The 69,551-nt window shown below is 54.6% G+C and overlaps 2 protein-coding genes across 2 annotated transcripts; both read left to right on the forward strand.

The window, feature by feature from the left end:
• The first annotated feature begins 35,676 nt into the window (after window positions 1–35,676).
• LOC134057583 (uncharacterized) lies at window positions 35,677–41,236 on the forward strand. Its single transcript, XM_062514569.1, has 5 exons — window positions 35,677–35,714; window positions 39,931–40,035; window positions 40,082–40,484; window positions 40,907–40,979; window positions 41,166–41,236. Exons 1-5 carry the CDS (start codon window positions 35,677–35,679, stop codon window positions 41,234–41,236), a joined length of 690 nt encoding a protein of 229 aa, XP_062370553.1.
• Window positions 41,237–48,107: 6,871 nt separating this feature from the next.
• Window positions 48,108–50,583, forward strand: LOC134057584 (zinc finger protein 239-like). The gene is made up of 3 exons (XM_062514570.1): window positions 48,108–48,459; window positions 48,814–48,954; window positions 49,141–50,583. Exons 2-3 carry the CDS (start codon window positions 48,873–48,875, stop codon window positions 50,055–50,057), a joined length of 999 nt encoding a protein of 332 aa, XP_062370554.1. The 5' UTR covers window positions 48,108–48,459; window positions 48,814–48,872; the 3' UTR covers window positions 50,058–50,583.
• The last annotated feature ends 18,968 nt before the right edge of the window (window positions 50,584–69,551 follow it).

Here is a 69,551-nt window from a genome sequence, read left to right on the forward strand (position 1 = left end):
CTCCAGCGAGAAGTGAAGCTCTGGCACGGCATTCAGCTTTGCCGCCTCTCTGCACGGAAAGCACTAGACAGAACTAGTGTGCTTCGTGCATGCTCTCTCCTCGCTTTTATGGTCACTGCTCTGCTTTTTGCTTGGCAGCGTTCCAAGGGTCCACGGCATACCTCTTGCACAGCGAGAGGTGGCCGGCGAGGAATACTTGCTGGCTTAAGTCGTTCCATGCTCAAGGCATTCATCAGAGCAACACCATGGGGGAAAAGAGGGGGGAACACTGCAGGACAAATTTCTATGCTGGAACAGGATTGTCTGCGAGACAGCTCTCCGCAGCGCTAGTATTTGGCCAGGCTGAAATCAGCGCCACGGGAAGCCAATCTGACAAGCGGAGTGCAACGAGCGCGGCGATATGGGGCCACTTGGCAGGTGGCCGAAGAAAGACGGCTGCCCCGCGAATGGGGTGCCAGAAGGCAAGTTTCAGCAGGGCGTTGCGGGCGAGCTTAATGTGTAGCCGCAGTTGTTCTAGGCGAGATTGTAGCCGAGAAGCTTTCCGTCTCCATTCACGAGACAAGAAAAGCAGAACGCAATGGTCTAGAGGGTTGAGAAGAAAAGTGCTCGTAGCGAGCTCGTTGCGGCAGAAGCGAAAGCCAGGAGCAGCGTGCTCGCTGCGAGAAGTAGACGGCGCTTCGCCTCCTTGGGAAGGAAATCGCGTCTGGGCACGAACGGCAGCCAGCGAAGCTTCAGAACAGCAGGCTGTTCTGCTCATCGTACGAGCCTGAAGTGAGTGGCAAGGGCTAAGGGGACAGTTCCAAGGCATCTAGCTTTCCTGCTAGCAATGCCATTTCTACCCTGCTGTGGAAAACATTGTCCTTTGCCCTTCTGCTCCGCGAGGCAGAGAGCACCTCGGCAGACGCAGTGCAGAGGGAAAGGACACAGTATCCGAGGGAGCGTGACGCCGCTTAGGCGGGCAAAGCAGAAAGGTGCCGCCCGGCACTGGCTTTGACTCCCTGAGCTTCCTTGCTAGGACAGCAGCTGCCGAAAGCTGGCAACTAGGCTGCCAGAGTGCAGAATGTCGGCGGTCTGGCACGCCTGCTTGCCGAAAGCCAGGATCAGCGAGACAGCGTGCTAGGCTCTGTTTCACAGCACCCTGGAGAACACGCCCTTGAAGAATGCCCTCTCTGCTCCGCAAAAGCTCTGCCACAGTGAAGGTGGAAGAAGCAGCCTGTGGCCACGGGCAGAGCTGGTCAACAGCTGCGCCTAACTTGCCCAAGCTGCGAGAGCATTCTCAGCCGAGTTCTGCTTTGACAGAGCTATTGCTGAACTTTTGCAGCCCCGGAGGCTGCTGAAACCAAGGCTGTGTTCTGCCTCTTCATTCTTGCCTTCCTGTGCTCCAGCGAGAAGTGAAGCTCTGGCACGGCATTCAGCTTTGCCGCCTCTCTGCACGGAAAGCACTAGACAGAACTAGTGTGCTTCGTGCATGCTCTCTCCTCGCTTTTATGGTCACTGCTCTGCTTTTTGCTTGGCAGCGTTCCAAGGGTCCACGGCATACCTCTTGCACAGCGAGAGGTGGCCGGCGAGGAATACTTGCTGGCTTAAGTCGTTCCATGCTCAAGGCATTCATCAGAGCAACACCATGGGGGAAAAGAGGGGGGAACATTGCAGGACAAATTTCTATGCTGGAACAGGATTGTCTGCGAGACAGCTCTCCGCAGCGCTAGTATTTGGCCAGGCTGAAATCAGCGCCACGGGAAGCCAATCTGACAAGCGGAGTGCAACGAGCGCGGCGATATGGGGCCACTTGGCAGGTGGCCGAAGAAAGACGGCTGCCCCGCGAATGTGGTGCCAGAAGGCAAGTTTCAGCAGGGCGTTCCGGGCGAGCTTAATGTGTAGCCGCAGTTGTTCTAGGCGAGATTGTAGCCGAGAAGCTTTCCGTCTCCATTCACGAGACAAGAAAAGCAGAACGCAATGGTCTAGAGGGTTGAGAAGAAAAGTGCTCGTAGCGAGCTCGTTGCGGCAGAAGCGAAAGCCAGGAGCAGCGTGCTCGCTGCGAGAAGTAGACGGCGCTTCGCCTCCTTGGGAAGGAAATCGCGTCTGGGCACGAACGGCAGCCAGCGAAGCTTCAGAACAGCAGGCTGTTCTGCTCAGCGTACGAGCCTGAAGTGAGTGGCAAGGGCTAAGGGGACAGTTCCAAGGCATCTAGCTTTCCTGCTAGCAATGCCATTTCTACCCTGCTCCTTTGCCCTTCTGCTCCGAGAGGCAGAGAGCACCTCGGCAGACGCAGTGCAGAGGGAAAGGACACAGTATCCGAGGGAGCGTGGCGCCGCTTAGGCGGGCAAAGCAGAAAGGTGCCGCCCGGCACTGGCTTTGACTCCCTGAGCTTCCTTGCTAGGACAGCAGCCGCCGAAAGCTGGCAACTAGGCTGCCAGAGTGCAGAATGTCGGCGGTCTGGCACGCCTGCTTGCCGAAAGCCAGGATCAGCGAGACAGCGTGCTAGGCTCTGTTTCACAGCACCCTGGAGAACACGCCCTTGAAGAATGCCCTCTCTGCTCCGCAAAAGCTCTGCCACAGTGAAGGTGGAAGAAGCAGCCTGTGGCCACGGGCAGAGCTGGTCAACAGCTGCGCCTAACTTGCCCAAGCTGCGAGAGCATTCTCAGCCGAGTTCTGCTTTGACAGAGCTATTGCTGAACTTTTGCAGCCCCGGAGGCTGCTGAAACCAAGGCTGTGTTCTGCCTCTTCATTCTTGCCTTCCTGTGCTCCAGCGAGAAGTGAAGCTCTGGCACGGCATTCAGCTTTGCCGCCTCTCTGCACGGAAAGCACTAGACAGAACTAGTGTGCTTCGTGCATGCTCTCTCCTCGCTTTTATGGTCACTGCTCTGCTTTTTGCTTGGCAGCGTTCCAAGGGTCCACGGCATACCTCTTGCACAGCGAGAGGTGGCCGGCGAGGAATACTTGCTGGCTTAAGTCGTTCCATGCTCAAGGCATTCATCAGAGCAACACCATGGGGGAAAAGAGGGGGGAACACTGCAGGACAAATTTCTATGCTGGAACAGGATTGTCTGCGAGACAGCTCTCCGCAGCGCTAGTATTTGGCCAGGCTGAAATCAGCGCCACGGGAAGCCAATCTGACAAGCGGAGTGCAACGAGCGCGGCGATATGGGGCCACTTGGCAGGTGGCCGAAGAAAGACGGCTGCCCCGCGAATGGGGTGCCAGAAGGCAAGTTTCAGCAGGGCGTTGCGGGCGAGCTTAATGTGTAGCCGCAGTTGTTCTAGGCGAGATTGTAGCCGAGAAGCTTTCCGTCTCCATTCACGAGACAAGAAAAGCAGAACGCAATGGTCTAGAGGGTTGAGAAGAAAAGTGCTCGTAGCGAGCTCGTTGCGGCAGAAGCGAAAGCCAGGAGCAGCGTGCTCGCTGCGAGAAGTAGACGGCGCTTCGCCTCCTTGGGAAGGAAATCGCGTCTGGGCACGAACGGCAGCCAGCGAAGCTTCAGAACAGCAGGCTGTTCTGCTCATCGTACGAGCCTGAAGTGAGTGGCAAGGGCTAAGGGGACAGTTCCAAGGCATCTAGCTTTCCTGCTAGCAATGCCATTTCTACCCTGCTGTGGAAAACATTGTCCTTTGCCCTTCTGCTCCGCGAGGCAGAGAGCACCTCGGCAGACGCAGTGCAGAGGGAAAGGACACAGTATCCGAGGGAGCGTGACGCCGCTTAGGCGGGCAAAGCAGAAAGGTGCCGCCCGGCACTGGCTTTGACTCCCTGAGCTTCCTTGCTAGGACAGCAGCTGCCGAAAGCTGGCAACTAGGCTGCCAGAGTGCAGAATGTCGGCGGTCTGGCACGCCTGCTTGCCGAAAGCCAGGATCAGCGAGACAGCGTGCTAGGCTCTGTTTCACAGCACCCTGGAGAACACGCCCTTGAAGAATGCCCTCTCTGCTCCGCAAAAGCTCTGCCACAGTGAAGGTGGAAGAAGCAGCCTGTGGCCACGGGCAGAGCTGGTCAACAGCTGCGCCTAACTTGCCCAAGCTGCGAGAGCATTCTCAGCCGAGTTCTGCTTTGACAGAGCTATTGCTGAACTTTTGCAGCCCCGGAGGCTGCTGAAACCAAGGCTGTGTTCTGCCTCTTCATTCTTGCCTTCCTGTGCTCCAGCGAGAAGTGAAGCTCTGGCACGGCATTCAGCTTTGCCGCCTCTCTGCACGGAAAGCACTAGACAGAACTAGTGTGCTTCGTGCATGCTCTCTCCTCGCTTTTATGGTCACTGCTCTGCTTTTTGCTTGGCAGCGTTCCAAGGGTCCACGGCATACCTCTTGCACAGCGAGAGGTGGCCGGCGAGGAATACTTGCTGGCTTAAGTCGTTCCATGCTCAAGGCATTCATCAGAGCAACACCATGGGGGAAAAGAGGGGGGAACACTGCAGGACAAATTTCTATGCTGGAACAGGATTGTCTGCGAGACAGCTCTCCGCAGCGCTAGTATTTGGCCAGGCTGAAATCAGCGCCACGGGAAGCCAATCTGACAAGCGGAGTGCAACGAGCGCGGCGATATGGGGCCACTTGGCAGGTGGCCGAAGAAAGACGGCTGCCCCGCGAATGGGGTGCCAGAAGGCAAGTTTCAGCAGGGCGTTGCGGGCGAGCTTAATGTGTAGCCGCAGTTGTTCTAGGCGAGATTGTAGCCGAGAAGCTTTCCGTCTCCATTCACGAGACAAGAAAAGCAGAACGCAATGGTCTAGAGGGTTGAGAAGAAAAGTGCTCGTAGCGAGCTCGTTGCGGCAGAAGCGAAAGCCAGGAGCAGCGTGCTCGCTGCGAGAAGTAGACGTCGCTTCGCCTCCTTGGGAAGGAAATGGCGTCTGGGCACGAACGGCAGCCAGCGAAGCTTCAGAACAGCAGGCTGTTCTGCTCAGCGTACGAGCCTGAAGTGAGTGGCAAGGGCTAAGGGGACAGTTCCAAGGCATCTAGCTTTCCTGCTAGCAATGCCATTTCTACCCTGCTGTGGAAAACATTGTCCTTTGCCCTTCTGCTCCGAGAGGCAGAGAGCACCTCGGCAGACGCAGTGCAGAGGGAAAGGACACAGTATCCGAGGGAGCGTGGCGCCGCTTAGGCGGGCAAAGCAGAAAGGTGCCGCCCGGCACTGGCTTTGACTCCCTGAGCTTCCTTGCTAGGACAGCAGCTGCCGAAAGCTGGCAACTAGGCTGCCAGAGTGCAGAATGTCGGCGGTCTGGCACGCCTGCTTGCCGAAAGCCAGGATCAGCGAGACAGCGTGCTAGGCTCTGTTTCACAGCACCCTGGAGAACACGCCCTTGAAGAATGCCCTCTCTGCTCCGCAAAAGCTCTGCCACAGTGAAGGTGGAAGAAGCAGCCTGTGGCCACGGGCAGAGCTGGTCAACAGCTGCGCCTAACTTGCCCAAGCTGCGAGAGCATTCTCAGCCGAGTTCTGCTTTGACAGAGCTATTGCTGAACTTTTGCAGCCCCGGAGGCTGCTGAAACCAAGGCTGTGTTCTGCCTCTTCATTCTTGCCTTCCTGTGCTCCAGCGAGAAGTGAAGCTCTGGCACGGCATTCAGCTTTGCCGCCTCTCTGCACGGAAAGCACTAGACAGAACTAGTGTGCTTCGTGCATGCTCTCTCCTCGCTTTTATGGTCACTGCTCTGCTTTTTGCTTGGCAGCGTTCCAAGGGTCCACGGCATACCTCTTGCGCAGCGAGAGGTGGCCGGCGAGGAATACTTGCTGGCTTAAGTCGTTCCATGCTCAAGGCATTCATCAGAGCAACACCATGGGGGAAAAGAGGGGGGAACACTGCAGGACAAATTTCTATGCTGGAACAGGATTGTCTGCGAGACAGCTCTCCGCAGCGCTAGTATTTGGCCAGGCTGAAATCAGCGCCACGGGAAGCCAATCTGACAAGCGGAGTGCAACGAGCGCGGCGATATGGGGCCACTTGGCAGGTGGCCGAAGAAAGACGGCTGCCCCGCGAATGGGGTGCCAGAAGGCAAGTTTCAGCAGGGCGTTCCGGGCGAGCTTAATGTGTAGCCGCAGTTGTTCTAGGCGAGATTGTAGCCGAGAAGCTTTCCGTCTCCATTCACGAGACAAGAAAAGCAGAACGCAATGGTCTAGAGGGTTGAGAAGAAAAGTGCTCGTAGCGAGCTCGTTGCGGCAGAAGCGAAAGCCAGGAGCAGCGTGCTCGCTGCGAGAAGTAGACGGCGCTTCGCCTCCTTGGGAAGGAAATGGCGTCTGGGCACGAACGGCAGCCAGCGAAGCTTCAGAACAGCAGGCTGTTCTGCTCAGCGTACGAGCCTGAAGTGAGTGGCAAGGGCTAAGGGGACAGTTCCAAGGCATCTAGCTTTCCTGCTAGCAATGCCATTTCTACCCTGCTGTGGAAAACATTGTCCTTTGCCCTTCTGCTCCGAGAGGCAGAGAGCACCTCGGCAGACGCAGTGCAGAGGGAAAGGACACAGTATCCGAGGGAGCGTGACGCCGCTTAGGCGGGCAAAGCAGAAAGGTGCCGCCCGGCACTGGCTTTGACTCCCTGAGCTTCCTTGCTAGGACAGCAGCTGCCGAAAGCTGGCAACTAGGCTGCCAGAGTGCAGAATGTCGGCGGTCTGGCACGCCTGCTTGCCGAAAGCCAGGATCAGCGAGACAGCGTGCTAGGCTCTGTTTCACAGCACCCTGGAGAACACGCCCTTGAAGAATGCCCTCTCTGCTCCGCAAAAGCTCTGCCACAGTGAAGGTGGAAGAAGCAGCCTGTGGCCACGGGCAGAGCTGGTCAACAGCTGCGCCTAACTTGCCCAAGCTGCGAGAGCATTCTCAGCCGAGTTCTGCTTTGACAGAGCTATTGCTGAACTTTTGCAGCCCCGGAGGCTGCTGAAACCAAGGCTGTGTTCTGCCTCTTCATTCTTGCCTTCCTGTGCTCCAGCGAGAAGTGAAGCTCTGGCACGGCATTCAGCTTTGCCGCCTCTCTGCACGGAAAGCACTAGACAGAACTAGTGTGCTTCGTGCATGCTCTCTCCTCGCTTTTATGGTCACTGCTCTGCTTTTTGCTTGGCAGCGTTCCAAGGGTCCACGGCATACCTCTTGCACAGCGAGAGGTGGCCGGCGAGGAATACTTGCTGGCTTAAGTCGTTCCATGCTCAAGGCATTCATCAGAGCAACACCATGGGGGAAAAGAGGGGGGAACATTGCAGGACAAATTTCTATGCTGGAACAGGATTGTCTGCGAGACAGCTCTCCGCAGCGCTAGTATTTGGCCAGGCTGAAATCAGCGCCACGGGAAGCCAATCTGACAAGCGGAGTGCAACGAGCGCGGCGATATGGGGCCACTTGGCAGGTGGCCGAAGAAAGACGGCTGCCCCGCGAATGTGGTGCCAGAAGGCAAGTTTCAGCAGGGCGTTCCGGGCGAGCTTAATGTGTAGCCGCAGTTGTTCTAGGCGAGATTGTAGCCGAGAAGCTTTCCGTCTCCATTCACGAGACAAGAAAAGCAGAACGCAATGGTCTAGAGGGTTGAGAAGAAAAGTGCTCGTAGCGAGCTCGTTGCGGCAGAAGCGAAAGCCAGGAGCAGCGTGCTCGCTGCGAGAAGTAGACGGCGCTTCGCCTCCTTGGGAAGGAAATCGCGTCTGGGCACGAACGGCAGCCAGCGAAGCTTCAGAACAGCAGGCTGTTCTGCTCAGCGTACGAGCCTGAAGTGAGTGGCAAGGGCTAAGGGGACAGTTCCAAGGCATCTAGCTTTCCTGCTAGCAATGCCATTTCTACCCTGCTCCTTTGCCCTTCTGCTCCGAGAGGCAGAGAGCACCTCGGCAGACGCAGTGCAGAGGGAAAGGACACAGTATCCGAGGGAGCGTGGCGCCGCTTAGGCGGGCAAAGCAGAAAGGTGCCGCCCGGCACTGGCTTTGACTCCCTGAGCTTCCTTGCTAGGACAGCAGCCGCCGAAAGCTGGCAACTAGGCTGCCAGAGTGCAGAATGTCGGCGGTCTGGCACGCCTGCTTGCCGAAAGCCAGGATCAGCGAGACAGCGTGCTAGGCTCTGTTTCACAGCACCCTGGAGAACACGCCCTTGAAGAATGCCCTCTCTGCTCCGCAAAAGCTCTGCCACAGTGAAGGTGGAAGAAGCAGCCTGTGGCCACGGGCAGAGCTGGTCAACAGCTGCGCCTAACTTGCCCAAGCTGCGAGAGCATTCTCAGCCGAGTTCTGCTTTGACAGAGCTATTGCTGAACTTTTGCAGCCCCGGAGGCTGCTGAAACCAAGGCTGTGTTCTGCCTCTTCATTCTTGCCTTCCTGTGCTCCAGCGAGAAGTGAAGCTCTGGCACGGCATTCAGCTTTGCCGCCTCTCTGCACGGAAAGCACTAGACAGAACTAGTGTGCTTCGTGCATGCTCTCTCCTCGCTTTTATGGTCACTGCTCTGCTTTTTGCTTGGCAGCGTTCCAAGGGTCCACGGCATACCTCTTGCACAGCGAGAGGTGGCCGGCGAGGAATACTTGCTGGCTTAAGTCGTTCCATGCTCAAGGCATTCATCAGAGCAACACCATGGGGGAAAAGAGGGGGGAACACTGCAGGACAAATTTCTATGCTGGAACAGGATTGTCTGCGAGACAGCTCTCCGCAGCGCTAGTATTTGGCCAGGCTGAAATCAGCGCCACGGGAAGCCAATCTGACAAGCGGAGTGCAACGAGCGCGGCGATATGGGGCCACTTGGCAGGTGGCCGAAGAAAGACGGCTGCCCCGCGAATGGGGTGCCAGAAGGCAAGTTTCAGCAGGGCGTTGCGGGCGAGCTTAATGTGTAGCCGCAGTTGTTCTAGGCGAGATTGTAGCCGAGAAGCTTTCCGTCTCCATTCACGAGACAAGAAAAGCAGAACGCAATGGTCTAGAGGGTTGAGAAGAAAAGTGCTCGTAGCGAGCTCGTTGCGGCAGAAGCGAAAGCCAGGAGCAGCGTGCTCGCTGCGAGAAGTAGACGGCGCTTCGCCTCCTTGGGAAGGAAATCGCGTCTGGGCACGAACGGCAGCCAGCGAAGCTTCAGAACAGCAGGCTGTTCTGCTCATCGTACGAGCCTGAAGTGAGTGGCAAGGGCTAAGGGGACAGTTCCAAGGCATCTAGCTTTCCTGCTAGCAATGCCATTTCTACCCTGCTGTGGAAAACATTGTCCTTTGCCCTTCTGCTCCGAGAGGCAGAGAGCACCTCGGCAGACGCAGTGCAGAGGGAAAGGACACAGTATCCGAGGGAGCGTGGCGCCGCTTAGGCGGGCAAAGCAGAAAGGTGCCGCCCGGCACTGGCTTTGACTCCCTGAGCTTCCTTGCTAGGACAGCAGCTGCCGAAAGCTGGCAACTAGGCTGCCAGAGTGCAGAATGTCGGCGGTCTGGCACGCCTGCTTGCCGAAAGCCAGGATCAGCGAGACAGCGTGCTAGGCTCTGTTTCACAGCACCCTGGAGAACACGCCCTTGAAGAATGCCCTCTCTGCTCCGCAAAAGCTCTGCCACAGTGAAGGTGGAAGAAGCAGCCTGTGGCCACGGGCAGAGCTGGTCAACAGCTGCGCCTAACTTGCCCAAGCTGCGAGAGCATTCTCAGCCGAGTTCTGCTTTGACAGAGCTATTGCTGAACTTTTGCAGCCCCGGAGGCTGCTGAAACCAAGGCTGTGTTCTGCCTCTTCATTCTTGCCTTCCTGTGCTCCAGCGAGAAGTGAAGCTCTGGCACGGCATTCAGCTTTGCCGCCTCTCTGCACGGAAAGCACTAGACAGAACTAGTGTGCTTCGTGCATGCTCTCTCCTCGCTTTTATGGTCACTGCTCTGCTTTTTGCTTGGCAGCGTTCCAAGGGTCCACGGCATACCTCTTGCGCAGCGAGAGGTGGCCGGCGAGGAATACTTGCTGGCTTAAGTCGTTCCATGCTCAAGGCATTCATCAGAGCAACACCATGGGGGAAAAGAGGGGGGAACACTGCAGGACAAATTTCTATGCTGGAACAGGATTGTCTGCGAGACAGCTCTCCGCAGCGCTAGTATTTGGCCAGGCTGAAATCAGCGCCACGGGAAGCCAATCTGACAAGCGGAGTGCAACGAGCGCGGCGATATGGGGCCACTTGGCAGGTGGCCGAAGAAAGACGGCTGCCCCGCGAATGGGGTGCCAGAAGGCAAGTTTCAGCAGGGCGTTCCGGGCGAGCTTAATGTGTAGCCGCAGTTGTTCTAGGCGAGATTGTAGCCGAGAAGCTTTCCGTCTCCATTCACGAGACAAGAAAAGCAGAACGCAATGGTCTAGAGGGTTGAGAAGAAAAGTGCTCGTAGCGAGCTCGTTGCGGCAGAAGCGAAAGCCAGGAGCAGCGTGCTCGCTGCGAGAAGTAGACGGCGCTTCGCCTCCTTGGGAAGGAAATGGCGTCTGGGCACGAACGGCAGCCAGCGAAGCTTCAGAACAGCAGGCTGTTCTGCTCAGCGTACGAGCCTGAAGTGAGTGGCAAGGGCTAAGGGGACAGTTCCAAGGCATCTAGCTTTCCTGCTAGCAATGCCATTTCTACCCTGCTGTGGAAAACATTGTCCTTTGCCCTTCTGCTCCGAGAGGCAGAGAGCACCTCGGCAGACGCAGTGCAGAGGGAAAGGACACAGTATCCGAGGGAGCGTGACGCCGCTTAGGCGGGCAAAGCAGAAAGGTGCCGCCCGGCACTGGCTTTGACTCCCTGAGCTTCCTTGCTAGGACAGCAGCTGCCGAAAGCTGGCAACTAGGCTGCCAGAGTGCAGAATGTCGGCGGTCTGGCACGCCTGCTTGCCGAAAGCCAGGATCAGCGAGACAGCGTGCTAGGCTCTGTTTCACAGCACCCTGGAGAACACGCCCTTGAAGAATGCCCTCTCTGCTCCGCAAAAGCTCTGCCACAGTGAAGGTGGAAGAAGCAGCCTGTGGCCACGGGCAGAGCTGGTCAACAGCTGCGCCTAACTTGCCCAAGCTGCGAGAGCATTCTCAGCCGAGTTCTGCTTTGACAGAGCTATTGCTGAACTTTTGCAGCCCCGGAGGCTGCTGAAACCAAGGCTGTGTTCTGCCTCTTCATTCTTGCCTTCCTGTGCTCCAGCGAGAAGTGAAGCTCTGGCACGGCATTCAGCTTTGCCGCCTCTCTGCACGGAAAGCACTAGACAGAACTAGTGTGCTTCGTGCATGCTCTCTCCTCGCTTTTATGGTCACTGCTCTGCTTTTTGCTTGGCAGCGTTCCAAGGGTCCACGGCATACCTCTTGCACAGCGAGAGGTGGCCGGCGAGGAATACTTGCTGGCTTAAGTCGTTCCATGCTCAAGGCATTCATCAGAGCAACACCATGGGGGAAAAGAGGGGGGAACATCGCAGGACAAATTTCTATGCTGGAACAGGATTGTCTGCGAGACAGCTCTCCGCAGCGCTAGTATTTGGCCAGGCTGAAATCAGCGCCACGGGAAGCCAATCTGACAAGCGGAGTGCAACGAGCGCGGCGATATGGGGCCACTTGGCAGGTGGCCGAAGAAAGACGGCTGCCCCGCGAATGTGGTGCCAGAAGGCAAGTTTCAGCAGGGCGTTCCGGGCGAGCTTAATGTGTAGCCGCAGTTGTTCTAGGCGAGATTGTAGCCGAGAAGCTTTCCGTCTCCATTCACGAGACAAGAAAAGCAGAACGCAATGGTCTAGAGGGTTGAGAAGAAAAGTGCTCGTAGCGAGCTCGTTGCGGCAGAAGCGAAAGCCAGGAGCAGCGTGCTCGCTGCGAGAAGTAGACGGCGCTTCGCCTCCTTGGGAAGGAAATCGCGTCTGGGCACGAACGGCAGCCAGCGAAGCTTCAGAACAGCAGGCTGTTCTGCTCAGCGTACGAGCCTGAAGTGAGTGGCAAGGGCTAAGGGGACAGTTCCAAGGCATCTAGCTTTCCTGCTAGCAATGCCATTTCTACCCTGCTCCTTTGCCCTTCTGCTCCGAGAGGCAGAGAGCACCTCGGCAGACGCAGTGCAGAGGGAAAGGACACAGTATCCGAGGGAGCGTGGCGCCGCTTAGGCGGGCAAAGCAGAAAGGTGCCGCCCGGCACTGGCTTTGACTCCCTGAGCTTCCTTGCTAGGACAGCAGCCGCCGAAAGCTGGCAACTAGGCTGCCAGAGTGCAGAATGTCGGCGGTCTGGCACGCCTGCTTGCCGAAAGCCAGGATCAGCGAGACAGCGTGCTAGGCTCTGTTTCACAGCACCCTGGAGAACACGCCCTTGAAGAATGCCCTCTCTGCTCCGCAAAAGCTCTGCCACAGTGAAGGTGGAAGAAGCAGCCTGTGGCCACGGGCAGAGCTGGTCAACAGCTGCGCCTAACTTGCCCAAGCTGCGAGAGCATTCTCAGCCGAGTTCTGCTTTGACAGAGCTATTGCTGAACTTTTGCAGCCCCGGAGGCTGCTGAAACCAAGGCTGTGTTCTGCCTCTTCATTCTTGCCTTCCTGTGCTCCAGCGAGAAGTGAAGCTCTGGCACGGCATTCAGCTTTGCCGCCTCTCTGCACGGAAAGCACTAGACAGAACTAGTGTGCTTCGTGCATGCTCTCTCCTCGCTTTTATGGTCACTGCTCTGCTTTTTGCTTGGCAGCGTTCCAAGGGTCCACGGCATACCTCTTGCACAGCGAGAGGTGGCCGGCGAGGAATACTTGCTGGCTTAAGTCGTTCCATGCTCAAGGCATTCATCAGAGCAACACCATGGGGGAAAAGAGGGGGGAACACTGCAGGACAAATTTCTATGCTGGAACAGGATTGTCTGCGAGACAGCTCTCCGCAGCGCTAGTATTTGGCCAGGCTGAAATCAGCGCCACGGGAAGCCAATCTGACAAGCGGAGTGCAACGAGCGCGGCGATATGGGGCCACTTGGCAGGTGGCCGAAGAAAGACGGCTGCCCCGCGAATGGGGTGCCAGAAGGCAAGTTTCAGCAGGGCGTTGCGGGCGAGCTTAATGTGTAGCCGCAGTTGTTCTAGGCGAGATTGTAGCCGAGAAGCTTTCCGTCTCCATTCACGAGACAAGAAAAGCAGAACGCAATGGTCTAGAGGGTTGAGAAGAAAAGTGCTCGTAGCGAGCTCGTTGCGGCAGAAGCGAAAGCCAGGAGCAGCGTGCTCGCTGCGAGAAGTAGACGGCGCTTCGCCTCCTTGGGAAGGAAATCGCGTCTGGGCACGAACGGCAGCCAGCGAAGCTTCAGAACAGCAGGCTGTTCTGCTCATCGTACGAGCCTGAAGTGAGTGGCAAGGGCTAAGGGGACAGTTCCAAGGCATCTAGCTTTCCTGCTAGCAATGCCATTTCTACCCTGCTGTGGAAAACATTGTCCTTTGCCCTTCTGCTCCGAGAGGCAGAGAGCACCTCGGCAGACGCAGTGCAGAGGGAAAGGACACAGTATCCGAGGGAGCGTGACGCCGCTTAGGCGGGCAAAGCAGAAAGGTGCCGCCCGGCACTGGCTTTGACTCCCTGAGCTTCCTTGCTAGGACAGCAGCTGCCGAAAGCTGGCAACTAGGCTGCCAGAGTGCAGAATGTCGGCGGTCTGGCACGCCTGCTTGCCGAAAGCCAGGATCAGCGAGACAGCGTGCTAGGCTCTGTTTCACAGCACCCTGGAGAACACGCCCTTGAAGAATGCCCTCTCTGCTCCGCAAAAGCTCTGCCACAGTGAAGGTGGAAGAAGCAGCCTGTGGCCACGGGCAGAGCTGGTCAACAGCTGCGCCTAACTTGCCCAAGCTGCGAGAGCATTCTCAGCCGAGTTCTGCTTTGACAGAGCTATTGCTGAACTTTTGCAGCCCCGGAGGCTGCTGAAACCAAGGCTGTGTTCTGCCTCTTCATTCTTGCCTTCCTGTGCTCCAGCGAGAAGTGAAGCTCTGGCACGGCATTCAGCTTTGCCGCCTCTCTGCACGGAAAGCACTAGACAGAACTAGTGTGCTTCGTGCATGCTCTCTCCTCGCTTTTATGGTCACTGCTCTGCTTTTTGCTTGGCAGCGTTCCAAGGGTCCACGGCATACCTCTTGCACAGCGAGAGGTGGCCGGCGAGGAATACTTGCTGGCTTAAGTCGTTCCATGCTCAAGGCATTCATCAGAGCAACACCATGGGGGAAAAGAGGGGGGAACACTGCAGGACAAATTTCTATGCTGGAACAGGATTGTCTGCGAGACAGCTCTCCGCAGCGCTAGTATTTGGCCAGGCTGAAATCAGCGCCACGGGAAGCCAATCTGACAAGCGGAGTGCAACGAGCGCGGCGATATGGGGCCACTTGGCAGGTGGCCGAAGAAAGACGGCTGCCCCGCGAATGGGGTGCCAGAAGGCAAGTTTCAGCAGGGCGTTGCGGGCGAGCTTAATGTGTAGCCGCAGTTGTTCTAGGCGAGATTGTAGCCGAGAAGCTTTCCGTCTCCATTCACGAGACAAGAAAAGCAGAACGCAATGGTCTAGAGGGTTGAGAAGAAAAGTGCTCGTAGCGAGCTCGTTGCGGCAGAAGCGAAAGCCAGGAGCAGCGTGCTCGCTGCGAGAAGTAGACGGCGCTTCGCCTCCTTGGGAAGGAAATCGCGTCTGGGCACGAACGGCAGCCAGCGAAGCTTCAGAACAGCAGGCTGTTCTGCTCAGCGTACGAGCCTGAAGTGAGTGGCAAGGGCTAAGGGGACAGTTCCAAGGCATCTAGCTTTCCTGCTAGCAATGCCATTTCTACCCTGCTCCTTTGCCCTTCTGCTCCGAGAGGCAGAGAGCACCTCGGCAGACGCAGTGCAGAGGGAAAGGACACAGTATCCGAGGGAGCGTGGCGCCGCTTAGGCGGGCAAAGCAGAAAGGTGCCGCCCGGCACTGGCTTTGACTCCCTGAGCTTCCTTGCTAGGACAGCAGCTGCCGAAAGCTGGCAACTAGGCTGCCAGAGTGCAGAATGTCGGCGGTCTGGCACGCCTGCTTGCCGAAAGCCAGGATCAGCGAGACAGCGTGCTAGGCTCTGTTTCACAGCACCCTGGAGAACACGCCCTTGAAGAATGCCCTCTCTGCTCCGCAAAAGCTCTGCCACAGTGAAGGTGGAAGAAGCAGCCTGTGGCCACGGGCAGAGCTGGTCAACAGCTGCGCCTAACTTGCCCAAGCTGCGAGAGCATTCTCAGCCGAGTTCTGCTTTGACAGAGCTATTGCTGAACTTTTGCAGCCCCGGAGGCTGCTGAAACCAAGGCTGTGTTCTGCCTCTTCATTCTTGCCTTCCTGTGCTCCAGCGAGAAGTGAAGCTCTGGCACGGCATTCAGCTTTGCCGCCTCTCTGCACGGAAAGCACTAGACAGAACTAGTGTGCTTCGTGCATGCTCTCTCCTCGCTTTTATGGTCACTGCTCTGCTTTTTGCTTGGCAGCGTTCCAAGGGTCCACGGCATACCTCTTGCACAGCGAGAGGTGGCCGGCGAGGAATACTTGCTGGCTTAAGTCGTTCCATGCTCAAGGCATTCATCAGAGCAACACCATGGGGGAAAAGAGGGGGGAACACTGCAGGACAAATTTCTATGCTGGAACAGGATTGTCTGCGAGACAGCTCTCCGCAGCGCTAGTATTTGGCCAGGCTGAAATCAGCGCCACGGGAAGCCAATCTGACAAGCGGAGTGCAACGAGCGCGGCGATATGGGGCCACTTGGCAGGTGGCCGAAGAAAGACGGCTGCCCCGCGAATGGGGTGCCAGAAGGCAAGTTTCAGCAGGGCGTTGCGGGCGAGCTTAATGTGTAGCCGCAGTTGTTCTAGGCGAGATTGTAGCCGAGAAGCTTTCCGTCTCCATTCACGAGACAAGAAAAGCAGAACGCAATGGTCTAGAGGGTTGAGAAGAAAAGTGCTCGTAGCGAGCTCGTTGCGGCAGAAGCGAAAGCCAGGAGCAGCGTGCTCGCTGCGAGAAGTAGACGGCGCTTCGCCTCCTTGGGAAGGAAATCGCGTCTGGGCACGAACGGCAGCCAGCGAAGCTTCAGAACAGCAGGCTGTTCTGCTCAGCGTACGAGCCTGAAGTGAGTGGCAAGGGCTAAGGGGACAGTTCCAAGGCATCTAGCTTTCCTGCTAGCAATGCCATTTCTACCCTGCTGTGGAAAACATTGTCCTTTGCCCTTCTGCTCCGAGAGGCAGAGAGCACCTCGGCAGACGCAGTGCAGAGGGAAAGGACACAGTATCCGAGGGAGCGTGACGCCGCTTAGGCGGGCAAAGCAGAAAGGTGCCGCCCGGCACTGGCTTTGACTCCCTGAGCTTCCTTGCTAGGACAGCAGCTGCCGAAAGCTGGCAACTAGGCTGCCAGAGTGCAGAATGTCGGCGGTCTGGCACGCCTGCTTGCCGAAAGCCAGGATCAGCGAGACAGCGTGCTAGGCTCTGTTTCACAGCACCCTGGAGAACACGCCCTTGAAGAATGCCCTCTCTGCTCCGCAAAAGCTCTGCCACAGTGAAGGTGGAAGAAGCAGCCTGTGGCCACGGGCAGAGCTGGTCAACAGCTGCGCCTAACTTGCCCAAGCTGCGAGAGCATTCTCAGCCGAGTTCTGCTTTGACAGAGCTATTGCTGAACTTTTGCAGCCCCGGAGGCTGCTGAAACCAAGGCTGTGTTCTGCCTCTTCATTCTTGCCTTCCTGTGCTCCAGCGAGAAGTGAAGCTCTGGCACGGCATTCAGCTTTGCCGCCTCTCTGCACGGAAAGCACTAGACAGAACTAGTGTGCTTCGTGCATGCTCTCTCCTCGCTTTTATGGTCACTGCTCTGCTTTTTGCTTGGCAGCGTTCCAAGGGTCCACGGCATACCTCTTGCACAGCGAGAGGTGGCCGGCGAGGAATACTTGCTGGCTTAAGTCGTTCCATGCTCAAGGCATTCATCAGAGCAACACCATGGGGGAAAAGAGGGGGGAACATTGCAGGACAAATTTCTATGCTGGAACAGGATTGTCTGCGAGACAGCTCTCCGCAGCGCTAGTATTTGGCCAGGCTGAAATCAGCGCCACGGGAAGCCAATCTGACAAGCGGAGTGCAACGAGCGCGGCGATATGGGGCCACTTGGCAGGTGGCCGAAGAAAGACGGCTGCCCCGCGAATGGGGTGCCAGAAGGCAAGTTTCAGCAGGGCGTTCCGGGCGAGCTTAATGTGTAGCCGCAGTTGTTCTAGGCGAGATTGTAGCCGAGAAGCTTTCCGTCTCCATTCACGAGACAAGAAAAGCAGAACGCAATGGTCTAGAGGGTTGAGAAGAAAAGTGCTCGTAGCGAGCTCGTTGCGGCAGAAGCGAAAGCCAGGAGCAGCGTGCTCGCTGCGAGAAGTAGACGGCGCTTCGCCTCCTTGGGAAGGAAATCGCGTCTGGGCACGAACGGCAGCCAGCGAAGCTTCAGAACAGCAGGCTGTTCTGCTCAGCGTACGAGCCTGAAGTGAGTGGCAAGGGCTAAGGGGACAGTTCCAAGGCATCTAGCTTTCCTGCTAGCAATGCCATTTCTACCCTGCTCCTTTGCCCTTCTGCTCCGAGAGGCAGAGAGCACCTCGGCAGACGCAGTGCAGAGGGAAAGGACACAGTATCCGAGGGAGCGTGGCGCCGCTTAGGCGGGCAAAGCAGAAAGGTGCCGCCCGGCACTGGCTTTGACTCCCTGAGCTTCCTTGCTAGGACAGCAGCCGCCGAAAGCTGGCAACTAGGCTGCCAGAGTGCAGAATGTCGGCGGTCTGGCACGCCTGCTTGCCGAAAGCCAGGATCAGCGAGACAGCGTGCTAGGCTCTGTTTCACAGCACCCTGGAGAACACGCCCTTGAAGAATGCCCTCTCTGCTCCGCAAAAGCTCTGCCACAGTGAAGGTGGAAGAAGCAGCCTGTGGCCACGGGCAGAGCTGGTCAACAGCTGCGCCTAACTTGCCCAAGCTGCGAGAGCATTCTCAGCCGAGTTCTGCTTTGACAGAGCTATTGCTGAACTTTTGCAGCCCCGGAGGCTGCTGAAACCAAGGCTGTGTTCTGCCTCTTCATTCTTGCCTTCCTGTGCTCCAGCGAGAAGTGAAGCTCTGGCACGGCATTCAGCTTTGCCGCCTCTCTGCACGGAAAGCACTAGACAGAACTAGTGTGCTTCGTGCATGCTCTCTCCTCGCTTTTATGGTCACTGCTCTGCTTTTTGCTTGGCAGCGTTCCAAGGGTCCACGGCATACCTCTTGCACAGCGAGAGGTGGCCGGCGAGGAATACTTGCTGGCTTAAGTCGTTCCATGCTCAAGGCATTCATCAGAGCAACACCATGGGGGAAAAGAGGGGGGAACATTGCAGGACAAATTTCTATGCTGGAACAGGATTGTCTGCGAGACAGCTCTCCGCAGCGCTAGTATTTGGCCAGGCTGAAATCAGCGCCACGGGAAGCCAATCTGACAAGCGGAGTGCAACGAGCGCGGCGATATGGGGCCACTTGGCAGGTGGCCGAAGAAAGACGGCTGCCCCGCGAATGGGGTGCCAGAAGGCAAGTTTCAGCAGGGCGTTGCGGGCGAGCTTAATGTGTAGCCGCAGTTGTTCTAGGCGAGATTGTAGCCGAGAAGCTTTCCGTCTCCATTCACGAGACAAGAAAAGCAGAACGCAATGGTCTAGAGGGTTGAGAAGAAAAGTGCTCGTAGCGAGCTCGTTGCGGCAGAAGCGAAAGCCAGGAGCAGCGTGCTCGCTGCGAGAAGTAGACGGCGCTTCGCCTCCTTGGGAAGGAAATCGCGTCTGGGCACGAACGGCAGCCAGCGAAGCTTCAGAACAGCAGGCTGTTCTGCTCATCGTACGAGCCTGAAGTGAGTGGCAAGGGCTAAGGGGACAGTTCCAAGGCATCTAGCTTTCCTGCTAGCAATGCCATTTCTACCCTGCTGTGGAAAACATTGTCCTTTGCCCTTCTGCTCCGAGAGGCAGAGAGCACCTCGGCAGACGCAGTGCAGAGGGAAAGGACACAGTATCCGAGGGAGCGTGACGCCGCTTAGGCGGGCAAAGCAGAAAGGTGCCGCCCGGCACTGGCTTTGACTCCCTGAGCTTCCTTGCTAGGACAGCAGCTGCCGAAAGCTGGCAACTAGGCTGCCAGAGTGCAGAATGTCGGCGGTCTGGCACGCCTGCTTGCCGAAAGCCAGGATCAGCGAGACAGCGTGCTAGGCTCTGTTTCACAGCACCCTGGAGAACACGCCCTTGAAGAATGCCCTCTCTGCTCCGCAAAAGCTCTGCCACAGTGAAGGTGGAAGAAGCAGCCTGTGGCCACGGGCAGAGCTGGTCAACAGCTGCGCCTAACTTGCCCAAGCTGCGAGAGCATTCTCAGCCGAGTTCTGCTTTGACAGAGCTATTGCTGAACTTTTGCAGCCCCGGAGGCTGCTGAAACCAAGGCTGTGTTCTGCCTCTTCATTCTTGCCTTCCTGTGCTCCAGCGAGAAGTGAAGCTCTGGCACGGCATTCAGCTTTGCCGCCTCTCTGCACGGAAAGCACTAGACAGAACTAGTGTGCTTCGTGCATGCTCTCTCCTCGCTTTTATGGTCACTGCTCTGCTTTTTGCTTGGCAGCGTTCCAAGGGTCCACGGCATACCTCTTGCACAGCGAGAGGTGGCCGGCGAGGAATACTTGCTGGCTTAAGTCGTTCCATGCTCAAGGCATTCATCAGAGCAACACCATGGGGGAAAAGAGGGGGGAACACTGCAGGACAAATTTCTATGCTGGAACAGGATTGTCTGCGAGACAGCTCTCCGCAGCGCTAGTATTTGGCCAGGCTGAAATCAGCGCCACGGGAAGCCAATCTGACAAGCGGAGTGCAACGAGCGCGGCGATATGGGGCCACTTGGCAGGTGGCCGAAGAAAGACGGCTGCCCCGCGAATGGGGTGCCAGAAGGCAAGTTTCAGCAGGGCGTTGCGGGCGAGCTTAATGTGTAGCCGCAGTTGTTCTAGGCGAGATTGTAGCCGAGAAGCTTTCCGTCTCCATTCACGAGACAAGAAAAGCAGAACGCAATGGTCTAGAGGGTTGAGAAGAAAAGTGCTCGTAGCGAGCTCGTTGCGGCAGAAGCGAAAGCCAGGAGCAGCGTGCTCGCTGCGAGAAGTAGACGGCGCTTCGCCTCCTTGGGAAGGAAATCGCGTCTGGGCACGAACGGCAGCCAGCGAAGCTTCAGAACAGCAGGCTGTTCTGCTCAGCGTACGAGCCTGAAGTGAGTGGCAAGGGCTAAGGGGACAGTTCCAAGGCATCTAGCTTTCCTGCTAGCAATGCCATTTCTACCCTGCTGTGGAAAACATTGTCCTTTGCCCTTCTGCTCCGAGAGGCAGAGAGCACCTCGGCAGACGCAGTGCAGAGGGAAAGGACACAGTATCCGAGGGAGCGTGACGCCGCTTAGGCGGGCAAAGCAGAAAGGTGCCGCCCGGCACTGGCTTTGACTCCCTGAGCTTCCTTGCTAGGACAGCAGCTGCCGAAAGCTGGCAACTAGGCTGCCAGAGTGCAGAATGTCGGCGGTCTGGCACGCCTGCTTGCCGAAAGCCAGGATCAGCGAGACAGCGTGCTAGGCTCTGTTTCACAGCACCCTGGAGAACACGCCCTTGAAGAATGCCCTCTCTGCTCCGCAAAAGCTCTGCCACAGTGAAGGTGGAAGAAGCAGCCTGTGGCCACGGGCAGAGCTGGTCAACAGCTGCGCCTAACTTGCCCAAGCTGCGAGAGCATTCTCAGCCGAGTTCTGCTTTGACAGAGCTATTGCTGAACTTTTGCAGCCCCGGAGGCTGCTGAAACCAAGGCTGTGTTCTGCCTCTTCATTCTTGCCTTCCTGTGCTCCAGCGAGAAGTGAAGCTCTGGCACGGCATTCAGCTTTGCCGCCTCTCTGCACGGAAAGCACTAGACAGAACTAGTGTGCTTCGTGCATGCTCTCTCCTCGCTTTTATGGTCACTGCTCTGCTTTTTGCTTGGCAGCGTTCCAAGGGTCCACGGCATACCTCTTGCACAGCGAGAGGTGGCCGGCGAGGAATACTTGCTGGCTTAAGTCGTTCCATGCTCAAGGCATTCATCAGAGCAACACCATGGGGGAAAAGAGGGGGGAACATTGCAGGACAAATTTCTATGCTGGAACAGGATTGTCTGCGAGACAGCTCTCCGCAGCGCTAGTATTTGGCCAGGCTGAAATCAGCGCCACGGGAAGCCAATCTGACAAGCGGAGTGCAACGAGCGCGGCGATATGGGGCCACTTGGCAGGTGGCCGAAGAAAGACGGCTGCCCCGCGAATGGGGTGCCAGAAGGCAAGTTTCAGCAGGGCGTTCCGGGCGAGCTTAATGTGTAGCCGCAGTTGTTCTAGGCGAGATTGTAGCCGAGAAGCTTTCCGTCTCCATTCACGAGACAAGAAAAGCAGAACGCAATGGTCTAGAGGGTTGAGAAGAAAAGTGCTCGTAGCGAGCTCGTTGCGGCAGAAGCGAAAGCCAGGAGCAGCGTGCTCGCTGCGAGAAGTAGACGGCGCTTCGCCTCCTTGGGAAGGAAATGGCGTCTGGGCACGAACGGCAGCCAGCGAAGCTTCAGAACAGCAGGCTGTTCTGCTCAGCGTACGAGCCTGAAGTGAGTGGCAAGGGCTAAGGGGACAGTTCCAAGGCATCTAGCTTTCCTGCTAGCAATGCCATTTCTACCCTGCTCCTTTGCCCTTCTGCTCCGAGAGGCAGAGAGCACCTCGGCAGACGCAGTGCAGAGGGAAAGGACACAGTATCCGAGGGAGCGTGACGCCGCTTAGGCGGGCAAAGCAGAAAGGTGCCGCCCGGCACTGGCTTTGACTCCCTGAGCTTCCTTGCTAGGACAGCAGCTGCCGAAAGCTGGCAACTAGGCTGCCAGAGTGCAGAATGTCGGCGGTCTGGCACGCCTGCTTGCCGAAAGCCAGGATCAGCGAGACAGCGTGCTAGGCTCTGTTTCACAGCACCCTGGAGAACACGCCCTTGAAGAATGCCCTCTCTGCTCCGCAAAAGCTCTGCCACAGTGAAGGTGGAAGAAGCAGCCTGTGGCCACGGGCAGAGCTGGTCAACAGCTGCGCCTAACTTGCCCAAGCTGCGAGAGCATTCTCAGCCGAGTTCTGCTTTGACAGAGCTATTGCTGAACTTTTGCAGCCCCGGAGGCTGCTGAAACCAAGGCTGTGTTCTGCCTCTTCATTCTTGCCTTCCTGTGCTCCAGCGAGAAGTGAAGCTCTGGCACGGCATTCAGCTTTGCCGCCTCTCTGCACGGAAAGCACTAGACAGAACTAGTGTGCTTCGTGCATGCTCTCTCCTCGCTTTTATGGTCACTGCTCTGCTTTTTGCTTGGCAGCGTTCCAAGGGTCCACGGCATACCTCTTGCGCAGCGAGAGGTGGCCGGCGAGGAATACTTGCTGGCTTAAGTCGTTCCATGCTCAAGGCATTCATCAGAGCAACACCATGGGGGAAAAGAGGGGGGAACACTGCAGGACAAATTTCTATGCTGGAACAGGATTGTCTGCGAGACAGCTCTCCGCAGCGCTAGTATTTGGCCAGGCTGAAATCAGCGCCACGGGAAGCCAATCTGACAAGCGGAGTGCAACGAGCGCGGCGATATGGGGCCACTTGGCAGGTGGCCGAAGAAAGACGGCTGCCCCGCGAATGGGGTGCCAGAAGGCAAGTTTCAGCAGGGCGTTCCGGGCGAGCTTAATGTGTAGCCGCAGTTGTTCTAGGCGAGATTGTAGCCGAGAAGCTTTCCGTCTCCATTCACGAGACAAGAAAAGCAGAACGCAATGGTCTAGAGGGTTGAGAAGAAAAGTGCTCGTAGCGAGCTCGTTGCGGCAGAAGCGAAAGCCAGGAGCAGCGTGCTCGCTGCGAGAAGTAGACGGCGCTTCGCCTCCTTGGGAAGGAAATGGCGTCTGGGCACGAACGGCAGCCAGCGAAGCTTCAGAACAGCAGGCTGTTCTGCTCAGCGTACGAGCCTGAAGTGAGTGGCAAGGGCTAAGGGGACAGTTCCAAGGCATCTAGCTTTCCTGCTAGCAATGCCATTTCTACCCTGCTCCTTTGCCCTTCTGCTCCGAGAGGCAGAGAGCACCTCGGCAGACGCAGTGCAGAGGGAAAGGACACAGTATCCGAGGGAGCGTGGCGCCGCTTAGGCGGGCAAAGCAGAAAGGTGCCGCCCGGCACTGGCTTTGACTCCCTGAGCTTCCTTGCTAGGACAGCAGCTGCCGAAAGCTGGCAACTAGGCTGCCAGAGTGCAGAATGTCGGCGGTCTGGCACGCCTGCTTGCCGAAAGCCAGGATCAGCGAGACAGCGTGCTAGGCTCTGTTTCACAGCACCCTGGAGAACACGCCCTTGAAGAATGCCCTCTCTGCTCCGCAAAAGCTCTGCCACAGTGAAGGTGGAAGAAGCAGCCTGTGGCCACGGGCAGAGCTGGTCAACAGCTGCGCCTAACTTGCCCAAGCTGCGAGAGCATTCTCAGCCGAGTTCTGCTTTGACAGAGCTATTGCTGAACTTTTGCAGCCCCGGAGGCTGCTGAAACCAAGGCTGTGTTCTGCCTCTTCATTCTTGCCTTCCTGTGCTCCAGCGAGAAGTGAAGCTCTGGCACGGCATTCAGCTTTGCCGCCTCTCTGCACGGAAAGCACTAGACAGAACTAGTGTGCTTCGTGCATGCTCTCTCCTCGCTTTTATGGTCACTGCTCTGCTTTTTGCTTGGCAGCGTTCCAAGGGTCCACGGCATACCTCTTGCACAGCGAGAGGTGGCCGGCGAGGAATACTTGCTGGCTTAAGTCGTTCCATGCTCAAGGCATTCATCAGAGCAACACCATGGGGGAAAAGAGGGGGGAACATTGCAGGACAAATTTCTATGCTGGAACAGGATTGTCTGCGAGACAGCTCTCCGCAGCGCTAGTATTTGGCCAGGCTGAAATCAGCGCCACGGGAAGCCAATCTGACAAGCGGAGTGCAACGAGCGCGGCGATATGGGGCCACTTGGCAGGTGGCCGAAGAAAGACGGCTGCCCCGCGAATGGGGTGCCAGAAGGCAAGTTTCAGCAGGGCGTTCCGGGCGAGCTTAATGTGTAGCCGCAGTTGTTCTAGGCGAGATTGTAGCCGAGAAGCTTTCCGTCTCCATTCACGAGACAAGAAAAGCAGAACGCAATGGTCTAGAGGGTTGAGAAGAAAAGTGCTCGTAGCGAGCTCGTTGCGGCAGAAGCGAAAGCCAGGAGCAGCGTGCTCGCTGCGAGAAGTAGACGGCGCTTCGCCTCCTTGGGAAGGAAATGGCGTCTGGGCACGAACGGCAGCCAGCGAAGCTTCAGAACAGCAGGCTGTTCTGCTCAGCGTACGAGCCTGAAGTGAGTGGCAAGGGCTAAGGGGACAGTTCCAAGGCATCTAGCTTTCCTGCTAGCAATGCCATTTCTACCCTGCTCCTTTGCCCTTCTGCTCCGAGAGGCAGAGAGCACCTCGGCAGACGCAGTGCAGAGGGAAAGGACACAGTATCCGAGGGAGCGTGACGCCGCTTAGGCGGGCAAAGCAGAAAGGTGCCGCCCGGCACTGGCTTTGACTCCCTGAGCTTCCTTGCTAGGACAGCAGCTGCCGAAAGCTGGCAACTAGGCTGCCAGAGTGCAGAATGTCGGCGGTCTGGCACGCCTGCTTGCCGAAAGCCAGGATCAGCGAGACAGCGTGCTAGGCTCTGTTTCACAGCACCCTGGAGAACACGCCCTTGAAGAATGCCCTCTCTGCTCCGCAAAAGCTCTGCCACAGTGAAGGTGGAAGAAGCAGCCTGTGGCCACGGGCAGAGCTGGTCAACAGCTGCGCCTAACTTTCCCAAGCTGCGAGAGCATTCTCAGCCGAGTTCTGCTTTGACAGAGCTATTGCTGAACTTTTGCAGCCCCGGAGGCTGCTGAAACCAAGGCTGTGTTCTGCCTCTTCATTCTTGCCTTCCTGTGCTCCAGCGAGAAGTGAAGCTCTGGCACGGCATTCAGCTTTGCCGCCTCTCTGCACGGAAAGCACTAGACAGAACTAGTGTGCTTCGTGCATGCTCTCTCCTCGCTTTTATGGTCACTGCTCTGCTTTTTGCTTGGCAGCGTTCCAAGGGTCCACGGCATACCTCTTGCACAGCGAGAGGTGGCCGGCGAGGAATACTTGCTGGCTTAAGTCGTTCCATGCTCAAGGCATTCATCAGAGCAACACCATGGGGGAAAAGAGGGGGGAACATTGCAGGACAAATTTCTATGCTGGAACAGGATTGTCTGCGAGACAGCTCTCCGCAGCGCTAGTATTTGGCCAGGCTGAAATCAGCGCCACGGGAAGCCAATCTGACAAGCGGAGTGCAACGAGCGCGGCGATATGGGGCCACTTGGCAGGTGGCCGAAGAAAGACGGCTGCCCCGCGAATGGGGTGCCAGAAGGCAAGTTTCAGCAGGGCGTTGCGGGCGAGCTTAATGTGTAGCCGCAGTTGTTCTAGGCGAGATTGTAGCCGAGAAGCTTTCCGTCTCCATTCACGAGACAAGAAAAGCAGAACGCAATGGTCTAGAGGGTTGAGAAGAAAAGTGCTCGTAGCGAGCTCGTTGCGGCAGAAGCGAAAGCCAGGAGCAGCGTGCTCGCTGCGAGAAGTAGACGGCGCTTCGCCTCCTTGGGAAGGAAATGGCGTCTGGGCACGAACGGCAGCCAGCGAAGCTTCAGAACAGCAGGCTGTTCTGCTCAGCGTACGAGCCTGAAGTGAGTGGCAAGGGCTAAGGGGACAGTTCCAAGGCATCTAGCTTTCCTGCTAGCAATGCCATTTCTACCCTGCTCCTTTGCCCTTCTGCTCCGAGAGGCAGAGAGCACCTCGGCAGACGCAGTGCAGAGGGAAAGGACACAGTATCCGAGGGAGCGTGACGCCGCTTAGGCGGGCAAAGCAGAAAGGTGCCGCCCGGCACTGGCTTTGACTCCCTGAGCTTCCTTGCTAGGACAGCAGCTGCCGAAAGCCGGCAACTAGGCTGCCAGAGTGCAGAATGTCGGCGGTCTGGCACGCCTGCTTGCCGAAAGCCAGGATCAGCGAGACAGCGTGCTAGGCTCTGTTTCACAGCACCCTGGAGAACACGCCCTTGAAGAATGCCCTCTCTGCTCCGCAAAAGCTCTGCCACAGTGAAGGTGGAAGAAGCAGCCTGTGGCCACGGGCAGAGCTGGTCAACAGCTGCGCCTAACTTGCCCAAGCTGCGAGAGCATTCTCAGCCGAGTTCTGCTTTGACAGAGCTATTGCTGAACTTTTGCAGCCCCGGAGGCTGCTGAAACCAAGGCTGTGTTCTGCCTCTTCATTCTTGCCTTCCTGTGCTCCAGCGAGAAGTGAAGCTCTGGCACGGCATTCAGCTTTGCCGCCTCTCTGCACGGAAAGCACTAGACAGAACTAGTGTGCTTCGTGCATGCTCTCTCCTCGCTTTTATGGTCACTGCTCTGCTTTTTGCTTGGCAGCGTTCCAAGGGTCCACGGCATACCTCTTGCACAGCGAGAGGTGGCCGGCGAGGAATACTTGCTGGCTTAAGTCGTTCCATGCTCAAGGCATTCATCAGAGCAACACCATGGGGGAAAAGAGGGGGGAACATTGCAGGACAAATTTCTATGCTGGAACAGGATTGTCTGCGAGACAGCTCTCCGCAGCGCTAGTATTTGGCCAGGCTGAAATCAGCGCCACGGGAAGCCAATCTGACAAGCGGAGTGCAACGAGCGCGGCGATATGGGGCCACTTGGCAGGTGGCCGAAGAAAGACGGCTGCCCCGCGAATGGGGTGCCAGAAGGCAAGTTTCAGCAGGGCGTTGCGGGCGAGCTTAATGTGTAGCCGCAGTTGTTCTAGGCGAGATTGTAGCCGAGAAGCTTTCCGTCTCCATTCACGAGACAAGAAAAGCAGAACGCAATGGTCTAGAGGGTTGAGAAGAAAAGTGCTCGTAGCGAGCTCGTTGCGGCAGAAGCGAAAGCCAGGAGCAGCGTGCTCGCTGCGAGAAGTAGACGGCGCTTCGCCTCCTTGGGAAGGAAATGGCGTCTGGGCACGAACGGCAGCCAGCGAAGCTTCAGAACAGCAGGCTGTTCTGCTCAGCGTACGAGCCTGAAGTGAGTGGCAAGGGCTAAGGGGACAGTTCCAAGGCATCTAGCTTTCCTGCTAGCAATGCCATTTCTACCCTGCTGTGGATAACATTGTCCTATGCCCTTATGCTCCGAGAGACAGAGAGCACCTCGGCAGACGCAGTGCAGAGGGAAAGGACACAGTATCCGAGGGAGTGTGACGCCGCTTAGGCGGGCAAAGCAGAAAGGTGCCGCCCGGCACTGGCTTTGACTTCCTGAGCTTCCTTGCTAGGACAGCAGCTGCCGAAAGCTGGCAACTAGGCTGCCAGAGTGCAGAATGTAGGCGGTGCTGCACGTCTGCTGGGAGAAAGCCTATAAGGGAGAGGTAGCGTGCTTGTTTTTGTTTCAGACCTCTTCAACAGTGAATGGGTAAGGAGTCGCTTATCGCTGCGGGCACATCTTGTCAACAGCTGCACCTTACTTTGCCAAGCTGCAAAAGCATTCTCGCTTGAGTACTGCTTTGATAGAAATATTGCTGCAGTTTTGCAGTTCCGGAGGCTGCTGAAACCATCTGTGTTTTCTGTCGCTTCATTCTTGGCTTTCTGTGAAACATCGATAAGTGAAGCTCGGGCAGGGCATTTAGCTTTTCCGCGTTTCAGCACGGAGGGCACTATACAGGAATACCGCGAGTCGTGCATGCTTTCTCCTGCCTTTAAGCTCCACTGCTGTGTTTTCTAATTGGCACTGTTCCCGTAGGCCACGTAACTGCCGACCAGCGAGAAGTGGCCGGTGAGGAGTACTTGCTGGATTACTCGTTTCCATGGCCAAGGCAATCACCACAACAACAGCATGTGGGAAACGAGGAGGAAACATAGCAGGGCAAGTTTCTCCGCCTGAACATTTTTCTCTGGGAGACATCTCTGAGCCTTACGTGGAAGCGCTTTGCCATTAGGTTTCGAAATGCAAAGAACTCCTCGGCAGATGCAGTGAATAAGGAAAAGACAAAATAACCTGGTGGGTGTGATGCGACTTACGCGGGCCAAGCAGGAAGGTATTGCCCTTCACCGTCTTTGATTTCTTGTCCCTGCCTTTTACTTCCAGGTTCTAATAACTAACTTCCGTGCTAGTTTGCTGTGGTGTCACTCCATTCTGTCCAAGGAATGGAGAGAATTTCAGGAATTGGGCAACTATCTCATGTAAAGCCCGCTCTAGGACAGCTTCTCTTGCTAAGCTCTGACAGAACATAACCGTCACCCTAACCCCTAACCCGTACCCGAACCCTAACCCTAACCATAACCCCAACTCTATCCCTATCCCTATCCCTATCCCTATCCCTATCCCTATCCCTATCCCTATCCCTATCCCTCTCCCTAAACTAAACGTAACCCATACCTGTACCCGAACACTAACCCCAACACCAACGCTAACCCTAACACTAAACCCAACACTAACCCTAAGAGTAATATTAACACTAATCCTAACCCTAACCCTAAACCTCATCCCTAAACCTAACCCCGCACCCTAACTCTAACGCTAAGCCTAAGCTTAATAATAACATTAACCTAAACTTAACCTGAAACCTAGAGCTAGACATAGGTGGCACTTTCCCCCAGGAAGCCAAACTCAAGAGCCCACAATGCTGATGTCTTTTTGTAGGGTACGTTTGGCCCTCCGTTTGTACACAGGGCCTGGGCTCAGCACACACCTGTGAGTCAGTTGAATAAATCCCGGTTTACATTTCAAGGGTTCTCCTTCTGGCACTGCATGCTTGCCTATCTGGACTGGCATGTTCATCTCCCCTCATGGACACATTCACGAACAACTGACCAGATTTGGCAGAGAACATCCAATAAAACTCACAGTCCGGGAGCAGAAAATCTCTTGGGGTTTAGTTCCATCTCTCACCTGTTCCAAATGCAGGGAAGATGGGCTTTTGTCACACATCACAACAGCAGTGATGGATCAGGGCTTTTGTTAAATTTAATGAAAGGGTATTAAAAATAAACTAAGTGTGATATGTCTTTTAAGGCCATTAAAGCTTTTTAAAACCCAAGGAGATCATCACAATGCCCGAGTTCAGTCTCCTATTCGTACTGGTTTTGATAGCATGAAATACATAGGGTTCTTTTAAGAAATGGTAATTTGTAGCATCTAAACCTCTGGCTCCTCTTGATTTGCACTTACAGCCCCTTGCAGGAAGCTCTGCAGCCTTTTTTTCCATCCTACATTGGAGAGAGGATGCATATGAGTGACACACATATGCACAAACTGTCTTTCTGGCTCTTCAAAAAGTTAAAAACGCCTGTAAGAAAAATGATATAAAGCAATAATGTGTCTCAGACTGTTCAATAAAAAGGAAAACGGAGCTTTAATGTCCCTTTAATGAGAGGTGTTGAATAAAATCTTCTCCCTGAGTTTGCACACAGTAATAGCATTTTTTTTAACAAACAAAACTAAGATTTTTTTTTTGGACCAAATAAGTTAGGTCTGTATGAGAACAGCTCAGGAGGCTTTCAGGGCTCACAGCGATGATGGCAGAGCACAGAACATTAAAAATGAAGTGTTAGTTCCCTGACTTAATGCCCGGATGGAGCCAAACCATTTTGCAGAGAGACAAAAGAGCTTCTTCTCCTTGTTTCCGAGCTCCCAAGTCAGCCTGTAGTTCATCTCCTGCACCAGTGCAGACCAATCTGACGTGGGTAAGTAACAGATCCGGCTCCCGAGCTCCAAGCCACACGGCCCTGACGCGAACGCAAGTCAGGAATACAAAAACAGCTGTGCAAGAAAGATGAGAGAAAAATCAGAAGAGATATTCTCCTATTTCTACACAGCAATACCGAGCCAAGCTGTCTACATCCAGGACCAGGTTTTCAAACAGTTCCCTAACTCTTTACCTAGATGGAAAAGGTCAAGTGGCTTGGCCCATGCCAAGCCAATGATCCTATTCATGAGAAGGAACAAACCAGCTCCCTGTCAAATCAAACCATTTGAAATCTGACCTGTCAGATGCTCTCATGGACCAGCAATAGGGATCAGCATCCAGGCCTACGTGGATTTGTTTCTTGCAGACCATTTTCCCTCTTGGAATTACATTTCTTTTATAGCTTTTGTTCCATTTTAGTCCTTGAGAAGCAAGTTCTGGGTGAATACCATGCAGAGGTCCAGAATGGTAGTGCTGCTTTATTTTTCCCATCAGTTCCTAGCTTGGTGTGCTGACAGACTATCCCGGAATTCAGAGGTCAAGCAGGGTTGGCTTTGCATTGCCTGTACCTCTGGTCCCACTTTTTGCAAACACAACTTGTGCCAAGGTCACTGAACTCATCACCTCAGCTTTTCCCTCCAAAAGATCCCCTCCTTATTTCCCTGTAGGTGAACTCAGATCCACTCTTCACCTCCACTGGTCATCCAAGTGTCCATTCTGTTCCCCCAGTGACCCCAGCAAGGTCCCTTTGCCTTTCTCCTGCCCCTCTCCAGCCCCAGGCCGCTCCTCTGCTTGCTCTCTCCCACGGGCCTCATCCTACACGGAGCCTCTCCTCCCTTTCTTGCCGGCTGCTGCCAGGGAAGGAGGACACAGAGTCCCGAGGGCTGAGCCCTGCCTGCTAGCCCTGGAGAGTCCTGGCTGCGCTCCCCATGGGCCTCGGAGAAATTTCCCAGAGGAACCGCCTGCCGGGCTCCCTTCAACTACCTCAGCAATCCCCTCAAAAATGCCTCCTCACTGCCCTGGACATCCCCTCGCATTTTCCTACACAAACACTTCTTGTCTCCCCTCTAAATGACACCGGGGCTTTCAGCTAAATCAATGGCATGACCCGTGCCGCCTACTGCTCATGGGTCACCCAACCACAATCAAGAGCAAATGCTGGTTGGCCTTTAAGAACCTGAAATAACTTTGAAGCAAAAGAAATAATCTTTTTTCTTCTTTCACATGCTGGACTTGCCTCTGGGGATATGTGCTGAGCTCTCGCTGCAGGGGACTGTCAGGCCCGAATGGCTGGGAGTTCATCTTCTTCTCCCTTGGTCGTCAGAAATTGTCATTAATTACACCACAGAAATGCTTTCTGAAACCTTTCCCCTTTCCTGTCCTTTGCTGGTACATCTTCTCTCTCTGCCTTTGAATTTACAGCTGTTCTTAGGCGGGACCAAGGTGAAATTTTTAGCTGGATTTTTCTAAAATTTCTAATTATACTGAAATTATTTCCAATTCCCCAATGAGAAGAGCACAGACTCACAGCCATTCAGGGCTGGCAGCCACCGAGGGAAATCTGAGACAGTATTAATACAAGTGACCTTTCCTGTGAGTAGCCATCACTCCAGTCCTCCAGCCTCAGCAAGTTTCTGCCGTGAATGGACCCAACTTCTAATGCAAACCTAAATTTCCGTCAGCTTTTGTTAGAAAGATCCCGGACAGTAAATCATACTACAGAATTTAAAATTTGCACAAAGAATAACAGACCCAGGCCAAACCCAACCACCCCATCACTGCTCCACCCCACTTTTGGCAGGAACAGTCGTATTGTTTACAAATCTTCTCCTTCCCTGCTGCTTAGTTCTTCACTGCACATCCCCAGAGAGGATTTACTCCACCTTTCGTTCACCACAGCACCTCTCTCCTCAGCACAAATCCCACTTGGCACAGATAAAACGGAGCAGACCTAAGGCAATGGATCCAGCAGCAGCTGCAATTCCAAGCTCCCCGTTCCCTGGATTGCCCACCCAAGCGCTCCTGGCAACCTCACCTCAGCCCGGACTCTCTGTCCTCAGAGGGAAACACAGCCTGATGGGACACGGCTCTGGCACTCCACTTCCTCTTGCTCCTGCTGACCTGGAAAGCCACAGGTAAACCCAGTCCCCCGGACTTCGAATCCCTGGACACCAGCAGAGCTGGAGTTTCACCCAGATTCCAGATTCCCAAGGCACTTCATCCCAGCAGGGAGGAAAAGGGGAACCCTGTATCCTCTGACTGACCTCACAGCACAGGCAGGACCGGGAGCCCTCCACTGGACTTTGCACAAAGGGACACCCAGGGTGCTGCATTGCAAGAAATCCCAAAGAGAAATGCCTCCAAAACCTGACAGAGAAAGGTTTCAAGTCACTCCAGAACACAGACGGCTGTTCATGCCTTCTCAGGCCACACCAACCCTGTCCTATCCACCTGAGCTGTGCAGGTGAGCTGTGCAAAGGCTCCCCTTCCTCCCAGGCAATTGCTGTCTGAAGCCACAGATGTCCGCCCTGGGCAGCACCTGTAAACAATGTGGGAAAGGCAAAATGAGAATGTTTTCTGTCAGAAAATGAATAATAATAATGATAATAATAATAATAATCAGAACTCCTGACAAATTTAGTAACATCACTTTCATATGATAAATACTGGCCATGCCCATCCTTCCGGCCCATGTGAAAACAGGAAGGAGAACTACAGGAAAAGCAGAGTCCCTTCTTTGGATGTCTAAAGACTCTTCTGCACTTTATGCTCTTTGTGCTCTTTAAATGAATGGATTGCTGCTAAAAGAACCTCAGGCCCGTATTTTCTCAGCCACAGGCAGGACAAGGTGACTTGAAGCTGGAGAGCAGGGAGATGCAGGACCTTGGCAAGCGAGGGATAAGAGCAGGGGAAGCAGGGGAGGTGGCGGGGGAGAGCTGGACACTTGAAGGAACAGGTATTTTCTTGTTTACATTCATCAGTGCTGGGAACTTGGAAAACACGTGGTGCTGCATGCATCGAGGACACAATGCCCATGCTGTGGTTGTCTTCCCTTTACTCATAAGCCTTGGCTTCACCCCCTTTCCAGGGTGTCAGATCTTCCCCCTGGTCTCTCTGACCTGCCTCGGCTAGCTCAGGGTCAGAGAGATGGGGGATTTTTTATCTGACATGGACAAAGGTAAAAGATGAGAGGAGGCTCTCTTTCCTGGGATGATCCAAGTTTATTGTCCTGAAGGGTTCCAGGGAGAAGAGAGATAGCATGGGAAACACGGGGTATTTTCAATCCCAACTCAGGGGCGGAGGAATCCCGTATCACAGCCACTCAGGGCTGGCCAGGGGAAAGGGAGGGGTTAAGGGAAGGGGACAACCACGATACAAACCGAGAGTGAAACAGAACGAACCATCCTCAGTGCAACACAAAAACATAAATGTGCATTAAAACACCAGGGGAGCAGAGAATTCCTCCAGGCTAAAGGTGAGTCTGGTCCCACTACAGGGATGTATCCACTAAAGGAGGGGAGTTGTTTATGGGAACTGACCACAAAAATCAAACCCAACAAACACGGAAAGGGACTCTGTCGAGCTGCACCACCGAGTGTTGGCAGCAGGCAGAGGCACGAGGTGCACGCATGACCGAGAAGTACCACTTCACTTGGTTTTTCTGCTTATGTGGATTTCAGTTCTGCTTCACTTCACAGCTGCTATTCTGTCAAGGTCACTTCCATTTTCACAAGCCTGTGTCACGTGTGGTCAAGGCTGGAAATCCTCCCTTAGGATTTCCATGTCTCATCTGGATTTGCCAGGAAGCACGTGCACACAGAGATGCCCGTTTCCGTGACAGGTCACTCAGAAATCATGTAAGCCAGCAACTTGCTCCTCACTGGATCACTTGGAAATACATAAAAGAGCCAGAAGAAAAATAACCAATCAACAACCCACATTTGTTGACATAGCTTAGTGCAGCTTCATCCTAATATTCTGCCCAGTGATGGAGAGAAAGAAGGAGGAAAGCTGTTCTCCCACTTCTCCCAGTTCTGCACCAAGCAGTTGGAAACAGCCAGCACTGCCCTCACCTGCAGCTGTGGCAGCTTCCCTCCTTCCTTCAGCCTCGCCCTGACTTCTGAGGGGCCAGAGGCACCACACCACCCAAAAGCATCAGCGCTCACACCCAGTGCCAGTACGGATGTCTTCATGGTCCATCTTTGGCCAAACAAACCTCGGGCATGGTTTTGCTTTCCTGACAGACTTGGGCAATCTCATTCCCATTTATCAAGGCAACGCACCCCCCCCCTCCCTCCCCCCCCGCCCCCCCGCGTATGGCTCTGGAGTAAGAGCCCCTCTGGAACAAGAACTCGAGAGAAGACTGCAGGGAAGAATCCAAGAGCAAAATGAAATCCCACATATTCAATGCAGGCCGGCTTCTGGCAGGTTCCTTGTGGCTTTTGGGGCACAAGAAAAGCCTTTAGACCATAAAAACATATGTGAAAACCCCACACCGAGCACTTGGTTTTAAAGCTGTTATTGCACTTCATGTTACAGATAATAGAATTGCTTTGGGATTTGGCATTTCCTGCACCCACGCAAACACATTAAAATAATTAAGTGCTGAGTCCTGAAGCTCAGTTCTTCCAATCTTATTTTGGTGGTGTCACTTGACATACCAAAATCCAAAGCAATACTTCCAAAAATGAAAAGCAACTCCCTCCCCTCCCCATTCAGTTTTCCAGTGGAGGGGTCCTTTTAAGAACAAGTTAAAGAAAAGAAGAAAAGCCCAAGACCTACTATCAGCTAGTGTACCAACCCCCTGTTTTCCATAGATTCTCATTATGCCTGATGGCTTCTCTAAGAAAATCAATTTGTACATGTAAAAACCTGTCAAGTAGGGGCAGGGGTTTCTGAGCCCCCACCTCGCAGGTGAAGGATCTGAGGAAGAGTGGCACAGAGGGATCCCAAAGTGCCCAAGAGAGGTTCAAGTTCACTGCGTTTGGGCAGCATTATTTGAAACCAAAGTGCTCTGCAGCTGCCCCAAGCCTGGAGTTCACAGAAACAAAATGAGCTCCCCCTCCTGCCTCGTTTTCTGACTTCTCTCATCAAGGGACAATCACATCATGCAAAAAATAAGAGAGAAGATGCTAACACCAGTCCAGTGCCCCCCAACAGCTGGCACCAGGATTCATTCCCTCCCCTGGCTGATGGAACTTAAACCCAGCTGTTCTGGGATTTAAGGAGCAAAGCCCAGCTTTGCCACTTGCTGTTCCACTCCTTCCCGCATCTGCAGAGCACAGAGATTGCTGGGTTCCATATTACATCTCAAAGCAGCAGCCCTGGGAGTGCTGCTGGAACCCAGAACGCCCCCCCCCCCCCCCCCCCCCCCCATTCCCAGACACCAACCGGACTGGTCAGCCTCATACTCCTCAGGGACAAAAAAACCAAAAACCAGTAAAAAAAATGGGTATTTTACACCAAACAGGACCCATTTCAGAGGACAAATATCCCACACTGCCACCCCGAGCATGCCCAAGGCTTTGTGACAGAAAAGCAAAACTTCACATGTGAAGCACCATTTCCCTTGGAACAACACCCTCCATAAAAATTGCCACATAAAAGCCCAGGTGTTTGCAACATCCTCGGTAACACATTGCACATAAAGGATCAGGTCCCTGGCTGTCCTTGTTTGAAAGACAGGTGTTTGCTAAGGAAAGCAGAAGCTTCCCTTTGGACTGAAAAATGTGATGCTTCCTTCCTTCCGATTATAATGATTTTGAAATTAAGGGAGCTCTCAGCCAAAGATATGGGGGTAGGAATAACAGTTCTTTACTAGTATACCTAACAAGACAAACAAGAACAACAGCTATGAAATTACCCACAAACAGAACAGTAACTCAGTCCCAGTCCTTTCTGAGCTGCAGTTCCCGGTGCTGGGGGCGGGCAGGTCCTGCAGAGCCGCAGGAGGGCTGGGGGTGATGGCAGCGTTGTCCCAGGGGGAGAGAGAGATGGAGAGAGCCCTCCGCTCACGGTGTCGGTCCTGGTGCTCAGCAGAGTGCTGGATGGTGGTAGTTTACAGCAAGAAGACAGCAGGGCAAGGTCCGACAGCAGTGAGGATGGTTCCCAACGCTGGGATGGCGGTGATGGGAAAGAGGCAGCGATTGTCCTTCTCCTCTGAACTCCGAGGGGAGAATGGGCCGAGGCCCCGCCTTCCGCTTCCTCTTCTGGATGTTTGAATCTCGGGGGGTTTCCCTCTTCTCTCCCCTCCCCCTTGCCACCAGGGCCTAGTCAACAGATATCTTAGCATGACAATGGGGAAAATTCCACAGAGGGAAAAAGGAAAGAACCAACCCCCAACAGGTGATCATCCTTATCTCTGTAGGAAGTATCTTCTGTTAATGGGCCATTGAGTCCTACTGTATAACTGATGAGATTACATCATCCTATTGGGAGATACTCCAGCCAGGAGGACTAGCCAAGCCTTTCCTACCTAGATAAAAAACTGAGGCTTAGAACGCCAAAGGCAACCTTTTTCCACTGGATTCCAGAGGAAGAACCAGGCTTTTTTTCCACATCATTACTGGACCCTTTGGAGGAAAACTGCACCAGCACCCTGACTGACAGGGTATCAGGTTGTATTCTGACTCTGTTAGTGGTTGTATTTTTTTTTTAATTGCATGTATTTTGTTTTTCCTTTTTCTCTTCCCTATTAAAAATTGTATTACTGACTTGAAGTCTCACTGGTTTTGCTTTTGATCCAGTACAGATGGGTTGGACTGTGAGGGTACACAGAGACCCACTGGGACATACTGGGACATACTGGGAATGATACTGGGCAATAATGTAGCAAACTGAGGATACTGTGAGTGATACGAGGTATAGTGGGACCAACTGGGGACACAGGGAACAGTGTCTCATCCGCCACAGCCTCACAGCCCCTCATAATACAGTTCGGCACCAAAAACACCTGCAAAGTTCGGTGCCCAAAAAGCCTGGTTAGAGCCCCCCAAGCTTCCCCCAAGTGCTCCAGAACCACATGCGTTCTGCCCTGGGGACCTCAAGTCACGGCTCGGACTCAAAAGTGTCCCCCAGGTGCTTTCCCGGACCCCAAATGCTTCGTCCGAGCCACTTCCGGGACTACAGCTCCCATCATGCTCCGCAGTCCCGTTAGAGTGCTATTCCAGCCGTGACTACATCTCCCATCAGGCACCGCGACCCACAAAGAGACAATGCGGATGCGCCCTCCTGTGATGCTCCGCGGCTGTATTCAATCGTATTATGCCCGTGCCTACAATTCCCATCATCCCCCGCGCCCCAGAGAGCCCCGTTCTAGCCCCCCAGGTGCCCGCCCGGACCCCGAAGCGCTCCACATTCCCCTCCCTGACCTCCAAGTTTTCGCCCTGGACCCCCAAGAGCTCTCCCAGCCTCCGAGGTGTCCGTCAGAATCCCTCAGTGCCCTGCCCAGTGCCCACCCGGCCCATTGAAGTGTCCTACATACCCTCAAGTTCTAAATTCCCTGTGTAGACCCAAGACTGCCCCAAATGTACCCCAGAAATGTCTCCCTGGACTCCAGAGTGGCCCCTTTTACCCTGTCTGAGAAAATGATAACAAGGATTACAGAAGGACTGAAAAAAGTCTACTTATCATACAGAAGGAGAAAGCAATAGCCAGTAGTTTTCAATTAATTAATGAAGGGAATTGTGTTACTTAGAACCAATCACCAAGAATTTTTATGATTGCTAAAACCGTATAGATTTTTTAACACATAAATGAAAAATTAGGTAATAAAAATATTATTTTTATTATTAAAAGAAAAACATCTTTGCAATTTTATTATTTTATTAATATATAATTATAATAATAAACATGCAGGGATTTTTTTTATGTTTTAGGATGTCAGTCCCAGGTGGGCAATGTCTGACATGGTGAGGTTGGAGGTGAGAAGCAGGTTGTCCAAATAGGGTCAACCCTGAAAGGGATCATTCTTCTCTGTGCCCAGACCTTCTAAGGTGACATTCATCATCAAGATCACCTGGGGAATGCTTCGGTCACCTCTTCTCTGAATTGAAAAATTAAAAAAAATATTCACTTGATTAAAACCAAAAATCATGAGGTGCACTTTGAACTCTCTCTCCTTAACGCTGACACTGACACTGACACTGGGGATCCAAGAGCATTGTGACTGAGGAACCTCATGGAACCAAGAGTCCATTGCTACACTGTGCAGCCTGTGGAACCAAGGGGAGCACAGTGACATTGCGGGGCCTCATGGAACATTGGAGACTATTCTGACACTCTGGGACCCACTGGAACAAGGGACTGTTACAGCTTGGCAGGGCCTCATGGAATCAAGGGCACGGCAGTGAACACTGTGGGTCTGCACAGGATGAAGGGTTCATTCTGACACCGTGGAACCCAGGATACCATTGTAACACTATGGGGCACCATGGAAACAAAGGTGCATTGTGACAGAGCAGGACCTCACGAAACCATCGAGGCCATTTTTACACATTGAGGCCTTGTGAAACCAAAGGGCCATGGTGGCACTTCAGAGCCTTGTGGAGCAAACAGGACCCTAGTGACACTGTTGGACTCAGTGGAACCAAGGGGCCATTGTGACACTTTGGGTGTCATGGAATCAATGGTCTGTTTTGACACTGCAGGCCTTAACGAATCACAGAGACTATTGTGGCACTGCAGGTGATGTCTTGGAGTGGCTACCTAGAACACAGGCTAGACAAGGTTAAGGGAATAAAGTCGGTGCTTATTAAAGGCCTTCAATAGATACACCTTGGACAGTGAAAAGCTTCCCAGAGGCTACACCCAAGGTGGATGGTGGTCATGACTTTTTCAGACAGATATAAGTTTGGTCTGTTTGCATATAAGGGGTTAATCCTCCAATTACAGCTTCCGCTAATGAAGTCATATTCCCTCAGTTTGCTCCCCCCTCCCAATTCACTTTTGTTTATTGTATTTGGAACCTGAGGCTGTAGGGTGTCCTTGAGTTTCAGAGGAATCTTTTTGTCTGACCAAAATGTGAAGATAGTTAACTAATACTTTCTATGGAGTTTAGAGTTATGCATTGATGCATAACAGGATTTCAAAAATATAAAGGCTAAAATCTTATGCCATGACAGGCCTCACTGAACCAAGGGGCCACTGTGACACTTTGTGGCCCCATGGAACCAAGGAGTCCATTGTGACGCTACAAGGCCTCATGGAAGCAAGGAACCATTGTGACACTCTGGGGTCTTGTGCTAAGGGGTGATTGTGTCACTGTGTGACACCATTGAATTAAGGAGTCCATGGTGACACTGCAGGGCCCCATGGAACTAAGGATTCATGGAACAGTGCGGACCCCATGGAACCAAAGATCCACTGTGACACAGCAGGGCCTCATGGAATTCTGGAGACCATGATGACACTTTGAGGCCACGTTGAATCAAGGGGCTCTGCAGGGCCTCGTGGAACCAAGGAGACCATTCTGCCATTGTGAGTCCCCACAGAACCAAGGGTCCATTGTGACACTGCATCACCAAGGAGACCCCTGTGACACTGCAAGGCCTCATGGGAACAAGGGACCTTGCAGTCCCTTGTATATCTGCAGAGGGATTTGTCTCCTCTACAACGCATGTGGGGGAGACACCTGGCTGAGGGCTCCACATCCTCCTGCCTTAATTTTCTTTGCATTTCTCATTGTTCTTTCAAAATACCCAAACCCAGGGTAAAGATGTTGAGCTAAGACAACGATGGCAACATGGGGGGGGATCTTCCAGGGGATGTGGGGGGTGCTGTGTTCAAGAGGGTTGAGGGTTCCTGGGAGGGATTTGGGGGTCGCTCAGGGTCTTGGATATTCTAGGCTGAGCAGTTCTAATTGCTTTGGGAAACTCTGGCAGAGGTTCTGGGGCAGTTGATCAAGGATCCCCTGCCCAGGAACTGTCCACATATCCCCTGTACCAGTTTTGGGTTTCTCCTGTCCTGGATCCCCCTCTCCTCGCTGTCATTCTCCTTGCCCCCTGCTCATTCTCATGTTACCTCGCTCCTGGTCCCACCCTGCTCCCATCCCAGTCTGGATCCCATTCTTGGTCTCATTCCCTGTCCCGTATTCTCTGTCTGGTTGTCATTCTCATAATCCCGGTCCCATATTCCCTGTCCTGTTCCCGTTCTCATATTCCCAGTCCTCATGCTGGTCCCGCATTTCCATTTCCGTATTTCCTGTCCCATTTCCGTATTTCCATTCCCAGCCCTATTTCTAATCCCGGTCCCATCTTTCTAATCCCTATCCCATATTCTCTCTCCAGTTGCTGTATCTGTATTCCCTGTCCTGTTCCCACATTTCCATTCCCAGTTCGTGTCCTGTATTCCCCGTCCCAGTCCTGTATTCTTGTTTCTGTTCCTGGTTCCCGTTCCCATTCCCTGTCCCCATTCCCTGTTCCCTCTCACCAGGCCCCGCCGCCATCGCTCCGGCCCCCCCCGCGGCCCACACGTGACCAGGGAGAACCCCGCGCTGCTTCCGCCCACCAATCACAGCGCGCGATCGCTCCTGGATTTGCATAACCACGCTTTCGGTCCTGACCCCGCCCACCGCCGGCTGAAGCGGCGTCCGGGCGCTGTTTATTCCCAGTTCCCTCCCAGTGCTCCCAGTAAGAGCGGTCCTAGCACGGAAAGCGCTCCCAATTCCTTCCGGGTTCTCTCAGGATCGCTTCGAGTGCTCCCAGTATTGGTTCCAGCACTGTGCAGGGCACGGCCACTTTGGAACCCCCCAGGGCAGAGCACGGCTGCTTTTCAGTGTCGGCACCGACCTGGGCCGGGCTGGGAGCGGAGGAGGGGGAGGAAGGAAAGAGGAGCGGGAAGAACAAGAAGGGGAAAGTCAGGAACATGAGGAAGAAGAGCTGCAAGAGAAAGAGCAGCAGCAGAACCACTCGGCTCCCCCGCCCGCCCGCTCAGGCTGCAGTTCCCCCAACTCTGGCAGCATCGCCCTGCCCCCCCGGAACCCACAGGTGAGCGGGAAGGGGGACCTCGCCCCAAAACCAGCGGGGGCGTCTCTGGAAGGTTTTCTTTTTGAGGGGCCAGGGTACGTTTGGATCTTGAAGGACCCCGAAGCTCAGCCGGAAATGCCCCGGGAGGGATCTTGGCAGGTCCCACGTGGTGATCACCCAGTACTGGTGGGCAGAGGGCCAGTATGGGGTTTGGGGATCCCCAGGAGAGTCGTGGGGGAATGCGGGAGCCCCGGAGAGGGGAGAGCGCAGAGGGGCATTCCCAGAGCCAGGGAACCCCGGGCAGCCTGGAGGAGTGCAAGAGGTTGGTGATGAGCAGCCCCAGGCTCTCTGAGGTTGAAAGGGGTGATGACATCTCCAGCTACCCTTGGCCCGCAGGAACATCAAAACCAATGTGCTCAGCCCTTGTTTTTCCCCAAAACCAGGATTTCCCATTCCCAAATCATGGTCAGATGGAGGAGGAGGCCGTGAGGAAGATGGCCCAGAAGCCCTATGCAGGTGAGGGGGAAGTCCCTGCCCCCTTCCCCCTCTGTCCTGCTCCATCTCCCAGCCCAGCACGGCCCCTGGCTGCAGGACAACCCCGCTGCCGACACCGTCCTGCTGGGGACGTGCTGGGGGGATCTCCTTCCCCCTCCCTCTGGAACAGAGGCAAATCCCATCCTCTCCTTGTCCTTCCTCCCCCAGACAAGGAGCTGAGGATGGAGACCAGGGAGGACAAATCCCCACAGCTGAACCTTACGGAAAAGGCATTTTAAACCAGCTCCATGATGCAGGAATCCATGGAGGAGGAAAAGCCCCAGAGATCCCTCATGAGGGGTTACAAATGCAGATCACGGTGATCCAAAGCAGAAAGACCCACTCCGGGCCAGGGAGGTGGCCAGAGATGCTGCTGGAGCTTAGAGCTGAGAGTCCATGAGCAGCTTCATGATGGGGAGAAGCCCCACAAGTGCTCAGAATGTGGGAAGAGCTTCAGCAAGTGATCCTACCTGATCCAACACTGGAGAATCCACATGAGGGAACAGCCCTATGAGTGTGGGGAGTGTGGGAAGGGCTTCAAGACAAGCTCTGACCTGACTGCCCACCAGATGAGCCACACAAAGCAGAAGCGTGCCGATTGTGAGGAATGCAGGAAGACATTTAAGACTAGCTCCAGTCTCCTCAGGCATCAGCAGATTCAGAGGAGAGGCCCTTCCACTGACCCAACAATGGGAATGGCTTCAACCAAAACTCCACTGTCGTCACCCACCAGCGCATATATACTAGGACGAGGCCCTACGAGTGTCCCAAATGTGTGAAGTCCTGTTCCAGAAGCTCTCACTTTACCCTACACCAATGAAGGCACCACTAAGGGAAGCCCTGCAAATCAAGTGCAGGAAGAGCTTCATGTGCTGCTCCAGCTCCATCCCCCGTGGCAGGATCTGTGCTGGATGTTCCTGTGGCCCCCAGTGGGCAGAGCATTGCTGGTCCATGGTGCCCGTGATCTATGTTAGAAATACACCTGGCTGGGTGGCTCCACATCCTCCTGGCTCCCCATGGGCACCTGGACATATCCACAGATCAACATCAGAAATCCATTGTGAAGAGCACGTTTGTCGACTTCTGACCCGAGAAAAATCTCACTCTTTGCATCTTCTGGTGGTATCAAGCAACACTGAATGGCCTTGGAGGTCTTCTCCAATAGAAATCCATCATTTTAATCCTTTCTGGCTCATGGGCATCTTCCACAGCCAAATGGGAACATATTGGGGCAAGCCCCACAATTTTGGAGATGGTGGGGTGGAAACCCCTTCAAAAAGGGTTCTTCCCACCCAGCCAAGCATGTGGATGCTTTGCCAGCAGGGACACATAAATTCTTTTGTTTTGGCCTTGAAACGGTTTCTGTTCATTCCTTTGAAAGCCCTGTAACTGGGGTTAAAAATAACGACAAGGAACTAAGACATGGGTGGGGCCATGGGGGGAGATGGATGAGGATGTGAGGAACATGGATGGGGACATTGCGAAGTGCTGTCCAATGCAGGTACTGCCACCACATCCCCACTATCACCACCACAGTGCACCAGCCAGATGTCATCACCCAGCAGGGCAGGAGGTGGAACTTGTTCGGCTGTTGACAAGTGGCCCGGAGGTGAGTGACAGTCACCAGGGCGTCCTAGGGACTCCACGCTCAGAGGACCCCAATGGCCCAAGGTACAGCACAAGGGTCAGTGCCACCCACAGTGTCATGTGGCCCCATGCTACATGTCACCAGGGGTGTCCTGGTGACATTGTCCCCCTGCTATCTGTCCTGGTGGCATCATGTCCTTTCCCCTCTGTATGTCCAAATTCCCTACCATATCTTCCTCTCGCCTTCCATGTGTCCCCTGCCCCCAGTGGGGCCAAAAACCATGAGGTCCTGGGCTGTCTGAGGGGACCCATCCTGTAGTGTCCCTGTGTCCCTCAATGTGTGCCCATGTCCCTCAGGATGTCCCCATGGCTGCTTCTGGCACGGAGCATCTGCACTCACCCTGGCACAGGTAGGAAAACACTGTAACACCCCATGACATCCTTGTCCTCTGATTTTAGGTCCTTTTCCCCTTTTTTGGGTTCAGTGCCCCCTATTTTGAGTCTTTTCTGTGCTTGTTTGGATTCTTTCCATCCTTTACCCCAATTTTATGCACCCTCGCCTTCACTTTGGCACATTTTTGGGTGCATCCCTCCCTTCCAACCCCCTCCGCACCTTTTAGGCGCCCCTCACTCCCCTACACCCCAACTCCCTTCCCCACAGACATCTCCCCAGCTGTGTCCCCAACTGTCCCCCTATGCCACATGGACTCAGTGCTCACCATCCTGGATACCCTTGAGTCCCCGGCCTGGGACTGTGGATTTCCTCTTCCAAGAGATTCAGAGCTGGACCGGCTGCCAGGGGATGCCGATGGCACCAGAGCTCAGGGTGGGTGGCCTGGTGAGGTTGGTGGGAGGGGGTTTGGGGTCATCTTGGGACTGACCAGGGGCTTGTCCACTCTGCAGTGAGAAGCAGCCCTGGCCAGGGAGTCTGGGATGGATGGGGGCAGGAGAGATTGGACACTGGTGGACACTTGATGGACACCTGAGTCATGGATCCCAGCTTGACACTTGTCTGGATAGCTCTTGGCCCTGCAGCCCCCCAGCCTAGGCAGCTCCGAGCCCAGATAACCACCAGCCTTGATACACACCTTGGGTGTGTATCACCTAACTGGCCCACCAGCCCATCCCAGTAGCCCCAACCCCAAAACCCCCCAAAACAAACCCAATTCCAGAACATCAATTCTGGATGCTCCCTGCAGAGTGAGGGGGAAACTGAGGCACGGGATGAGGTGATGGGAGGAGACTTTGAGACTCACCCTGGAGACCCCAAAACGAGCACCCACCCCCCAAATTGTCACTGCAGCATCTCAGGCCCCCCAGCTGTCACACTGGGGCGACTCCAGGAGCCACTGCAACCCCAGGCCCCTCGAGGGGTGACCTGTGGTGTCCCTCTGGTGTCACTGGCGAGTCCCCAGCAGAAGCAACATCACCTCCTCAGCAGGAGGAAGACGAGAAGGAGGTGAGGATGTGACTGAAACTCCTGCCCGTTCACATGGGGAGGTCGCCACTCGAACGGGGGCCAAGCACAGGTGGAGCAGCGGAGGTACCATGGGGACTGGGGGGGGGACATGGGGACAGTCCCCAAGGTCCCCTCAGGGGATGCTGTGGTGGGGGCGGGGGGGAGGGGGTGCAGGGTGGAGCAGCATCTTCAGGGGGATGTGGGGAGATGGAAATGGCTGGGAGTGACCCCAGAAATGTTTTCACCACCTCCTCCTGTAACATGTGGGCCGCCCCCTTCTTTGGGGTGCTGGTAACAAATTGGCAGATGGCGGTGACAAAAAGCGCAGGTGCCACCTCGGGGATTGCACAGAGAGAGGGTCCTGCAGCACGACCAAGACCCCCCTGACTGAGGGGCACCCCAGGGTGACAAAGGGGGGGGGGGTCAGGGGTGTCCCCAAGGTGTGAGGGGAGCAGGTTTTATGGGGAAGTGTGGTTGGGGCGCAACAGAAATGCGTCCAGTCCTGCCGGTGTCCGGAGCACGAGGGGGACATGGCACCTGTTACCCTGTCACTGTGTCCCCCTGTCTCCCATCATCCACTGTACCCCACTGTCCCTTTTGCTGGGCAGCAAGGGGTGGTGGCACTCCTGGATGGGTGTCCAGGTGGATCTGCACTCACCTGCTATGGACAGAGTTGTCAAACGTGATGTGGGGACACTGGGTTGCACTGTCATTGGCATTTCACTGTCATTGTCACCATCACTGTCAGTGCCACTGCCATTTGTCACTGTTATTGTCACTGTCACTGTCCTTAGCACTGTCACTGTCACCATCACCATCACTGTCATAGCACTCACTGGCTGCTCCCCAGGGTCCGCAGAGGTACTGGGGAACAGCCAGGGGACAGATGGATAGATGTGGGACAGAAGGACATGAGTGAGACACCAGGAGAGACATAAGGCACACAAAAGGGACATGAGAAGATACAAGAAGGACACTCAGGGGACACTGGGACACTTGCGGACACTCACAATATCACTGAAGGTGTAGCAGTCGGGGATTTTCTGTTTTAGTAGCGTTTGGATGTTGATGGCCTTGAGCTGGAACTCCATGATGACACTGATCAGCCTGAGGGGACAAAAAACACCACAAGAGGCCTCAAAATCACTAAAAAATAAAATAGGAAAAAATCCACCTCAAAATCCCAAAGAAACCAATGCAAAAGGGAAAACTCCGCCACAAAAAATCCCCAAAAAAGAGAACAAATCTGCCCATAAATCCCCAAAAAACCCTGTGAGTTCCCCAAGTTCAAAAAAAAAACCTGGAAAAGGAAAAATTTGACCCCAAAAATCCCCCAGAAATTAAAATTCCACCCCAAAATCCTAAAAAAAAAAAAAGGAAAATTTCCACCCCAAAATCTCAAAAAATCCAATGCTAATGGAAAATTCCACCTGAAATCCCCAAAAACCTCAGGAGTTCCCAAAATAACAACAAAAAAAAAACATTCTAGAAAAGGAAAAATTCTGCACCAAAATCCCCCAGAAAACATCAGGAAAGGGAAAACTTGGCCACAAAATCCCCAAAAATTACCCTGGGAAAGGGAAAATTTCATCCCATAATCCCACACAGGAATTCGGAAAAAGGGGTCGCAAATCCAACACTTGGATTTTAGGGATGGGAAACTTCCCTGGGTGGGACTTGTGGGATTTACCTGTGGAATTGGAGGGTGAAATTGCTGTCAGTGCAGTCCAGCACCAGCAGCTGGGGGTCTCCAGGGTACACCCCCAGGCACTCTGTGGGCTTGGGACTGGGGTCAGGGAATGCTGAGAGCCCAGAAACCCTGGGACTTCCCAAATCCTGAATCACATATACTCCAGGACCATCCCAAACCTTGCACCTCAAACCCAAACCCCAAACCCCAAACCAAAACCCTACTCCCAAACCTCTTGGGACCATCCCAAATGCCTTTAGAGTATCCCAAATCTCAAATCCCAACCCTAACTCTAAAACCCAAACCCCAAGTGTCCCCACCAGTGATGATGCTGGAGGCAATGTCGAAGGTGTCATTACCAGGGTCAATGTCCCCTGTGCGGAAGAAGTGCTGTGCCTGGTGCCATCTCTGGTGACACCTGCAGTGCCAGCATAGGGGTAGTGGCCCAGGGTCTTGTTGAGGACAGCCAGGTACTGTGGGGACAGGGAAACAGTGCTGGGGATAGCACTGGGGCACCTCAGCGTCCTCAAATCACACCAGTGTCCCAAATCACCTCCATAGGCTGAGGTCCTTCATGTCCCCAGATGACCACTGTGTCCCCAACTCTTCTAACCCCTTTCAGTGTCCGTGTGCCACCTTCTTGAGGACAAAGGCATGGGGTGGGAGGTGCTGGCCTGGCACAGCCCTCGGGGTGCCCAGTCCCCCTTGTCACTCCCACACCTGTGCATGTCCCTGTGCCAGGGCTGGCATTAACGGTAGCACCGGGCCAGGCACTGGCACAGACACCAACCAAAACGGCTTGCAACCAGCAGGGCCACCCATGGGGTGGGCACGGAGCCACCCCAGCCTGGCCCCACGCCTGGCCTGTCACTGCCATGCCCACCAGCATTGCCACACCATAGACTAATGTGTCCCCTGGCACTGCCGTGCTCGTGGTGGCATCTCCACGGGCATTCCAGCACCTGCGGCGGCACTTCCATGGCCATGTGTGCCTTGGTATCACCATACCCCTGGTGGCACCTCTATGACCACCTCATCCTGACACCCCTGATCACCACCCCCTGTGGATGACAGGGACACTGTGGGCACCTGCACCCTGTTCTGTCCCTTCAGTTACCCCCTTGTAGACATCTCTGCTGCCAGTGGCACAGGTGCCACCTGATGCCACCGTGTGGGACTTGTCCCAGTTATCGCCGATGGATGGACACCTGGTGCCACTGGGCAGGGATGATGTCCCCAGGGCTTGTGGCAGAGCAGGACCCACACTGGGAAGGCCACATCCGAGGCCACCAAACTGTACCCAGCAGGCAGGAGGGACACCGGTGAGAACATGGTGGTGCCGCAGGGGGGGTGGCAGGTGACGTGTGGGGCACATGTGGGCACAGGAACTCATGCATCACGGGCTGGGGCAGGTACCATGCTCCAAAATCATGTCCCCTGTCCCTGTGTCCTGTTCCATGTCCTGTGCCATGCTCAAGGTCATGTCCTGTGTCCTATACCACACCCTGCACCCTGTGTCATGTCCTATATGCCCCATGTCCCATGTTTCATGTCTTTAGTCCCATGTCCCATGAAACCCTTCACGCTGTGCCCCAGTCATGCCCAGGGCCCTACACCAAGCCCAATCTTGGCATCATGGCCCTGGGAACTGGGACTGGCACTGGGGCTGGAAGCCACCTGGGACAATGCCTGGCATCATGACACAGCAGCTGGAAACGTGGTGGGGATTGGGACTAGACAATGGACACCGGGTCTGGGGCTGGGCACTGGAACTGGACACCAAACCAGGATCTATCTTAAGCCCCCATACTGGTCTGGCAGCACTGAGGTTACTGGGGATACTGGGAGCTACTGGAGGGGTACTGTGGGTGCTGACTGCTTCCCCCCCAGAACACGACGAGAGGAACCCCCGGGGGGGGGGGGGGGGGGGAGGTGGGGGGCAGGAGCCCCGAAAATGAGACACGCGAGCTCCCAGTTCAGCAAGGTCACGGTGCGACAGCCCAGTCCCTGGCTCCTCCCCTGTCCCTGTCCCCTCCTCGGTCCCCAGGGCATGACACGGGGCTGTCCCTATCCCAGTCCCTGTCCCCATTCCCGGTCCTGTATTCCCGGTCCCTGTCCCCATTCCCTGTTTCCATTCTCGGTCCCTGTCCCCATTCCAGTCCCCGTTCCCACTCCCGTTCCCGCTCCCGCTCCCATTCCCGTTCCCGTTCCCTCTCACCGCACGCCGCCGCCATCGCTCTGCCCACCGCTCCCGCCCTCACGTGACCAGGGAGAACCCCGCGCTGCTTCCGCACACCAATCACAGCGCGCGATCGCTCCTAGATTTGCATAACCACGCCCTCTGCTCCGACACCGCCCACCACCGGCTGTAGTCGGGTCTAGGCGCAGTTTGCTCCCAGTTCCCTCCCAGTGCTCCCAGTAAGAGCGGTACTGGCAGGGAGAGCGCTCCCAGTTGCTTCTAGGTGCTGTCAGGATCGTTACCAGTGCTCCCAGTATCACTTCCCAGTGCCGCGCGGGGCGCAACCGCTTTGCAATCCCCCAGGGCGGAGCGCGGCTGCTTTTGCGCGTCGGCACCGGGCCGGGCCGGGCTGGGGGAGGAGGAGCGGAAGGAAGAAGAGTAGTGGAAGGAAGAGCAGCAGCAGAACCGAGCGGCTCACTCGCTCGCCCGCTCTAGGCCGCAGCTTCCCCGACTTCCCCGGCATCACCCCTCCCCCCGGAAGCCGCAGGTGAGCTGGGAGGGGGAGCTCGCCCCAAATCCATCGTGGGGAGGTCTCCTGGAGGTTTCTTTGTGGGGCAGGAGATGTTTGGATCTTGCAGGACCCCGAAGCTCAGCCGGAAATGCCCCGGGAGGGATCTTGGCGGGTCCCACATTGCGATCGCTCGTTCTGGCGGAGAGGGGGCGAGATCGGTTCTGGGGATATCCGGGAGAGCCGTGGGGGAATACGGGAACCCCGGAGCGGGGAGAGCGCAGAGGGGCGATCCCGGAGCCGGGGGACCCCCGGCAGCCTGGAGGGGTGTGGGAGGTTGGTGATAAGCGGCCCCAGGCTCTCTGAGGCTGAAAGGGGCACTGGCTTGTCCAGCTGAACTTGGCCCGCAGGAACATAAACCCAACGCGCTCAACCCTTCTTTTCCCCCAAAAATGGATTTCCCATTCCTAAACCTTGGCCCGATGGAGGAGGAGGCCGTGAGGAAGAAGAACATGCCCCCGGAGCCCCAGGCAGGTGAGGAGGAAGTCCCTGCCCCTTTCACCCTCTGTCCTGCTCCATCTCCCAGCCCAGCACGGCCCCCGGCTGCAGGACAGCCCCGCTGCCAACGCCGTCCTGCTGGGGACGTGCTGGCGGGATCTCCTTCCCCCTCCCTCTGGAACAGAGGCAAATCCCATCTTCTCCTTGTCCTTCCCCCTCTAGACAAGGAGCTGAGGATGGAGACCAGGGAGGACAAATCCCCGCAGCAGAACCTTGTGGAAGAGGCTGTTTGGAGCAGCTCCATTGCACAGGAAACCAGCGAGGAGGAAAAGCCCGGGAGATCCCACATGAGGATGGGCTGCAAACACAGTTCTTGGGTATCCGAGGAGGAGAACCAGGGCCAAAGAACCGGACAGAGCTGCAGCCAGAGCTCAGAGCTGGGGTTCCATGAGCATCTTCATGATGCGGATAAGCCCCACAAGTGTTCAAATTGTGGGAAGAGCTTCAGCAAGAGATCCTCCCTGATCTGGCACTGGAGAATCCACATGGGGGAACGGCCCTATGAGTGTGGGGAGTGTGGAAAGAGCTTCAGTACGAGATTCAAACTGATCCGCCACCAGATGATCCACACTGGGGAGAGGCCCTATGAATGTGACATACGCAGGAAGAGGTTTCAGACCAGCTCCAATCTCGTCATGCATCAGCGGATTCACACAGAAGAGAGGCCCTTCCGCTGCCCTGACTGTGGGAAGGGCTTCAAATACAACTCCCGCCTTGTCTCCCACAGGCGCATCCACACTGGGGAGATGCCCTATGAGTGTGGGCAGTGTGGGAAGTGCTTCAGGACAAGCTCTGAACTGATTGTCCACCAAAGGATCCACACAGGGGAACAGCCCTATGAGTGTGATAAATGCAGCAAGAGGTTTCTGACCAGCTCCAGTCTCCTCCTGCACCAGCGCATTCACATAGAGGAGAGGCCCTTCTGCTGCCCCGACTACGGGAAGGGCTTCAGGCACAACTCCAACCTCGTCACCCACCGGCGCATCCACACTGGGGAGAGGCCCTATGAGTGTTCTGAGTGTGGGAAGAGCTTTTCACAGAGCTCTCACCTGACCAAACACCAATGGAGGCACCACTAAGGGAAGCCCTGCAAATCAAGTGCAGGAAGAGCTTCATGTGCTGCTCCAGCTCCATTCTCCATGGCAGGATCTGTGCTGGATGATGCCGAGTGACCCCTGGTGGGCAGAGCCCCGGTGATCCATGTTAGGAAGACACCTGGCTGGGCGGCTCTTCATCCTCCTGGCTTCCCTTGAGCACCTGGACATATCCACAGATCAACATCAGAAATCCATTGTGAAGAGCACGTTTGTCGACTTCTGACCCGAGAAAAATCTCACTCTTTGCATCTTCTGGTGGCATCAAGCAACACTGAATGGCCTTGGAGGTCTTCTCCAATAGAAATCCATCATTTTAATCCTTTCTGGCTCATGGGCATCTTCCACAGCCAAATGGGAACATATTGGGGCAAACCCCACAATTTTGGAGATGGTGGGGTGGAAACCCCTTCAAAAAGGGTTCTTCCCACCCAGCCAAGCATGTGGATGCTTTGCCAGCAGGGACACATAAATTCTTTTGTTTTGGCCTTGAAACAAAAAGGTTTCTGTTCATTCCTTTGAAAGCCCTGTAACTGGGGTGTCCTGGTTTGAAGGACAGGTGTTTGCCAAGGAAAGCAGAAGCTTCCCCTTGGACTGAAAGAAAATATGATTCTTCCGATTATTATAATTTCGGAATTAAGAGAGCTCTCAGGCAAAGATATGGGGGTAGGAATAACAGTTCTTTACTAGTATATTTAACAAGACAAACAAGAACAACAACAGCTATGAAATTACCCACAAACAGAACAGTAACTCAGTCCCAGTGTTTTTTGGCTGCAGGCACCTTTTCCCTGAGCTGCAGTTCCCGGTGCTGGGGGCGGGTGGCTCCCGCAGAGCTGCAGGAGGGCTGGGGGTGATGGCAGAGCTGTCCCAGGGGGAGAGAGAGATGGAGAGAGAGCCCTCTGCTCACGGTGTGGGTCCTGGTGCTCAGCAGAGTGCTGGATGGTGGTAGTTCACAGCGAGAAGACAGCCGGGCAGGGTCCGATGGTGGTTTCCCGACGCTGGGATGGGACACAGACGGCGATCGTCCTTCTCGTCCGAACTCCGCGGGGGAAATGGGCCGAGGCCCAGCCTTCCTCTTCCTCTTCTGGCTGTTTGAATCTCGCGGGGCTTGCTTCTTCCCTCCCGTCCCCTCCCCCTTGTCACCAGGGCCCAGTCAACAGGTATCTTAGCATGACAATGGGGAAAATTCCACAGAGGGAAAAAAAAAAAAGAAAGAACTAACCCTCAACATTATCCACCCCGAATTTTCCCCTACCATCATGCCAATTCAAATTAAAAATCTTCAAATTATAGACATCCATACAGTTACAGATACAGGCACAGTATTGTAGGTAGTTCACCCTAAAACAAGGTCTCCTTGGGGTATGCATCTGGTCTTTCCATCCCTTTGCATGATCCACCAGGTACACCCTGGCCCTTGAGCAAAAACCACCCCCCGAATTGGATTGTCTTTGCTGGAGGCAGGGTTCACCCAAACAGTTTTTCCTAGCATACCGCTCATATGCACCACTGGAACCTTGTCCCCATCTGGTGTTCTCAAGGGCTCAGACTGGGCAGGGCCTGCTCGATTAGTGGAACCTCGGGTGTTCACTAACCATGTGGCCTTTGGTAGATTAATCTCTCAGTTTTTGAAAGTCCCCCCACCCAGTGCCTTCAAGGTGGTTTTAAGCAGCCCATTGCACCGTTCCACTTTCCCAGCCGCTGGTGCGTGATAAGGAATGTGGTACACCCACTCGATGCCGTGTTCTCTGGCCCAGGTGCTTATGAGGCTGTTTTTGAAATGAGTCCCATTGTCTGACTCAATTCTCTCAGGGGTACCATGTCTCCAAAGGACTTGTTTTTCCAGGCCCAGGATGCTGTTGCGGGCAGTGGCATGAGGCACAGGGTAGGTCTCCAACCATCCAGTGGTGGCTTCTACCATGGTCAGCACGTAACGCTTGCCTTGGCGTGTCTGAGGCAGTGTGATGTAGTCAATCTGCCAGGCCTCGCCATACTTATATTTGGACCACCGCCCCCCATACCAGAGGGGCTTCACTCGCTTGGCTTGCTTGATGGCAGCACACATCTCATAGTCATGGATAACCTGGGAAATACTGTCCATGGTGAGATCCACCCCTCTATCTCATACCCACTTATAGGTAGCATCTCTGCCTTGGTGACCTGAGGCATCGTGGGCCCATCGAGCCAGGAACAACTCTCCTTTGTGTTGCCAGTCTAAGTCTATCTGTGACACCTCTATCCTTGCAGCCTGATCTACTTGCTCATTGTGTTGGTGCTCCTCATTAGCCCGACTCTTGGGGACATGGGCATCTACATGATGGACCTTTACGGGTAGCTTCTCTACCTGACTGGCAATGTCTTTCCACTCATCAGCAGCCCAGATTGGCTTTCCCCTACGTTGCCAGTTAGCTTTTTTCCATCTTTCCAGCCAGCCCCACAGAGCATTGGCTACCATCCATGAATCAGTGTAAAGGTAAAGCTTTGGCCACTTCTCTCTTTCAGCAATGTCCAGGGCCAGCTGAACAGCTTTGAGTTCAGCAAGTTGACTTGATCCACCTTCTCCTTCAGTAGCTTGTGCAACCTGTCGTGTGGGGCTCCATACGGCTGCTTTCCACTTCCGGTTCATCCCCACGATGCGACAGGAACCGTCAGTGAAAAGAGTGTAGCGAGTTTCATCTGCTGGCAGTTGGTTGTATGGCGGGGCTTCATCAGCCCGGGTCACTTGTTCTTGCTGCTCTTCATCGGCAAGACCAAAATTTTCACCTTCTGGCCAGTTTGTAATTATTTCCAAAATCCCAGGGCGATTTGGGTTTCCGATACGGGCGCGCTGTGTGATGAGGGCAATCCACTTGCTCCATGTGGCATCGGTGGCGTGGTGGGTAGAGGGGACCTTCCCTTTAAACATCCACCCCAGCACTGGTAGTCGGGGTGCCAGGAGGAGCTGTGCTTCTGTGCCAATCACTTCTGAGGCAGCTTGAACTCCTTCATAAGCAGCCAAGATCTCCTTCTCTGTTGGGGTGTAGTTGGCTTCAGATCCTCCGTAACTTCGGCTCCAGAATCCCAGAGGTCGGCCTCGGGTCTCACCAGGTACCTTCTGCCAAAGGCTCCAGGACAAGCCCTTGTTCCCGGCTGCAGAGTAGAGCACATTCTTCACCTCTGGTCCCGTCCTGACTGGGCCAAGGGCTACAGCATGAGCGATCTCCTGCTTGATCTGGGCAAAGGCTTGCTGCTGCTCAGGGCCCCAGTGGAATTCGTTCTTCTTCCGGGTGACCAGGTAGAGAGGGCTCACGATCTGGCTGTACTCAGGAATGTGCATTCTCCAAAAGCCTATGGCACCTAGGAAAGCTTGTGTTTCCTTCTTGTTGGTTGGTGGAGACATCGCGGTGATCTTATTGATGACCTCAGTGGGGATTTGGCGCCGCCCGTCTTGCCACTTTACTCCCAGGAACTGGATCTCTCGGGCAGGACCTTTGACTTTGCTCCTCTTGATGGCAAAACCGGCTCCCAGCAGAATCTGGATGATCTTTTCTCCTTTCTCAAATACTTCCATTGCCGTGTTCCCCCACACAATGATGTCATCAATGTATTGCAGATGTTCTGGAGCTTCACCCTTTTCCAGTGCAGCCTGGATCAGTCCATGGCAGATGGTGGGGCTGTGTTTCCACCCCTGGGGCAGTCGGTTCCAGGTGTACTGCACGCCCCTCCAGGTGAAAGCAAACTGAGGCCTGCACTCTGCTGCCAGAGGAATGGAGAAAAATGCATTGGCAATGTCAATGGTGGCGTACCACTTTGCTGCCTTGGACTCCAGCTCGTACTGGAGTTCCAGCATGTCCAGCACGGCAGTGCTCAGCGGTGGAGTCACTTCATTCAATGCACGATAGTCCACAGTCAATCTCCATTCTCCATCAGACTTGCGCACAGGCCAGATGGGGCTGTTGAAGGGTGAGTGGGTTCTGCTGACCACCCCTTGGCCCTCCAGCTCACGGATCATCTTGTGGATGGGGATCACGGCATCTCGATTTGTCCTGTACTGCCGGTGGTGCACTGTGGAGGTGGCAATTGGCACTTGCTGCTCCTTCACCTTCAGGAGTCCCACTACAGATGGGTTCTCTGACAGTCCAAGCAAGGTGTTCAATTGCTTAATGTTTTCTGCCTCTACAGCAGCTATTCCAAAAGCCCACCTGAGTCCCTTTTGGGTCTTTGTAATAGCCATTCCTCAGGAAGTCTATGCCTAGAATACACGGTGCCTCTGGGCCAGTCACAATTGGATGCTTCTGCCACTCTTTCCCAGTCAGGCTCACCTCAGCCTCCAGCAAAGTCAATTCCTGTGATCCCCCTGTCACCCCAGCAATAGAAACAGGCTCTTCCCCCACATGTTCTGATGGTATTAGGGTGACCTGTGAACCAGTATCAACTAAGGCCCTATGTTTTTGTGGCTCTGATGTGCCAGGCCATCGGATCCACACCGTCCAAAAGACCCAGTTTTCCCGTGCTTCTCCCTGGCTAGAGGCAGGGCCCCTCTAGCACTGGTTATTATTTCCTTCCTGGGCATACATGTTGGAGGTTCCCTCAAGGGGATCTGACAAATCATCCTCCCTTTTGTAATAACCTGCATCTTGGTTATGGGAAGTTGAGGCTACCTTCACTTTAGTGGAGCTCCTTTGGTTAGTGTTTCCCTCCTTGAGTTGACGCACCCATGCTGCCAGGGCAGAAGTGGGTTTCCCATCCCACCTCCTCATGTCTTCCCCATGGTCACGCAGAAAGAACCACAGGTCAGCTCGTGGGGTGTATCCTCTCTCCTTAGCTGGGGGACGTTGGGCTCTAACTCTGGGATCTGTGACTTGCACTGGTGCTGCATTGACCTTCCTCATCTCCTCCCTCACCCCTCTTATCTCCTCCTTGAACTCCTCTCTGAGTTCCCTAATCACGGCAGAGACCTGAGCCTGCATTGGGCCATTCATTATACTCTCAAAATTTCTGAGCTTATCGGCAACAGAACCCACTGTCTCGTGGTTGGTGTCAGCATTAATGGCTGCAATGAATGTGGTGTATTGAGATGGCCCCAGGTGTGCCAGATTCCACAACATCTGCCCTGTGCACCTGACCTTGTCGGGGTCATTGTCATGTTGTCCACCCGTCCCAAAGAGTACTTCCAGTATTGCTACTTCTCTCAGCTGTTGGATCCCCTCCTCAGCGGTTTTCCAGCACATTCTATGGTGGTGCTCCTGCATTCTCTCTCTATGGACAAACCTCTCTCTTACACTCATTAAAAGCCGCTCCCAGAGGGAAAGGGGGCCTCGTTCCCTTACGAATATGTGATCCACACCTGAGTCCTGGGTTAGGGGTCCCAAATTCCTTGCCTCAGTACCATCCAGCTGCACACCTGTACCCATAAGGTCCCAGACCCGCAGTAACCACGTTGTAAAAGCCTCACGGCCCCTTCGTACAACATCTTTACGCAGATTACGGAGACTCTCGTATGACAGGGACTCTGTGACGATCTCAACCTCTGGCTCCCCTGCTGGTTGTGAGGGCCCTGCTTTCTGATCATTATTATCTAGGTGCTTTGTTTTCACCTTAGACTTTCTAGTTTCCACGGGGGCAACTGCTGCTGGCTGTGAGTGCCCTTGCAGTTCAGCTGGAGCCTGGAGAGATGTAACATTTGTGGGTTCCACTGCTGCACCATCAGGTTCTCCCTCTTTAAGGCAGAGGGAGAGTTTCTCAAGAGCTGGGGAAAGGTACTCCTTCAGCATTTGGCCCATCTCCTTCACTAGAAACCCCACCCACTCTGGATGGTTCCTTTCTGAGGTGAGCTCTGGGGCAGAATCAGGCTCAGGGGCAACATCCTTAACCTCTGGGGCAGAATCCTTAGTCTCTGGGGCAGAATCCTTAGTCTCTGGGGCAGGGGCAGAGTCAGGCTCTGGGACAGAATCCTTAGTCTCTGGGGGAGAATCCTTAGTCTCTGGGGCAGGGGCAGGGTCAGGCTCTGGGGCAGAGTCCTTAGTCTCTGGGGCAGAGCCAGGCTCTGGGGCAGGGCCAGGCTCTGGGGCAGGATCCCTATTCCTTGGGGGACGTATCAGGGTTGTCATCCAAGTCAATCTCCCCTCATCTCGGAATGTTAAATAGAACAGGTTTACAAGGCCTATTGGCAATGTCAGCCACTGTATGATATTACTGCTTAGAAGAGATTTGAACCCCTCAAAAGCTGGTGGAGCAGACCCAAAAAACTGTGTAAGGGGTTGGGACAAAATTTTCCCTGGTGTCATATCCTCACAGTATGTACCATTATTAAAGTAGCCCCAAAAACATACAGTTAGAGTGTGATAGCTCCGAATCCATGTGCCCACCTTCCAGAGGAAGTTAAAAATCCATGAATTTCTCACGTTATCAGCCCACAAAAGGAACTGGATAATAGTTACAGCAGCCTGAGTTATAGGACCCATGTTCAAGTAAGGGATTGCAAATGGGAGAGATAAAGCTGGGGCCACATGGAGCCCAAACCACGGTAAGCTGGACAACATGATGCCACCTAACACAAAACTGAGGTAACTCAAGAACTGTTATTCCTTTTTCACCCTTTTCTCTCAATGCCCTCGGGCCCCACGTTGGGCGCCAAAATCTGTCCTGGTTTGAAGGACAGGTGTTTGCCAAGGAAAGCAGAAGCTTCCCCTTGGACTGAAAGAAAATATGATTCTTCCGATTATTATAATTTCGGAATTAAGAGAGCTCTCAGGCAAAGATATGGGGGTAGGAATAACAGTTCTTTACTAGTATATTTAACAAGACCAACAACAGCTATGAAATTACCCACAAACAGAACAGTAACTCAGTCCCAGTGTTTTTTGGCTGCAGGCACCTTTTCCCTGAGCTGCAGTTCCCGGTGCTGGGGGCGGGTGGCTCCCGCAGAGCTGCAGGAGGGCTGGGGGTGATGGCAGAGCTGTCCCAGGGGGAGAGAGAGATGGAGAGAGAGCTCTCCGCTCACGGTGTCGGTCCCGGTGCTCAGTAGAGTGCTGGATGGTGGTAGTTCACAGCGAGAAGACAGCCGGGCAGGGTCCGATGGTGGTTTCCCGACGCTGGGATGGGACACAGACGGCGATCGTCCTTCTCGTCCGAACTCCGCGGGGGAAATGGGCCGAGGCCCAGCCTTCCTCTTCCTCTTCTGGCTGTTTGAATCTCGCGGGGCTTGCTTCTTCCCTCCCGTCCCCTCCCCCTTGTCACCAGGGCCCAGTCAACAGGTATCTTAGCATGACAATGGGGAAAATTCCACAGAGGGAAAAAAAAAATAGAAAGAACTAACCCTCAACATGGGGTTAAAATTTTTATTTTATTTAATTTATTTTTGTTGAAGTAAGGCATGGATGGGGACATGTGGCGGACAAGGACATGGGTGAGGTCATGGATGGGGACGTGAGGGGACACAGCCTTTCATGGAGACATAGACATGGATGGGGACACAGACCTAGCTGGGGACATGAAGGTACATGGACATGGGTGGGGACACGAACTGGGACAGCATCAATGCCACCAGCACCTTCATCTCAGCCATGGCAAAGCACTGCCTAATGCAGTTCCTGCCACCACATTCCCACCATCACTGCTGCAGTATCCCAGCTGAATGTCACCATCCACCAGGGCGGGAGGGTTGTCGACAAGTTGTTGTCCGGGCTTGTTCAGTTGGTGACAAGGGGTGTGGAAGCAAGTGACAGCCACCACAGTGTACCAGGGCCACCACCCTCAGGGGAGCCCAACCACCTCTGAGGACAGCGCAAATGTCAGTGCCACCAGCAGTGTCCCATGCAGGGTGTCACCAGTGGTGTCCTAGTGGCAGTGTCCCCACAGGTGTGGCAATGTTGTCCCCTGCTGTGTGTCCTGGTGGCACTGTGTCCCTTCCCCTCCATTTGTCCTCATCCTCCACTGTGGCCATTACCTCTGTGTGTCCCTGTCCCCTTCCAGGTGCCCCCATGTCTCCTCCTATGTTCCTGTCCTCCACCCCTGGTGGGGCCTGATACTCCAAGGTCCCCAGCCCATGTCCTGCAGAGTCTCCCTGTGTCCCTCAGGATGTTTCCGTGGCTGCTCCTGGTGCTGAGTGTCTGCACCCACCCCAGCACACGTAGGGACATGCCATGACAGTTATGACACCCCATGAAACCTTTTCTCCTTGGATTTTGGGTCTTCCCCCCTTATTTTGGATACTTTCTCCCTATTCTGGATACTTTATCCCCTATTTTGTGTCTTTCCCCCTCTTTTGAGTATTTACCATTTATTTTGTTTCCTTTCCCCTTATTTTGCTTCCCTTCCTCATCTTTTGGATCCTTTCCCCCATTTTCCATCCTTTCCCCTAAATTCAGGCACCTTCTTGCTTCTGGTACGTTTTTGGGTGCCTTCCCCCTCCTCCAATCCTCTCCGACTTCTTAAACCTCCTCAGCCCCCACACAGGTTGCCCCCCAGGCATGTCCGCAGCTGTCCCATGCCACATGGACTGGGTGCTCGCCATCCTCGGCGCCCTTGAGTCTCCAGCCCGGGGCAACTCCCCCGGCACTGCCCCCAACAGCGGCACCCCCAAAACTCTGCCGTCTCGGAGCCGCCGAGCGGGTGCCTGGCCCTCGGCCCTGAGCACAGAGCTCTGCCCGGGGGCTCCCGGGGAAAGGCGGCGGCGCTCGGCAGAGGCCCCAGCCCGCCCGGCCCGCGGCAATTCCCCCGCATCGGGACAAAATCCTGCCCCGAAGGAGCCACTTGCAACGTCCGTCTGCGGCTCCTCCGTGCCCCGAAGATCCCGGCAGCTGCCCCGCGCTCGCCAGGCGCTACGGCTTCCGCAACCGGGCACAATATTCACTTCATGCAATCTTTGCTATCTCTGCTTACAGGTGCAAAACCAGCTGCTGCTCAGACAGTCCCAGATCAGACTGAAGGGCTCCCACCCAAAATGCTGCATTCCGTTCTGACCCACCATTAAGAAATCCAAGAGCAAAACAGACAGCTCATTACAGAAAACCTTGCAAAAATCACATCTGACAACATTTTGGTCCAAAATCGCAAATATGAACAGAAGCTGAGCAAGTCAGCAACGTTAGAAAACAAGCTTTGAGCATTGCGACTACAAGAGCTCAGGCAATGCATTTAATTGGAATCAGGCCTCTCTTTCTGACATGTGAGCAATGCCATCCAATTTCCCAAACCAGGGAAATGGGGGGTCCTGGCAGCTGCCGCTTCACACGCAGCAATGACACAGAATAGGGCAGGGAGAGCAGCTGCCAAACTCCTACCTTCTACTTGCAATTAAGAACTTTTATTCTGATGTCTAATAAAGCAATGATTAATAGTCAAAAAGACTAAAAATACCTGTACTAATTGTAACACAACTAAGAATAACTGTACTATTGATAGCAATAATAGAGCTAATAGCAATAATAAGAATTAATCATGGTAATAAAAACCCTACCACACTTATACTAGGTTTGCCAGGCCAGGTTTTGGTATGGGGGGTCTCTAGAAGCACCTTCTGTGAGAGGCTGCTGGAAGCACCTGCTCCTCCATGTCCTGCAGAGTCAACGCCAGCCGGCTCCAGGACGGACCAGCCGCTGGCCAAGGCTGGGCCAGGTAGAAATGGTGGGAACACCTTTGGGAAAACAGACTGAAGAAAAGCAGTTCTCGTGCAGTTGTAACTGTGGCCAGGGAAGAGCAGGGCGAGAACATGAGAGGAACAACTGTGCACACAGCCAGGGCAGGGCAGGAGGAGGGGCAGGAGCTACTGCAGGTGCTGGAGCTGATTGCCCTGAGATTCTGTGGTGCAGTCCCTGGTGAGGCAGCTGGGCCCCTGCAGCCCATGGAGGGCACAGAGTGCAGAGGTGCACCTGCAGCGCCTGGAGGGGCCCGTGCCAGAGCAGGGGGACGCCTGAGTGGAGGCTGTGACCCCATGAGAAACCCGTGCTGGAGCAGGGACCTGGCAGGGACCAGCAACCCGTGGAGAGAGAAGCCCACGCTGGAGCAGGGTCCTGGTAGGACTTGCGAGCCCATAGGAACGTGACCCACATTGCAGCAGTTTATGAAGAACTGCTGTCCCTGAGATGAACTCACCTTGGAGAAGTTCATGGAGAAGCGTCTCAGGGAGGGACCCCATGGTGCAGCAGGGGAACGGCTCCTCTCCCTGAGCAGCAGCAGGAGAAACAACATGTGATGAACTGACCAGAACCCCCATTCCCCATCTCCCTGCACCCACTGGGGGAGGAGGCAGAGCTGGGAAAGAGGGAGGGATGGGCAGAAGATACAGTTATCTTACTTCTCACTCTCCTGGTCTGATTTGGAGAGCAGTTAATTCAATTAATATCACCAATTTCAGACCTGTTTCACCCATTGTGACATTTGCTAAGTGATATGTCCCAGTCCTTATCTCAACCCAGTAAGCCTTCATTCTGTTTTCTGTCTCCTGTCCGTATCTGGAGAGGAGTGAGAGAGCAGCTTTGGTGGGTGTCGGCCATCCAGCCAGGGTCATCTGACAACACTTCCTTTCTCTCATTCTTTCTTTCTCTCTTTCTTTTCACAGGTCACTGTGAAGAGGTTGAGTGGTGCTTTGATGGAGGGAGTGAAGGTGGCAGGGAGCAGCAGGGACAGGAGCCACAGGGATGTGGCACAGGCATCAGAAGGGCCCAGGCAGCTGGCAGGGGCTCTCCCCCTGGCCCAGCAGCAGCCCCGTGCTGTGCCCAAGGCGCTCCCACCAGGGGCTGGGCCCAGAGGCAGGGGGAGACTCCAGTCCCGGGGGCGGCGTCTCTGCCCCGATCCCCGTCCAGCCCAGCCTCCCCCGAGTGCGCAGTGACCGCTGGCACGGCTGCACTGGACAGAGTGACCTGTGGGGACATTGAGAGCTGCCCCCACTGTGACACTGCCCTTGGGATTTCACAGGCACCAAACAAATCACAGCCAGCCCTGCTCCTTGTGATGTCACAGGCACCAGAGCACATCACAGTCCTGCCCCTTGTGATGTCACAGGCTCCAGAGCACATCACAGCCCTGCTCCTTGTGATGTCAAATGTGGAGGCCCATGGCTTTGCCTTAGAGGAATTTCCCTTGAGTGGGCTGTGATTAGCTTATCTCAACCCTCCTAGAAGGATGCTCATTAGGTTAGCACACCTTTTCTTGTCATGGTGAGCTACTGAATAGCTTCTCTTATCCCACCATGCCCTAGTATCCATGTTAATCCTTTGTAACCAATTGGTCTTTCCCCCTTGCTCTCTCCCATAAAAACCTCAGTTATTTCCCTCAGTTCTCTAGGGAGCAGTCGTTCCTGGCTCCCTTCACAGAGCTGCTGAATAATAAAGGAATCTTTGTGGAATTTGCCATAAGACGCTTCCCGTCTCTCTGTCCCTGAGGCAGCCTGGGAAAGCCTTGCAAGCAGAGCTGGAATCGCTGAGATTAAATCACTGACCAGAGCTGATGACTTGTGGCCACAGCTACCCCTTCCTGAGGCTTATCCAGTGGCCAGGAGAACAGACAGAAGATCCCCTAGAAGGCAGTTCCTTGCAGGACTCTCTCTCTCTGGGAAGGCTGGCAGCTTCCTGGGTCTGAAGCATTGAATCTCAAAAGACCCCCTACCAGCCTTCAGTCACAGGTACCAGAGCACATCACAGCCCTGCCCCTTGTGATGTCTCAGGCCCCATGAGTGCCCCAAGTGTGGGAAGAGCTTCTCACAGAGCTCTCATTTCACCAGATACCAAGATGCACCACTGAGGGAAGCCCTGCAAGTGCCCGGAGTGCAAGAAGAGCTTTGTGCCAGTCTAAGGTTGCAATGTAAGATGTTAACCACAAGTATATATTCTATCACCATCTGTTAAAAGCAGGTGGAGCAGTGTTCCTTCTCTCTTCCATGACCCATCCATCATAACTCCAGGGGGCAGGGGGAAATATCTTCTGTTAATAGGCCAGCTGTTAAAGCCAGGTGGGGTAGTTTTGTTTACCCCTTTCAGGACCCATCCTTTGTCCAGGAAGGTGTGATAATTGATAAAAGATTCGTGTCAATCATAAAAGTAGTGGGGTTTGTATAAACCAGAATACTTAGGTCTGAAATGAAGCATGGACATTAGATAGAGAAAAATAGAGAAAAATATATATGATTAAATCATTCTCTTTAAATACCCCTGTTATGAATATTGTGTTTTTTAGTAAATTGTATTCAATACCAGTTTGCAAAATGAGGATTTCCCACAGCCTGAAAGATTTTGCAAAATCAGATTTCCTGCCTTTGTGTAATCAATTGCAACCTATCTGCTAAGACCAGACTTCCCACTTCTGCTGTTCTTTATCTACCAAAACCAGATGGTTACTTGACAAATTGTCCGGAGATTTCACAAGCGGTCCCATGGATGTTTTTTTGACCACCACCGCTTACCTGGCAGAATTATGACAACAAAAAAAATAACAGTTATTGATTACTACGAGGAAAAACATCCTATAAAAAGGAGCTGCAAACCAAGGTTTGACAGAGCGTGGAGTGGGCGCTGACCCCTCACGTTCCCCAGCGCTGCTTGCTCCGTCTATATCAAATAAAGCAACTTAAATTTTGCTAAATATGGAGACTTTCTTTCTCATTTATAACAAAGGTATTTTCTGTTAATAAGCCATTAAGTCTCGCTGCATGATTAATCAAATTACATCATCCCATTTGAAATGCCCCACCCAAGGGGAAGAGCCAAGCATTTCCTACCTAAATAAAATCTAAAATTTGAAATATCACAGCAACCTTTTCCCACTAAATTCCTAGAGAAAGACCAGAAAGACCAGGCCCATCTTCATCACCAGTAAATCTTAAAAAAAAAAAAAATCAAAAAGAACACACCCTTCTCCAAAATCATTGCTTCAACAAAACCACATCTGTCACTCCAGTAAAACTATAGCCTGCATGTAATCAGACTGCTACCAACACTGTGACCAATAGGGTGTCAGGTTGCATTCTAACTCTATCAGTGTTTTCTTTTTAATATTACTATACTTTTAATTTTCCCAGTAAAAATCTGATATTCCTATTCCCATATCTTTGCCTGAGAGCTCCTTAATCTCAAAGTTATAACAGAGAGAGAGAGAGTTTACATTTTCCATTTCAAGAGAGGCTCCTGCCTTCCTCAGCAGACACCTGTCTTTAAACCAAGACTGTGTTCCTCCAGCTCCATCCCCCATGGCAGGGTCTGCATTGGATGATCTCCAGTGACCCCTGGGTGGGCAGAGTCCTGGTGATCTGTGGTGCCACTGATCCGTGTTGGGGAGACACCTGGCTGGGGGATCCACATCCTCCTGGCTCCCCGTTACCTGTATTTTCTTTGCATTTCTCTTTGTCCTTTCCAAACACCCAAAACTGGGGCAGAAATAAAGATGTTGAACTAAGATGTGGAAGGGGACATGGGGGGATCTTCCAGGGGATGTGGGGGATGCTGGGTTCGTGGGACTTCAGGGTTCCTCAGAGGGACTTGGGGGTTGCTCAGGGCTTTGGGCACTGCAGGCCCAGCAGCTCTGTCGGCACTGGGACACCCTGGCAGAGTTTCTGGGGCAGCTGACCAAGGACCCCCTGCCCTGGAACTGTCCCCATGTCCCCCCATCCTGGTCCCTGGTGTGCCTTGTCCAGGATCCCCCTGTCCCTGCTGCCAGCTCCCTTGCCTCCAGCCCATTCCCAAGTCACCCCACTCCTGCTCCCATGCCAGTTTGGATCCCATTCGAGGTCTCATTCCCTGTCAGTGTCCTGAATTCTCTGTCTGGTTGCCTTTCCCAAATTCCCAGGCCCATATTCCTTGTCCTGTTCCCACTGACATATTCCCAGTTCTGCTCCAGTTCCATACTTCCATTTCTATAGTCCCTGTCTTGTTCCAAAGTTCACATTCCTAGTTCTGCTCCCGTACTCAGGTTCCCAATCTTCCTAATCCACATCCCATATTCTCTCTCTGGTTGCTCTTTCCATATTCCCTGTCCCATACCCATGTTTGCATCCCTGGTCCCATTCCCGCTTGTGTCCCGTATTTGGGGTCCATTCCCAGTCACTGTCTCCAATCCCAGTCCCAGCCCTGTATTCCCGGTCCCATTCCTGTATTGCCAGTCGCTGTCCTTATTTCCAGTCCCTGTTCCCCGGTGCCCTTTCTCAGTTCCCACCCCCATTCCCAGTCTCATTCCAGATCTTGGTCCCCATTCCTGGTCCCATTCCCAGTTCCATTCCCAGTGCTGTCCTGTATTCCCAGTCCCATTCCTGAGGGCCGCCTCTCCCATGGGGGCCGAGGGTTTCACAGCTGGGGCTGCCGTGCCACATGAACCCTTCAGCCCTGCTGCTCTCCTTGGCCAGCTGCAGAGAGTACAAGGCTTTGGGCATTGCTCAGAGGCCCCCAGCTGGCCACAGCAGCCCATCCTGCCAGCACCCCTGTGCCTCAGAGCCCTCCCTCATAGTGGGGCCATGCAAGGGCCATGGGCCTGCACGAGGCTCCTGTTCTTGACACAGGAGCAAGGCTGCAGCTCCAGCCTTGGGGCCCTGGGCCGCAGCAGCCCAGGGCAGGCCCAGCTGCAGAGCTCACAGCCCCGGGGTGTTTCACTGGAACACTTCTGAACACTAATCCCCATCCCATATTCTCTCTCTGCTTGCTGCTCCCACATTCCCTGACCTGCTCCCATATTCCCATCCCCGCTCTCATTCCCGGTTCCTGTCCCGTATTCCCGGTCCCATTCCCCGTCCCATTCCAAGTCCCCATTCCCAGTCACACTTCCCGTTCCCGAACCCGGTTCCCATTCCCCGTCCCCATTCCCGGTTCCCGTCCCCTCTCACCCGACGCCGCCGCCATCCCCGGCCCCCCCCCACGTCGATCCTCACGTGACTGGGGAAACCCCGCGGTCCTCCCTCCGACCAATTACAGCGCGCGATCGCTCTGGATTTGCATAACCATGCCCTTGTATGTGGCCCCGCCCACTGCCGGCTGCAGCCAGTGCTCCCAGTAAGAGCGGTCCTGGCAGGGATAGCGCTGCCAATTCCTTTCTGGGGCTCTCAGTATCGCTTCCAGTGCTCCTAGTATCGCTCCCAGTGCCCCGCGGGCGCAGCTGCTTTGGAATCCCCCAGGGCAGAACGGGAGGGAGAGTAGCAGCCGCAGAAACACGCAGTTTTCCCCTCAGGCAGCAACTCCCTCGGCTGCGGCAGCATCACCCCCCCTCGGACTCCGCAGGTGAGCTGGGAGGGGAAGCTCGTCCCAAATCAGTCGGCGGAAGGGTCTCCGGGAGGGGTTTTTTGCAGGGCAGGGATCTTGCTGGACCCGGAGCCGGGGGACCCCCGGCAGCCTGGAGGGGTGCGGGAGGTTGGTGCTGAGCGGGCTCTGGGCTCCCCGAGGCTGCAAGGGGCCCTGGCTTCTCCAGCTGCCCTCGGGCAGAGGGACCATCAAACCCAGCGTGCTCAGACCTTGTTTTCCCACAAACCAGGATTTCCCATTCCCCAACCTTGGCCCGATGGAGCAGGGGAAGGAGACCAGGAAGGACAAATCCCCGCAGCAGAACCTCGTGGAAGAGGCCGTTTTGAGCAGCTCCACGGTGCAGCAATCCAACGGGGAGGAAAAGCCCTGGAGATCCCGCATGAGGAGGGGCTGCAAGTGCAGATCACGGGGATCCCAGGAGGAAAGACGCGGCCAGAGCTTGGAGCTGGTGGTCCATGAGCAGCTTCATGATGGGAAGAAGCCCCACAAGTGCTCAAAAGTTGGGAAGAGCTTCAGTCAGAAATCCAACCTCATCTGCCACTGGAGAATCCACACGGGGGAGCGGCCCTATGAACGTGGGGAATGCGGAAAGAACTTCAGGATAAGTTCAGAATTGACTGTCCACCAAAGGAGCCACACAGGGGAAAGGCCCTTTGAGTGTGATAAGTGCTGGAAGAGATTTCAGAGCAGTTCTGATCTGCTCAAGCACTATCGCATTCACATGGATGAGAGGCCCTTCTGCTGCCCTGACTGTGGGAGGGGCGTCAAGCAAAACTGCACCCTCGTCAGGCACCGGCGCATCCACACCGGGGAGACGCCCTACGGGTGTGGGGAGTGTGGGAGGAGATTCTCACAGCACTCTAACTTGATCATACACCAACAGAGTTTCCACTAAGAGAAGCTCTGTGAGTGCCCCGAGTGTGGGAAAAGCTTCATGTGCTGCTCCAGCTCCATCCCCCATGGCAGGATCTGTGCTGGATGATCCCCAGTGACCCCCAGTGGGCAGAGCTCCGGTGATCTGTGTTGCCACTCATCTATGTTGAGAAGGCACCTGGCTGGGGGCTCCACATCCTCCTGGCTCCTCGTGGCCTAGATTTTCTTTCATTTCTCTTTATCGTTAAAAACACCCAAAATCGGGGTAAAGTCATTGTACTAAGGCATGAATCAGGACACGTGGTGGACAATGACATGGGTGGGGAAATGGGAGACGTGGACATGGATGGGTACATGGCCATGGATGGAGACGTGGCAGGACAAAGACATGGGTGGGGATGTGTGAGGACATGTAAGGACACAGCCCTGGGTAAGGGGACATGGACATGAGGGTACATGGACATGAGTAGGAACATGGGGAATATGGATATGGGGGGACGTGGATGGGGACATGAACTGGGATGGCATCAATGCCACCACTTGTGCCACCACAGTGCCACCAGCACCTTCATCTTGGCCATGGCAAAGTGCTGCTCAATGCAGTTCCTGGTGGGAGGGAGTTTGGGGTCATCTTGGGACTGACCGTGGGTCTTGTCCACTCTGCAGTGAGGAGTATCCCTGGCCAGGGAGTCTGGGATGGATGGGGGCAGGAGAGGTTAGACACTGGTCCTGATGGACACCAGAGCCATGGATACCAGCTGGACACTGGTTCAGATGGACACCAGAGCCATGGATCCCACTCTGGATGGACAATGCTCTGGGTAGATCCCAGCTGGACATTGGTCTGGACAACCCTTGGTCCTGCAGACCCCCAGCCTGGCCAGCCCCCAGCACAGATGATCACCAGCCTGGCAACGCCCTGGCCAGCCTCACTGGTCCACCAGCCCATTCCAGTTGCCCCAACCCCAAACACCCCAAAATAAACCCAGTATCAGAACATCAGCTCTGGGTAGTCCCTGCAGAGTGAGGAGGAAACTGAGGCATGAGCTGGGGGGGGTGAGTATGGTGGTGGGAGGGGACTTCAGGACCTAGGGATCCACCCTGGAGATTCCAAAACAAGCACCCAACCCCCAGATTGTCACCGCAGGATCTCAGGCCCCTCAGCTGTCACACCAGGGGGACTCCAGGAGCCACCGTGACTCTGCAGTCCCCTCGAAGGGTGACCCGTGGTGTTCTTCTGGTGTCACCAGTGAGTCCACCGCAGGAGAAGGAGGAGGAGGTGAGGATGTGACTGAAACTCCTGCCCGTTTACATGGGGAGGTCGCGACAGGAACTGGGGCCAAGCACAGGTGGAGCAGTGGAGGTACCACGGGGGGTCAGGGGGGAGGGGAGGACATGGGGACAGTCCCCAAGGTCCCTTCAGGGAATGCTGTGGCAGGGGCAGTGTTTGGGGGGGGGGGGTGATGTGGGGTGGTGCAGCATCCTCAGGATGATGCAGGGAAAAGGAAATGGTCGGGAGTGACCCCAAAAATGTTGCCACCACCCCCACCTCGGGGATTGCACAGAGAGGGGGTCCTGCGGTGTGACCAAGCACCCCCTGACTGAGGGGCACCCCAGGGTGATAAAGAGGTGGTCAGGGGTATCCCCAAGGTGTAGGGGGGAAGGGAAGTGTGGTTGGGGCGCAACAGAAATGCCTCCAGTCCCTCCTGCACTTGGGGCACAGGGGTAGCGGGACACCTGTCACCCTGTCCCCAGCAGGGGTGGAGGCTGCGGGAGGCTGGCATGGGTGGGCAGGAGAACCCAAAAATTTGGAACCCCTGGGTGGTCAGGAAATTTGGGACCCTTCAAGGTGGGGATTCCAGGCTGGGGATGCTTCCCACCACCACCCTCAAATCCAGCTCCTGGACCCACCCAAATTATTCTCCCTACCCCATCACTCCCAAATCTGTCCCCAAAATGCCTCCCCTGTCCCACCAACACCAAATCCAAGCCCAAAATTCCTCTCCCCATCCCACCAGCCCCAAATCCAACCCCTGGTCCCCCCAAAATGACTTCCCGCATGATGCCGCCAGCAAATGCAGCTCCTGGACCCACCCAAATTATTCTCCCTACCCCATCACTCCCAAATTCAGTCCCCAAAATGCCTCCCCTGTCCCACCAACCCCAAATCCAAGCCCAAAATTCCTCTCCCCATCCCACCAGCCCCAAATCCAACCCCTGGTCCCCCCAAAATGACTTCCCGCATGATGCCGCCAGCAAATGCAGCCCCTGAACCCCCCAAAATTGACTCCCCGCCACCACACATGGAGGTGTGAGCCCCCCCGGACACCCCTGAGCCCCCCCCGCACTACTGAAGACCTACAAGTGGCACACTGTGGCCGCCACCACCCCAGGAGGGGACCCCAAAAGGGGCGGGGGGTCCCTGGAGAGCCAGCGCTGGGAGCGGCTGCAGGGCTGGAAACGCTCCTACAGCCACCCCGACAGCGACAGGGCTGGTGACAGGGGTGTCCCCAAGGGCAGCGTGCACTGGGCGCTGATCCAGAGGGTGTTTTCTGTCCCCTCCAAGGTGCCCAAGGAGCCGTGGGGTCTTGAGGGGACACAAGGGACAAGGCCATCCCTGCAGCTGTACCTGCGCCCTGTGGGCAGGAGGAGGGGACACGGCGACAGCAGTGCCAGGGCAGAGCTGGGGACACAGGATGGGACAGTGTAACTTTTTGTTGTGTCCCCTGCCGTGTTGTTGGGCAGGGGAAAGTGACAAGGTTTGTGAGCGCTGGCCTTTCAGGCACTTAGCTTCATGGTTTCTCACAGAAACCTGTAGTTTCCAGCCGGCATAAAAAGACCGGGAGAGCAGCTCAGACTTTTTTCCACAGGCTTTATTATTGTCCGTGAAGGGGTCAGGCTACAAATCCAAAGATAGGGGATCACACATGTACTTTTATAGGTTTTGGGGGGATCACAAGTAAACCAATGGAAAACAGGGTAAACACATTTTGGCTAACTACATTATCTTTCTTTGTTTGGGACAACCAATTATAAAGAACCAAACCCAACCAGTAATATTCTAAAAAGATAGGAAGAGCTTGCATTTTTATAACATGAGTCATTCGAAGCAAGTAGTTTTTCTTACCTCAAAGGAGGTTCCAGGGGACTGTTGAAGGGCTGTTTGCAGAGAGATTCATCTCCTCTACAGGGCAGGTGAGTTATTCTGGAGTGGAAGTTGAGTGCTGGATGCTGAAGTAATTTCAGAGAATGTGCTGAGTTGGAAGGGACCCATCAGGATCATTCAGTCCAACTCCTGTCCCTGCACAGGACACCGCAACAATTCCACTATGGTCCTGAGAGCACTGTCCAAATGCTTCTTGTCCCAAGACAGAATTGGGGCTGGGACCACTTCTCTGGGGACCCT

Source organism: Cinclus cinclus, unplaced genomic scaffold (assembly GCF_963662255.1).
Source record: "Cinclus cinclus unplaced genomic scaffold, bCinCin1.1 SCAFFOLD_81, whole genome shotgun sequence".
Lineage (NCBI taxonomy): Eukaryota > Metazoa > Chordata > Aves > Passeriformes > Cinclidae > Cinclus > Cinclus cinclus.

What these genes read in the sequence shown, in the direction of transcription:
- LOC134057583 (XM_062514569.1), top strand. Translation starts at nt 35,677, where the DNA reads ATGGGCCGAGGCCCCGCCTTCCGCTTCCTCTTCTGGAT. An exon ending in TTCCGCTTCCTCTTCTGGAT is followed by an intron (nt 35,715 to 39,930) that starts GTTTGAATCTCG and finishes CCCTCTCACCAG; the next exon opens with GCCCCGCCGCCATCGCTCCG. An exon ending in GCGCGATCGCTCCTGGATTT is followed by an intron (nt 40,036 to 40,081) that starts GCATAACCACGC and finishes CGCCGGCTGAAG; the next exon opens with CGGCGTCCGGGCGCTGTTTA.
- LOC134057584 (XM_062514570.1), top strand. Translation starts at nt 48,873, where the DNA reads ATGGATTTCCCATTCCTAAACCTTGGCCCGATGGAGGAGGAGGCCGTG. An exon ending in GCCCCCGGAGCCCCAGGCAG is followed by an intron (nt 48,955 to 49,140) that starts GTGAGGAGGAAG and finishes TTCCCCCTCTAG; the next exon opens with ACAAGGAGCTGAGGATGGAG.